Source organism: Vicia villosa, linkage group LG5 (genome assembly GCF_029867415.1).
Source record: "Vicia villosa cultivar HV-30 ecotype Madison, WI linkage group LG5, Vvil1.0, whole genome shotgun sequence".
Lineage (NCBI taxonomy): Eukaryota > Viridiplantae > Streptophyta > Magnoliopsida > Fabales > Fabaceae > Vicia > Vicia villosa.
This window is the reverse complement of record NC_081184.1, coordinates 125,651,259-125,723,347: the sequence shown is the minus strand read 5'-3', so window position 1 is coordinate 125,723,347 and position 72,089 is coordinate 125,651,259. Positions and strand designations below refer to the sequence as shown.

At 33.5% G+C, this 72,089-nt stretch overlaps 5 protein-coding genes across 6 annotated transcripts; 2 read left to right on the top strand and 3 right to left on the bottom strand.

Moving 5' to 3' along the window:
• The first annotated feature begins 17,434 nt into the window (after positions 1-17,434).
• On the top strand, positions 17,435-19,979 carry LOC131602369 (trihelix transcription factor ENAP2-like). Of its 2 annotated transcripts, none has more exons than XM_058874457.1 (2): positions 17,435-18,495; positions 19,661-19,979. In XM_058874457.1, exons 1-2 carry the CDS (start codon positions 17,601-17,603, stop codon positions 19,672-19,674), a joined length of 909 nt encoding a protein of 302 aa, XP_058730440.1. In that variant the 5' UTR covers positions 17,435-17,600; the 3' UTR covers positions 19,675-19,979. The 2 variants fall into 2 exon arrangements, with proteins under 2 accessions (XP_058730440.1, XP_058730439.1); XM_058874456.1 differs by having other exon boundaries at positions 19,658-19,979.
• Positions 19,980-40,625: 20,646 nt separating this feature from the next.
• Positions 40,626-42,969, bottom strand: LOC131607259 (protein LIGHT-DEPENDENT SHORT HYPOCOTYLS 10). The gene is made up of 2 exons (XM_058879276.1): positions 42,326-42,969; positions 40,626-40,963 (listed from the first exon to the last, which is right to left on the bottom strand). Exon 1 carries the CDS (start codon positions 42,857-42,859, stop codon positions 42,335-42,337), a length of 525 nt encoding a protein of 174 aa, XP_058735259.1. The 5' UTR covers positions 42,860-42,969; the 3' UTR covers positions 40,626-40,963; positions 42,326-42,334.
• A 13,956-nt stretch (positions 42,970-56,925) lies between these two features.
• Positions 56,926-63,375, top strand: LOC131602367 (phosphoenolpyruvate carboxylase 2-like). The gene is made up of 10 exons (XM_058874454.1): positions 56,926-57,285; positions 58,327-58,721; positions 58,921-59,005; positions 59,692-59,914; positions 60,180-60,283; positions 60,364-60,451; positions 60,685-60,839; positions 61,077-62,075; positions 62,392-62,778; positions 62,872-63,375. Exons 1-10 carry the CDS (start codon positions 57,118-57,120, stop codon positions 63,166-63,168), a joined length of 2,901 nt encoding a protein of 966 aa, XP_058730437.1. The 5' UTR covers positions 56,926-57,117; the 3' UTR covers positions 63,169-63,375.
• A 576-nt stretch (positions 63,376-63,951) lies between these two features.
• LOC131602368 (protein CONSERVED ONLY IN THE GREEN LINEAGE 160, chloroplastic) lies at positions 63,952-67,439 on the bottom strand. The gene is made up of 9 exons (XM_058874455.1): positions 67,035-67,439; positions 66,050-66,099; positions 65,861-65,939; positions 65,553-65,654; positions 65,290-65,370; positions 65,064-65,155; positions 64,615-64,710; positions 64,389-64,457; positions 63,952-64,284 (listed from the first exon to the last, which is right to left on the bottom strand). Exons 1-9 carry the CDS (start codon positions 67,335-67,337, stop codon positions 64,131-64,133), a joined length of 1,026 nt encoding a protein of 341 aa, XP_058730438.1. The 5' UTR covers positions 67,338-67,439; the 3' UTR covers positions 63,952-64,130.
• Positions 67,440-71,206: 3,767 nt separating this feature from the next.
• On the bottom strand, positions 71,207-71,647 carry LOC131607258 (protein AGENET DOMAIN (AGD)-CONTAINING P1-like). The gene has a single exon (XM_058879275.1). The coding sequence runs from the start codon at positions 71,645-71,647 to the stop codon at positions 71,207-71,209; it is 441 nt and encodes a 146-aa protein (XP_058735258.1).
• Positions 71,648-72,089: the final 442 nt, after the last annotated feature.

Sequence of the window (72,089 nt, the reverse complement as noted above, 5' to 3'; positions counted from 1 at the left end):
ACCGTTACCAATTTTAATCAATTGATTTGATTATTACTAATAACGAATTAGTATTTTTAATAATTTTAATAATTAATTTGCATCGTTACCCCTCGTAATCGATTGATTCGATTAAAAAGAATAATGAATTAAAGTTAGGAAAAGAAAAGGTTAATCATCACAACTAATAAAATAGTTGCAACCATTTAACCAAATATAATTTAATTGCATTTTAATTAAATAGCATTTTAATTAAAATTATTGTTGACCATAGCGATTAATCGATTTAATCGGCACGAACAACAAATTATCATTTTAATATTATTATCATGTACTAATTTATTTATAAAAATAATCATTAATACATAAATAAATATATTAAAAGAGATTAATTAAAACAAATAATTAATTAAAAATTATTTTAGTTTAATAGGATTAGGATTCAGTGTGGTTGCAATTGGGGTTTATAATATAGGCATCAGGTCCCAGGTGCGTTGGATCTATGTGGCTATTGGTTCTATGGCTCAGATTTGTAGGGCGCACGTTACACCACAGGGGAGCAAACACACGGGATCATATGAGAAAATCCAGAAAAATAAATAGGCGAAGGGGAGGCTCGAACCCATGACCTCCCCCTCACCAGCGTATCCACAACCACCACACCACGCATGTATATGCGTTAAACACATGCCTTAGGCAGATTATATTAAAGAACCAAAGACACGCATGGGCAAACGCGCGCCAATTTTTAAATGAGCCAGTGATGGGATGCCACCTCATCGTCTTCCCCGAGAAGACACCAAACCTGCAACCAGCTTTGCTACGGTTTAGCTACGATTTTTCCGTAGCGAACCAAAACACCAAAAATAGCGAATAGGACATGTGATCAAATAAATATTTCGCGACCTGCCAAACACACTCGTCTACCTCACACGAACCTAAACATGCCTTTGATTCATCCCAATTTAGCCTCTAACCAAAACCCCCAATTTAAAATTAAGAACCCTAATTCATCTATCAATGGTGATTTGCGCGTTAAACATACAAACCCTAAATAAATCAACCAAAAACGTTCAGGGCCTTATCATTGATCAAAATATGCAAACAATTGCTAACAAGAGTGCATGATTTATGCTAATCGACCATAGTTTCAAAGTCACTTACCTTGGCTAATTGGAGGAAGTTCTGGGGTTGTTGTGGTCGTGTGAAGATCCCAATCGATTCAGGCAACTCCAAGGAACACGTAGCAAAGCTTAGACCTCTTTGAAACTCCTCCAATCTTTGAAACCGAAATTCAATTTTCTTGGAGATTTTTGTGTTCTTGCAAGCTCTGCTCTCTCCTAATTTTCCAACCCCTATTCATGTGCACAACTTCAGATACTTATAGGCTTGTATTAGGTCAAGAATTTGAAGCCCAATGATCACTAAATCCAACTTTGCCATGTTTGAGAAAATTCACTTTATTCTTGATTCATAAGTTACCATATTTGGCAAATATTGTATCAATCTTCTCCATTTGATTTATGCACGAAAATTAGATATATTTTGCCATTAATGTTGTTTGGAATTGGCCAAAATATATTTTCTACCCAAAATATTTGATTTCCCATTTATTTAAACCATTAAAAATCAATCTTAAATGAAATAAAATTGTGTAAAATCAAATAAAATGAGATAATTCATGTCATATGTTTTGGATAACTTGTGGGCCAAATTTAAGTCATAAAAGTATGGGCCTATTTGCAAAAAATCCAATTTGAACCTTCTTGTTTCACATTTTGCCTTCAAAAATCACCCAACTTTGATCAATCATATCTCACTCAATTTTTAAGCTATGAGGGAGTTCTAGTACTTTTTGGAAACCTCAAGATATCCTCTACAAGCCACTTTGGAACATATTTTTTATTTGGAGCTTTTATCTTGATCATATCCTCTTTGCAAAAAAACTGCTTTTGAAGGATGCTTGAAAATGACCTGTAATATTTTGTACTATAACTCTCAAATGAAGCATTTCTAGCCCTGGCTTGTGAGAGACAAAGTTGTAGAGAATCCAATTTCCTTCAAAATAGGCTTTGAGTGGGGAATTTTTGATGTTCCATGTGAAAGTTATGCCCAGTCAAAGTTGGGTTGACCTTCTCCTAAAGAAACCCTAATTTGAACCTTTTTGTATTTGTTCATCTCTGAGTTTCTATTAATGGAATCATGATCAATCTTTGATCAAATGATGGTTATGCACCTCTATGCTTGATGTTTGGCCAATGATCATAGGTTTGAATCATGCTTTGATAGTAGTTGACCTTCAGGTTTGAATCAGTTGACTGTGGATCTTGGGATTGTTTGAGCAAGGCTTTGGAATTGAATCTTGAACTTTGAATTATTGTAAATGGAATATGGAAGACAAATTTTGGGGTATGACACTACTCTTATACTATTATTATTATTATTATTATCCTTCTTTTTTGCCGTACTTCCTTTGGCCATTAACCCTGTTTTGGCCAAACACTTTGTTGGCCACTTCCTCTTAATAAAATCTCTATTTTTGAATCCATAATTTCTTTAACACAAAACAAATTTTTTTGGCCAAAAGTCAAAAGTCAAATCAGAGTTATTCCTGTTTTCTTGGCCATAATTTAATATTTTAAACCCTAATTCTTTTTTATTATTTTGGGAAATTGTATAATTAATCAAAAGCTATGTAATACTTTAGTCTTTTACTTTTCTCGCAATTTTTTGCCAATACTTATAACTGATGATGGTTTGTAATAACTAGTATTATGTTTTTATTTAGCGTTAATAGTAGTTTACCCCCTGTAATATGGGCGTGTTTCAGTTTATTCCCACCGTTGTCAAAGGCATGTTTTAACAACAGTTTTTTTGAAAAAATCGTTGCCAAAAGGTAGAGAGAAGGGAAAAACAAAATTCGCTAACGTTACAGGGGGTGAATTACTATTAACCGTTTTATTTATTTTGACATAAACTTTTTTAATTAATTAATTAGACATAATTTTTTTATAATTTAATTAATTTGTAAATAACTTATAATTAGGTTAATTAGTCTTTTAACTAAAATAAAATTATTAAAAATCACAAAAAAAATTAGACATTAGGTTTTTTTTAATTAATTCAATTTAGACATAGTTTTAATTTAATTAGACCTTAGGATTAATATAATCAATTAGGATTAAGACTTAGTGTTTTTTTAACTAAATCCTTTTAATTATTTATAATCAATTTAATCAATATTAAAACTTTTTTTTCTGACTTTTATTTTCTTCTGATATCTAATTATTAGAACAATTGTATATGATTGTTCAATTTTTTTAATAGCGTAGATTTATTTTCCTCGCACTCTTTTTCTAAATATTGTAACTGCTCACAGGATGTAATAGCTTAGGACTTTATTTTCCGCATTTATTTCCTTCAAAGGTTTTTTTATTATGTACCTGTCCCAAAGCCATGTAATAGTTTAATTAGGGTTTATATTTCCGCATTTTACTTTTTGCACACCTTATAACTGTTATTTAATTATTAGATGTATGTTAATAGGATTGTATGACAAGATAATAGTTAGACATAGCTTACCAACTCAGGAGTAAATAATTGAAAACAACACACTCTTTTCACACACTCACCTTTAGGGTAACTCTCTCTTTGTTGCCTTTCGATTACATGGTCAAGTCCCTCGAGCGTAGGGGTACCTTTAGTAAAGGTTGCCTACGATTAATATCATCATAGTCCCTTCGAAATGAAGATCATAGTCCCTTGATAACCCTCCAATGTTGCCTACGATAAGATGATCTTGCCCCTCGATGAAACTACGATAAAATGATGATAGTCCCTTTGAATGGCTAAGGTATCCTTACATGTTGTCTTTTATGACCATCCGATGACCCTTCGATGTCCCTTCACATCCAATAGATAGGACTACCTACCCACTGATGGTATGGATAATACTCTTTCTCAAGAAAAAGGCATAGAATAGGAAAAACAATCCTTAATAGGTAGGTCATCCTGAATGCTCACTCATAATACTCTTTACACCTCACATTTCTCAAGACAACTTCAAAACAAATACTTTGTATACATCCGTACAAGGATCATTACAAAGTAAAATCTTTTTCAAGCATCTTTCTCAAAATATTTTCAAGATAAATACTTTGTATATATTTCGAACGGGGAATCATTACAAAGTTAATTCTTTTATAAAATATTTTCAAGCACACACACACACACACAAGTCAAACAAAAACAAAGTGAGTTAAGCAATTAAGAGCCCATACATAACCATGGATATAAAGGGTGTTAATACCTCCCCGTTGTACAACCTACCCCCCAAACTCAAAATCTTTAAAAAGGTCTTTCCTGGTCTTTTTACCTTTCCTAATTGGATAAAATAAAAGTCAGTGGCGACTCTTTCTAATCGCAACATGTTTTACGAAAAACAAAAAAGTCAGTTCTCCCACCGTATTACAATAGGAAATAACTACTCGTACCCATTTCAAAAATGGGATTGAGGCTCACCAAATACAACCTTCGCCAAACACAATGAATTCATGCAACATAATACATGCAACAACAATAATATGCACATTGACCTTCACCATATTCAGTGCACTTCACAACACTGGCCACCATGCAACAAACACATGATATAACAGTTAGGGATGGAAACGGATTGGTTCGGGTGCGAGTTTCACACTACCCAAACTCGCACTCGAAATCGGCACCCGAACCCAAACCCAAATGCTGTTCGGGTGGCAAAATAACACCCATGCCCACACCTGTTGGGTTCGAATTTTTTCACCCAAACCCGAACCCGTAACAAAATACACTTTTCTTACAACTTTCCATAATATATATATATATATATATATAAGCGGGTGTAATTTCGGGTTTCGGGTGCGGATTTCACACTACCCAAACCCGCACCCGAAATATCAGGTGGCACCCGAACCCAATCCCAACCAACTCGAGTTTTCACCCGTTGACTCGAGTTCGGATACGAGTGGGTCCCACGGGTTTGAGTCTACTTGCCATCCCTAATAACAGTAAGAAACAACAACATAAGGAAAGACATATCCAATCCTCCTCGCGGTTATGGCATTCGAACAAGGATACTTAGGGCAGATCCAAACGCCAAATATGTACTTAGGGGCGATGCTATCATTGCGACATTATCTACAAACGTCGATGTGTGACTTTGCAAACCTTGCATCATGACAGTCAACATGCTATATGAATAATCTCTAATAAATAGAGATAGTGTAAAACTTGGGACATATAGGGGTCTAAGGTCCCTTACAATGGTCTAAGTAGTCCTAGGGGTAGTTGGGACATTCATTACTTGGGGTAACTGTTGAAGCGGTAAAGAAGCAAGCAAAAATAAGTATTTTTGTTTTATCGTCACCACAATGATTAGTGCGAGCGAAAGAATGTCTTTCAAAAATCTCCATATTTCTGAGCTTGGTTTTGAATGGTTTAAAAGAGTAAAATTTGGAAAGTAAAATTATGAACAAGAAAATAAATATATTCCTTAAAGAATATAGAACTTATCAAACTTTGGATTTAATTTACTAGTCAAAAACTTAGATCTATCAATCAGTTGTAAGCAACCTACAATACTCATCATTATCACCACGTATCCCTCACATCAGTGCCCATGTCTGCAACACCTACGAGAATTCTACCATGTTTCTTAATCGACGATGTCTCAAACCATTAAACAACACATCATTAAGAATCGATACCCACTGTGAATATTAGATCTAAATCTATGTCTAGAGTTTAGAACCTAATAGATGTTCATCCTAGATCCAAATTTGAAGAGTATATAACAACTCAAATCTAACCTAAAGCAAGTAAACAATAACAACATCAATAAATATTTGTAAAATAGATGTTATACAACGCCATGATCAATACATATATATATATATATATATATATATATATATATATATATATATATATATATATATATATATATATATATATATATATAATCAGAGTAAACTTAAATACAAAGTCCAATAATGGAAAATACATAGAGAAGAAGGAAGAAGAATCAAACATTTCCCGTAGTTTCAATTGCGATTGAAGTAAAACCCCACTCCGAATCATTAAGATGCAATCTCCATTGTTGTTGTCAAAGCCTCTCTACCAAATAATGAAGTTAATGGAATTGGGAGATGAAAATCCCCAAAACCATACCTAATTTTTTTGAAGAAATGAATTTATACATAATTGAAATCGTAAACTACGCTTAGCCAGCTCAGAGCTCGCCAATCGCACTTCCGCTTGAAGCACCAAACTACCTTAAGTCGTGCTAAGCGCCAAAATAGGGCGCTAAGCGCACTAGCCTCTATCTAGAAAAGTCCAAGCGTGCTTAGCCTGACCTGCAGCTCCTTATTTCCTTCAAAAAATGCATCTTGAAGCTTTATATGCCTTTTGATGTTCCATGCTTCAATAATGCAAAGAACCTGACAAACAATTAAATAAAACAATCAATCGATACGATATTTACATGAATAATTATTAAGCTATTATTTACACTAAAGTCGGGGTTTTATCATAAAAACCAAAAGAATAAAGCGAATAAGTGCCACAAAATACTACTCAAAATAATGACATGTTGGCACTTATCAACTCTCCCCAACTTAAAATATTGTTTGTCCTCAAACAAATGTCTCTCCAACCTAAACAAACAAAAGCAACATTTAAGAAATCATGAATCAACAAGTTTTGAAAAACGAAGACAAATATATGGTTCAAAAGAAAAAGCACAAACAATGCAACGCTTACCATTATACTATAATGACAACATGAAAATGAAATAAATCTTAAATACAAAACATATATAAAAAATTCTAAGACAATACAAACTCAATCATGAATCACACCTATCACACATCTTCAAATGATGAAGAAAATAAGAAAGAATGATGGAAATAACTCACATCCAACAATTATGCAAACATCAAGATCAACTTAAGCATTCATCAAAGCAAACTTATATTGAAAGCATAAAAGACATGAATCACAAGGACTTTCAAGGATTGTAACGCAACTTGGGTAACAAGGAAGGGTCATATCTAAAGTCAATGAAACAAAATTTCCTAATCCTATGAGAGCAATCAATCCCCACACTTTTAAGCAATCAAAAACTAAACAACCATTTCTTATATTACACAAAATTAGAACCTTGATCTTATTCACCATCAATTTTTTTTCTTTTTCTTTTTTTCACTTTTTTTTTCTTTTTTAACCACTTTATTTTTTTCAACCTCTAACAACCAACTTATAGGTAACCAAACATAGCTCTCCCAACTTAAATACAACCACACATAGTGACAAAGAATGCTCCCAACTTTCTAAGGCAAGTAAAACAAAATCAAACCCTAATATATAGTTGAAGGGTCAAGTGTTTCAAGAAATAAATTCGGAATACATACAAAAATCAATGAAGAACTTGTTAGTTATATACAAGTTCTAAATTTCAACACTAATATGGATCTCGACACTAAGGCTCAAAGGGGTTAACAAATGCCCGCTCGCTCACAAGGTGAATTACTTTTGGTTAGGTGGTTATGCTCAAAATCAACCAAAATGCCTTGATCATTTCCATGCTTTCATATAAACAACATAAATGCAAGATTAAACACAAGTCAAACGAGTTAAAACAAAATTGTTGGTCTCCTGCCCATATAGTAAACAATGGAAAGCTTCCTCACAAAAAGGCTTGGATCTAAGATAATTCAATCATGAACAAGTAGTGCAAAATAATAATTGACATGCAATTTGTACAAATTAAGAATTTCATAATCATGCCCTGTTATAGAAAGCGATAAATGAATACCTTGCAAAGTACCAACTTCAAAACTATCATTACCACACAATTGCATGTTGAAACAATCAAACTTGAAAAATCAATCCATGCTTCTTCAAACCATTAGATCAATGTTTAAAGGCAAACAACAAACAAAAACTATTAGAAATTAAATATTACTATTTACTACTCTAAATAACCTAGATGAAAGTGGGAAAGAGGACCGAGTGAAAAGATTTTCCACTAGCTATCAGCAAGGCACATTTAGCAACAATAGAGCGTGCTTAGCAGGCATAGAGTTCTAGAGCGCGCTTAGCGCTATCAGTCTATGCTCAGCATGAGCAGGTCTATCGTGAAACTCCAAAATGCATCAAAATGGCATAATTTCATCCACCTTCGCCAATGTTACCTATTATATATACATATAAAGCTGTTAAAGTATGAAAAAGTTGGGTTGCCTCCCAACAAGCGCTTGTTTTACATTGTTAGCACGGTGCCTTTATGTATGCAAAAACACTCCTTCATGTTGCCTCTTTACTTGGCTAGTTGTTCACCAGCGGCTACTCCTAACCAATTACTTTAGCAAACACGAAGAGAACCAAAATATATACAATATACACAAGTATGGAAAACATGTACAAATATACAAGTATGGAGAACATATACAAGTAAATATACAAGTATGTACACAGCTCAAAAACATAGAAAGTATCGCAATGCAATTTAATATCTAAGCACCAACCTCCGACAACGGTGCCATTTTGTTGAAGCGGTAAAGGAGCAAGCAAAACTAAGTATATTTTTATCGTCTCCACAAGGATTAGTGCGAGGGAAAGAATGTTGTTCAACAAATTTTTGAGATTAATTTTGAATGGTTTAAATAGTAAAATGTAGATAGTAAAATTATGAACAAGAAAATAAATGTATTCCTTAGAGAATAAAGATCTTATCAAGCTTTGGATTTAATCTACCAGTTAAAAAAATTAAATCTATCGATCAATTGTAAGCAACCTAAAATACTCATCAATATAATCACACATCACTCACATCAATGTCCACGTCTACAACATCTACGAGAATTCTACCTTCTTGCTTAATCGATAATGTCTCAACCCATTAAACAACCCAAAACATTGAGAATCAATACCAATTGTGAATATTAGATCTAAATCTATGTCTAGAGTTTAGAACTTAATAAATGTTCATCCTAGATCCAATTTTAAAGAGTATATAGCAACTCAAATCCAAACATAAAGCAAGTCAACAAGAACAACATTGATAAATATTTGTAAAATAGATATTATACAACACCATGTTCATTACATATACATAAAATCAAAGTAAACTTAAATATAAACCCCAATAATGGAAAATTCATAGAGAAGAGGAAAAAGAATCAAACATCTCCCGCAGTGTCAATTATGATTAAAGCAAAACCCCATTCCAAACCATCAAGACGCAACCTCCATTGTTGTCGTCAAAGCCTCTCTACCAAATAATGAAGTTGATGGAGTTGGAATCTAAAAACCTCCCAAACCAAACCTAAAAAACTTGAAGAAATGAACTTATACAAAACTGAAATCGCAGACCGCGCTTATCCAACTCAGAGCTCGCTATGCGCACTTCCACTTGAAGCACCAAATGGCCTTAAAGCGCGCTAAGCGCCAAAATAGGTCGCTAAGTGTGTCATACCCCAATTTTTGACCTAAGATACCACCTCATATCATTTGCATATGCATCATTTGCATCTCTAACAAATTGCATAGCTTGTGTTTGCTACTTGTAACTCAGCAGGATTTAAACAAGAAATCACTCATCAGTACAAGTAACAATCAATTAGGGTTTTGTTCTCCCTTCATCTCAAATGAATCACCTTCATCAACAATCAAAATTTGGTCCTCAAAGGTTCATTTCAACAAACTCAAAGGCTTTGAATCAACCAGATTAGGGTTTTGACTGAAGATAGCATACTCCTGACTTTTGCTCAGGATTTGACCTAGTGACTTGAGACATGACCTCAAGACCCCAAGTACATCATTTTGACCTAATATATTGGCTCAAGACATCTCCTACACAAGGATTGATCAACAGTGAAATTTCAAATCATCAGATTAAGGTTTTGAACTATCAGGGACTAAAATTAGGGATCACATTTGGGAAACCCTAAAAAGCTCCAAGGAATCACTCAAATGTTTCAATCATCTTCAAATAATCCCTATGACAATATCCAATGGAAATTGTATCTCAATTCAAGATCCACAGTCGTCAATTTCATCAGGGCGACAATTAGGGTTTTTGACCTAATTCACCTGAACAACTGACTTTTTAATCAGAACATGGTGCCACAACTTAAACCATGGCTCAAGGTCCTCCAATAACTCAATGTGATCCATTCATACCATTCATTTGGTGAGGATAGCTTTGTTCATTTGAAATCTCCAGAAACACGATTCGTCTGAAAAAGTCAACTGTACAAGATCACCATTGACTTTTTGAAATTTTGGTCAACCATGACTTTTGAAGTTTTAAATCATCAATATATGATATATAAAGTCATTTGATCAAGGAAAATCAAGAAAATCAATCAAGAATCAAAAAGTCAAAAGTTTGACTTTCCATACTTAGAAAATTTTCCAAGTGTTTTTCAATGGTTTTTTCCAAACTTTGGAAGGGAATAACTCAAAATTTCACCTACAAACTGAAAAAAACTTCCAACATGAAAGTTGTAGATTTTGATCCAATGAACAACTTTGTCACATATATTTTTTTTTCCATAAGATCAACCATTTAAGAGATATGGAGCTTCAAAGTTGGTATCTTTTGGAAAATGCACTTAAAATCTCATTTTCTTCAAAGTTCATGGATCTTTTTCACCCATTTCCTTAAAGGTCTTGAAGAAACTTTCAACTAGGGTTTTGAAGTACATAACATGAGCTTTCCAAAATGTCCAAGAGCATGAAAAAATATGGAGCATAGCTATGGTTTTGAATTTTGCCATTAGTGATCATTTCACTTGAAATTTCAAGTCATTTTGCCAAAGTTTTGAACCATTCTACCAAATGATGCAAGTAATGATACACCAATGCAATAATTGAGAGATATTTTCTGATTTGAGATCAGATTGGAAAGAGATAAGAAGCTTGGAAGATTAACCATGGTTAAGTCATTTTAACCATTTGCATTTAATGTGAAAGATTCCATTTTATCTCCAAATGCCAAATCACCATTCTTTGATCAACTTGCAAGGCTTTGTATTCAGAAAACTTGGCCTATAAATAGAGGTCATTTCCACTCTCAAAATCACACCAAAACCTCATAATCATAGGTTTTCTCTCTTCTTTCTTAAGTTGCAAGTTTCATGAGTTTCAAAGAGGAAGAATTGCAATTTCCATCTCTTGCAATTTCAGAGCAAAGTGTTGCTTCTAACACTTCCTAAACATCATATGGAAGTTGTTTGATCCACTCACACACCCCAAAACACTTCAAATCTCAGAATCACTACCTCACCTCCATATGAACATAAAGTGAGCCTTAACATGCCAATTTTCATACCAAGCCATATCTGTCCAAACTAACCTTCTAAACATCATCCATATACTTCATATGAACTGTTCCAACCATCATTCATGATCTGAAACATCAAAATCATCAAGCTTGATCCTCACTTGAGCCATACTGCAGATCGGGTACCCTGGATTGATCAAGAGGTTTCCATTTCATTCCAAGCATTCAAACACCTTCCATAATCATCATTGAAGCTATCCAGATCATTACAAAGCATCTGTAACACCTCCAGCTCGAAATTCAACTCTCAGTTTGACCGTTTTTGAAGGTAAGTGCTATGAACTTCAAACTCTATCATACATGCATCATAAATGGAAAACTGATTTACCATCTTGTTTCTGCACATATGAGGATCATTAACCCTCAATCAATTGCATCATAACTTGCACATACATCATTTCACGATTAAATTCAGTTTTAGGGTTCTTCATGTTCATGCGAAAATTGATCACCTTAGAGCAAAAATAAATGAATTATGAGGGTACCATCATGATCCTTGTGAAAAACTGAGTGAGATAGACCCTTTACTTGATCCAAATAATCCAGTTCCAATGATTTTCAAAAATCAGCTAGGGTTGTGTTCTTGGCGCGTTTTTTTTGTTTGGAAAATTCAAATCCTTGTTTTAAAATATAACTAATTGAACGCGTGTGTATTACAAGCCACAAGCGTGGCTCAGTTGGCAAGTGTTTTGGTTAGTGAGAGTGAGGGCGTGGGTTCAAACCCTTGTGAAGACAAAACCATTTTTTTAAACACTAATTTTCTTCATTTTCTTTACAACTTCATCAATTATTTTAACCAATCAAAACTCATCATTTTTACTTCATTTTTTATACACTCTTTATTTAATATATATATTTTATGAATATAAAAAAAATCACAAAAATATATATATTTTGGTACATTTTTAATAGGTTTAAAATGACTTGTTTTAAGTGGTTTTAATACCTTAAATATTATTTTTCATTTGATTTTTCAAACTTAATCACTTGTAAATATTTTTTGTGAACAAATCCTAATCATTTAGGTCTTAGTTAAACATAAGATTTGTCTTTGTTTAAATTAAGTTGATTTCTTTCAAATTTCAAACCGTTTTAAAACAAACGATCACGGTTTCTCAAAACAAATAAACCATTTCTTTTTGGTTTTCTTTTCAAAAACTCTTGATTAAATCTTTTTGGATTGATCAATTGATTTTCAAAACAACTGGGCCTCTTGAATATTAGAGAGTATAAGTCCCATTCCTTTTTCTTTGTACAGTTTTTTCTTTAAACAGAAAACTTCTTTCAAAACTTTCAAACTGTTTTCAAAACGACGAAACCTCGCGTTTTTAACAAAACAATCAACCATGTTTTATAAAATAAAACATGGGCCTCCACATAGGTATAAGTCCCATTCCCTTACATGAAATTAGGTATTTCATTGTACATACACCTTTTTGTACATACCTCGATCAATTTGATTTTTAACCTCGGATAACAAATCAAAAATGAAGGTTTTCTTTAAATCTTCCCAAAAATACCATGGGCCTCCTTGTAGGTATTAGTCCCAACCTCCCTTGTAAATACTTGTTTACATAACTTCTGAATAAACTCAATGGGCCTCTCCCCGAGTATAAGTCCCGAGCCCCCGTGTACACAAATGGATCATCCTTACAGGTATATTTCCTTCATAAACTCCATTGTATACACACACCTTGTCATATATAACTGTTCATACTTGTTCATATTTGTTCATGTACTTGTTCATATTTGTTCGTACTTGTTCATATTTGTGATCGTGTTATATATACTTGTTCAACTTAGTACAACACTAGGTTCCCCATAGCCTCCTATTGGGCTTCGTGCAAAGAATCTCCCTAGTTTAGGTTAGGACATAGAGTATGGTTTCCCGGTGAAATCGCTCTAAGAGCTCAAACCAACTATACCATGTCTCCTCTTGGGCTTCGTACAAACGACTTGTCCCTCCCATAGCCTTCTCTTGGGCTTACAATGCAAGGACCCTCGATTGTCCCTCCCATAGCCTCCTCTTGGGCTTACAATGCAAGGACCCTCAGATAGCCTCCTCTTGGGCTTCGTACAAGGACCCACGGACTTCTTAAAAGCATCCCCAATATCCAAAACAAATACCCTAGGAGATTAGACATTTATCATCTCTATGATAGGAGTATCTCATCTATATCATCACAAATAATCAATCAATCAAATTTCTTTTTTGCCACAAGGTTGGCTAATCAATCAAACTTTTTGCCACCAGGCTGGCTGATTAATCAAAGTTTTTGCCACAAGGCTGGCTTCGTCGAAACTTTTGCCACAAGGCTGGCTGATTAATCAAAACTTTTTGTCACAAGGCTGACTTCATTGAAAGTTTTTGCCACAAGGCTAGCTAATCAAACTTGTTTTTGCCACAAGGCTGGCTAAACAAAAAAACATCTTTATCATTCTAAGCGCCATAAGTGGCACAGCCCAGGGCTTATAATGAAAAGATTTCAAACAAAACAAACAGATGTATGTGATGATATAGATTAGATACATCGAACATTGAGATGACATTTGTCTCTTATCCTTTGCTTCCACTAGCATAAGTGGGAACTACGATTTCTCTGACTTTCTCAACATCCCTTTGAGAATACGTAGGCACAAGGTCTTATTCCTTGGCGAGCAAGACTTCTCCCTCAAACCACTCAAACCTTAGCACCCGTAGACCCCGAGCTACAGATGCTCTGATTCCCTCTAAGGGATATGTATGCAGAGGATCGCGATGATCTTTGCGAGCATAATCAAACAAACACCTTAGTTTCCCACCTATTTCACAACAGAACCTCCACAATAGCATATAATGAAAAACATAACAAAGAAGCCTATAGAGTACTATAGATACGTTGGGTGCTAATACCTTCCCTTCATATAACCAACTCTCTTACCCAAGATCTCTCCCCCCACTTTTGCATTGCTTTTAATTTTGTATTATTTGCTTTGCATCTCTTTTAAGGTTATTGCAACTTTTTTCCTTTTCCTACTTTGGAAACAATAAAAAGTTTGGTCGTGACCAAAACAAAGAAAAATCTTTTTCTTGAGCACTCGAGCCCAAAGAAGGCATCTGGTGTCTCATCCCACATAACGATTTTTCCCCGCAACAAAGTGCACTAGCCTCTGTCTAGAAAAGTCCAAGTGTGCTAGGAGCACGCTTAGCCCAACATACAACTCCTTATTTCCTTCCAAAAATGCATCTTGAAGCTTTATTTTCCTTTTGATGTTCTGTGCTTCAATAATGCAAAGAATCATGCAAAAATGAGATAAAACATCAATCAATATAATATTTACACAAATAACTATTTAGCTATTATATACACTAAAGTTGGGGTTTTATCATAAGAACCAAAAGAGCAAAGTGAATAAGTGCTACAAAACTACTCAAAATAATGAATTTTTGGCACTTATTAGTAACGAAACTACCATCACTTGTAATGACGTCGACATCGTTACCGTGCTTGGGATTGGGCCAGTTACACCAATGGGATTTGATGTCCCTGTTGTACCAACCGTCGATGTGACTGATGGTTATGCGTCTGGAATATTATTTTGGGGGAAGGGCAATTTTCTTTAGAGGAGCCATTTCAACCAGAGTCCTACCACTTCTCAAATGCATAAAAATCCTTACATTAGAAGTGTTTTATGTAAAAACAATAATAACAGGAAAGATGTAATACTCTTTTGTAAAAAATTTAAAAATTTGGACAAAACGTTTCGCTGGGCGTGCCAATCTGTTCGCAGGTGTTTTAAGAGAACTTTCACGAGTTTAATGTGTTTGTGAGATTAAATAAAAAAATCTTGGGAATAATTTGTGCAAAACAGATTTACAAGACATGGTGTGTGTGAATTAAATATAATGGTTTGTATAAAAACAACGTCAACACAAACTTTAATAACGAAAAGGTTTTGATGAAAGTAACAAGAAAATAGTGCAATACATGACATTTAACAAAGTGTTTCAATTAAGGAAACATAAAGATAATAAAAAGAAAGGACACCGACTCATACATGTTTCTCAAAATTTGTTTCGCTCTTTGACTCGGGCAATCCATTTCTGTAGAAAAGTGTTTGAATTTTGCCACCTTGATTACAATGAATAAATATGTTATTTATACTAGTGTGGAGAGAAAGTTGTGAATATCAAGGAGAAAGGATTCCAACCTTCTATTAAGTTTCCATGCCTTTATCTAATAAGAAAAAAAATAAAAATATGGTTAGTTCAAAAAATTCATGGAGATGTTCAATTGCTTACAAGTTAACATCCATTTTTAAAAGCATTACAACATATCCCCATTTATGCAAAGTTTACGAAGGAGTTTCTAACAAAAAAAAAGGACTCTAAGCAATGAAATAAGTGCCTTATTTGAGGAGAATTGGATGGTGATTCAAAGGAAGATTCTATAGAAGTTAAAATATTCAGGTAGTTTTAATATTATGCATTATTGGAAAGCTCCAACTGAAGAAGCTCTTTGTAACTTTAGGCATTTTAGCAACTTTTAATTTTATTAATTTATGTTTATAACCTATTATCTCAGTTGAGCTGACAACTGAAGTATTGATCAATCTCCTTTTCGAATTCTAACAACTGTATTTTAGCACATTTTATTTTATTTTAAATTTTTATTTATGACTTATTACCTCGGTGGAGCTAGCAACTAAGGGGACACTATTTTGTCCAATTTGATGAAAAAAATTAAGTAACGAATCTTCGCGTCCATTTATAAAATAAAAAAGTGAAGACATTTCCACCTCATTAGTCCACATGAAACATCAGTGATTCACGTGAAACCCTCGTCAACCAATCAGAACTTGAATGCCACAATGATCCATCTTGGATGAAAAGTATTGAAATGCAAACTTAACATAATGAAAACAGTGATAATGAAAGCAATTGCCTGAATTACAACACCATTCTCTGGAATTTATTGCGATAGTAGTAGGTTCGGCTGCAAGACGTGGATCATGCACATATACTACAACATAAGGAGCATGAAAGGGAGCACCGGGTGCTTTAAGCCGAAGATACATTAGCACGGGGAAGACGATCCCTCAACAGCCAGAGATGATTCTCCAACAACTTGTAATGATTTGGCCATCTCCCTACGTATTTAAACATGTTGAGATAGCCGACCATGTATGTACCTTGGTGTTCGTCAACCATTTTTCTATAATCACACAAGATAAGACATATCACAGCAAACACAAACAGAATGACAAAAAGAATAACAAACATAAATATTTAGATTTTATTATACATATTAGGGTTCGAATTTCGCAAATGGGTGAAAACAGATTTTGAAATCAGAATTTTAAAATTTAGATTTTTCTCGTATATGTGAGAAACCCCGACAGGCACCCTACAATCCAAATGTAGAATGATTCAAAAGAAGGATGTAAGATAAAGTAGTTTAAGTATTTCTATTGGATGTAACCTAATAAAGTTTAACTATATTCATTTAAGGAATTGCATTACATGCATCAAAAGAAAAATAAAAGAAAGAATGAATGAGAAACTTACCAAATGTGAAATAGGAAGCTCATTTGAATGGATAGGAGTATATGTTGATGAAATTACCTTGATTGAATGTACAATAGTAGATGTTAAAGGAAATAGTTGAAAAGATGTTGGACTCTAGTGTTCTTGCGAGAGTTATTTTTTTATTTGAAATGTAAGGAATGGAGAGGGAAAGACTACCCACGCGACTTAAATGGTAACATCCGAATTTCAATATTTGTATATTGCATCTGAATTTTGTAATTCGAATATATTTTTTTACTTGCATAAGACGTGGTTCTGAGATTGAGTTTATAGTGTGATACTGCTTCCGATTTTCTAACTCCAAACAATGTAAAAGAGATATCGAATTTTCACTAGGATGATTGAGTAATGCGTGAGATGCAAATAAACAATTTTCTTAAAAATTTCCTTAAAAAGTGAATGCAAAACGCGTTCCGCGTTGGTTCTGTGTTGGGCTTTTTTTTAAAGCCCACTAAACTCAATATAAAAAAATTTGAATTGGATCCATGGGACTTGAAACCAAACAAACTCTAAAATAGTTTAAAAAAAAAAAACAGAACAAGAATTGAAAGAGTTTTCCCCGCACAGGCACAATACTCTCGCCGTGAATATTTGCTCAGCCTCCGTCGCAGTCTGCCGACCGTTCAGAACTCTCCACCGATTTTGCCAACTCCACCGCTCGTTATGGACTCCATCTCCGGAGTTCCGTCTCCCCTCAACACCGCCCCGCCGCGACCTCCGTCGTCATCGCCGTTTCCCGGCCGGGAAGACTGCTGGAGCGAAGACGCTACTTTCACTCTCATCGACGCATGGGGTGAGCGCTACCTAGACCTTAACCGCGGTAACCTTCGCCAGAAGCACTGGCAAGAGGTTGCCGACGCCGTCAACGACCTCCACGCCGCCGGTAACAACAACAAGAAAGCTCGTCGAACCGACGTTCAGTGCAAGAACCGAATCGACACGCTGAAAAAGAAGTATAAGATCGAGAAAGCTAGGGTTTCCGAATCCGACAGCGGTTACCAGAGTTCTTGGCCATTCTTCTCCAGCCTCGACGTCCTCATCGGAAACACTTTTCCGGTAAAGAAACACTCGCCGCCGGTAAGCGAACGAACCACCGTCGCCGTCGTCAAATCTCCACCGTCTCCTCCGGCATGGATAGTCTCTCATCCGGTTGGTCCCCGATCCGGGACACAAAAACGTCCGGCGCAGATGAACAGAGACGACACTTCTTTCCGACGGAATTTCTCAGCCTTTGCAACTGCCGCAGCGGCAGTGGCTAAGGCAGAAAGTGAGGAAACCGAGGAATGGAAGTCGAATAGTGGAAAGAAGAGTGGGAAGAGGGGAAGAGAGAGTGATATGAACATGGAGTGTGGGTACAAACATCTTGCTCAGGCGATAGAGAGGTTTGGTGAAGTATACGAAAGAGTTGAAGCTTCGAAACAGAGACAAATGGTGGAATTGGAAATGCAGAGGATGAAATTTGCAAAGGACTTAGAGTTCCAAAGGATGAAGTTAATCATGGAAACGCAGATTCAGATTCAGAAAATCAAGCGCAGCAAGCGTTGTTCTCCCGGTGTTGGTGAGCTTTTTTCTTTCAAATGTCTGCTGCTTGATCCTTTTCTGTTGACTTCATGATGATTATTTTATTTTGCTTGTTTGATTGCTTTTGCTGAATATTTATTGGCTGCCTGTGAATCTTAGTAATGCATAAATTTGGTTTTATATTGTTTCTTGCTGTTGAAGTTGGGAATTTACTGGGATTTATGTTACTTGTGATAATGGTAACTGATAGGTATAATAGGCACAGGGAGAAAATATTTCTGGATTGGTTATATGTTTATGCTACTAATAGAAGAAACTGTATGAAAACTCACAAGGTTATGTTTTGGTGTTTTGTATCATGAAATGAGTTATAAGTTTCATGAATTGATTTAGATTATATAATCCTTAATAATAGGACTATTTTGAAGTCTTTTCTGTCTATACTATCTTTGGGATTCTGATGGAAAGACTTTTTCTTCTCTTCTCTAATTCTCTCTTGAGAAACCTGCGTGTTTGTTCCCCACTGGCCACTATATGCTTTATTCTTAAGAAAAGTTGTTTACTGAGGTTCAAGTGGCTCCACTTATATGTGCTTTTTCCACTTGGATGTGACTAGTTCCAAGATTGACTTCTCCTAAATATGTCAGATAAGCCTAAATATGTCAAAATGTATAATATTCCCAGAGCAGACAAAAATACAAGACAGAACATATGGCATCTGGTTTAGAAAGAAGAGTTTGTTTGTATGTGAAATGGAATGCTGTGTAAGCTTAGTAGCATATGATCATAAATTTCTTCAATTCATTGAAAATTCGCCATAAGGTTTCTTCTATAGAACCAGAATTAACTGAGCACAACTTTAATGAGGCCATTTGTTGTTTGTTCCTTAAACAGCTCTTGCTTTTCCCTCCTTAAACACTTGCATGGTGTCTGTGCTCCAGTTTTTGAAATATACATATTGTTTTGTCATGTGTACTACGATTTATTTTGAGAGAATAGTTTCCTTAATGTTTGTGCCCATTCAATCTTTTTAGTAACTCTCTCAAGCCAGTGAAAAAAACAATTGAATATTCCAGTAGTTGATAAGTATTAAAGATGATGTGCCCTTTTTGCTTCTTGTTTTGTTTCTTGTTTTGTTTCTTGTTTTCTTTAGTTCTGTATTCTTACTCATGACTATTTATTTTTTTTCCCCTCTCCAGCAGACAGTTTCTCATAGCAACCGGTGAAGAAGAATTCTATTGAGAAGATTAGATAGATTTTACATTTTGGACATGGAAGCATATATAGCCCCCTTTTTACCTTATGAAAAAATAATTTAGGAAAAGGTATTTCACAGTGAGGTTCAGGTTTGGTTGTATTTATAATGTAATGCTTGCTTTTGTGTAGTAATTTTTCTTTCTTTTTTGATCACCTTTGAACCTTTGAGGAACACTAGAGAAGATCATAAATGAACAGTAGATTGTGGATGGCTTACTCAATGGAAACTTTCATTGATTAGATTTATAAAGATAGCTTACATTATTGAATTTATTTTTCTGCAAAACATCTGCCTTGTTCTTTCATTAAATCAAACGGAAGAATAATGATTATGAAGTTTGCCCAATATACCTCTTGTCCATCGTATTCCTCAGAGGAAGGGAGATGTCAATGGAGAATAATAATAGCGAGGGAATGAGTCCTGGGGGCGGACCGTTTCCTCACCTGGAGTGGTTCTAGCGTGCCATCTTTTTTCCTTCTGTTAAACTAAAATTATTCCTTAAAATTAAAATGTTTTAAGAGAAATTTAAGTTTTCCCATCAAATTTGAGTTGAGACTTAAATCTAACCTATCTTCATCTATTGTATCTCTGCACTTCGTTTCTTTCTTAAGCTATTCAAACATACAAACAACATGTAACATTTCCCTCCCTCTATTCAAGCATACAAACCACATGTAACATTTCCCTCCCGCTTCTCTCTTCTTCGGGTAGATTTTTTCTTTTTTGAACTGCTTCTTTCTTTGCATCCATCCATCGTTCCTCTGTTTTTTTCAACCTCTTTTTTTTTTTCCTTCCATTTCTAACTTTTTTTTTAGTATTTACACTGTTTCTCTTTTCCTTCTTTGTAGCCATGCGATTTGATTTGTAGTTTTTTTTATTATGAATTTTGAGTTATTTGTTTAATTTTACATTAAACAAAATATATTATAGATTTTTATCTAATTTTCCTAAAAAATATCAAAATAGTAATCACCTCACTATATACTATTTCACTTTTGTGGTCGGCTATTCCATGTTGCTATAAGGGTTTAACTACGTAAGAATGAATACGGTTCTGTTTGGTAAAACTAGCTGATAGCTGGTAGCTGGTAGCTGATAGTTGATAAGCTAATGTGAGTGTTTGGTAAATTAGCTGTTTCATTAGCTGATAGATACAAAATGACATTAATGACATTTTAATTAATGAGGGTAATAATATATTTTAGTTAAAACAATAAGGGTATTAATGGAAGAAAAACTCACAAGCTAAAAGCTATAAGCTCAAAAGCTACTTCAAATAGCTTTTGAAAAAAAAACTAAAAGCTAGTAAAAAAGCTACAAGCTAAAAGCTACTTCAAATAGCTTTTGAGAAAAAAAAACTAAAAGCTAGTAAAAAAGCTACAAACTAAAAGCTAAAATAGAGTTACCAAACAAAGTTTTTTTATTAATACGAGTTGAAAAGCTAAAAGCTCTTTTTTTTGTCTTACCAAACAGACTCTACATGTGAAATATCCATCGAAAATAGAGTACAATTATTTAATTCAAAAGTAAAGATTAATGTTTTTGTGGTAGGCTACTTCATGACGCTATAAAGGTTTAGTCAATTTCTTTTATAGTTTCCCAATTTTTCTTGGACACCTGCAATGAAATTTTTAAAATGCTTCTATATTTTGGAAATGCATCTTCGAAGTCACATTTTTATGAAAAAAAAGGTGGTTTCAGATATGCACTTCCGAAAACACTTTTTTTTTTTTTTTGAAAAAAATGTGATTTCGGAGATGTATTTCTGAAATATAGTTTTTTTTTTCAGAAAAAATGTGACTTCGGAGATGCACTTCCGAATTCACCCCTTTGGAATATTTCGGAAATGCACTTCCGAAATATTCAACCAAACTTCCATCACTTTCACTATAACTCTTCACAAGCCTGCAACCAAAATCTTCATCATACTTTTCATAACCTGCATAATTCAACCGACCCTACCATCGAAAACACCACTCAACTATATCACTCTCATGAAAACAAATTTGGAAACTTAAAAAAAAAAGAAAGAAATATTGAGAGATCTGCTGCTTCTAGAAATATTGTGAGGAAGGAACTATGTTGAAGTTTGCAGAGTTTGAAATATTGAAAGATGGTAGAAGCAAAGGTTGAGAAGGAGGTATTATTGTTTGGTTTATGGAAATCGAAAAAAGCAGAGTAGTAGATTGAGAGGAGAAGTTGAGGTTGGAGTTTAAAAGAACAGAGAGAGAGGTTGACGGAGTAAGTTTGGAGAGGGAGGCATATTGGTTTAAGTTTTAGGTTATTAGGAGAAGATGGAAATTGTAAATCATAGTGAGAGTGTGTTTGTGCGTGAGATTATTTCTGGAGTGCATTTCTGAAACACCAAAAAATGGGTTATTTCGGAGATGCATCTCCGAAAACACTACTAGGAGATGTATCTCCGAAGTCACATTTTTATGAAAAAAAGGTGGTTTCAGATATGCACTTCCGAAAACACTTTTTTTTAAAAAAAAAAAGGTGATTTCGGAGATGTATTTCTGAAATATAGTTTTTTTTTTCAGAAAAAATGTGACTTCGGAGATGCACTTCTGAATTCACCCCTTTGGAATATTTCGAAAATGAACTTCCGAAATATTCAACCAAACTTCCATCACTTTCACTATAACTCTTCACAAGCCTGCAACCAAAATCTTCATCATACTTTTCATAACCTGCATAATTCAACCGACCCTACCATCGGAAAACACCACTCAACTATATCACTCTCATGAAAACAAATTTGGAAACTTAAAAAAAAAGAAGAAATATTGAGAGATCTGCTGCTTCTAGAAATATTGTGAGGAAGGAACTATGTTGAAGTTTGTAGAGTTTGAAATATTGAAAGATGGTAGAAGCAAAGGTTGAGAAGGAGGTATTATTGTTTGGTTTATGGAAATTGAAAAAGCAGAGTAGTAGATTGAGAGGAGAAGTTGAGGTTGGAGTTTGAAAGAACAGAGAGAGAGAGAGAGAGAGAGAGAGAGAGAGAGAGAGAGAGAGAGAGAGAGAGAGAGAGAGAGAGAGAGAGAGAGAGAGAGAGAGAGAGAGAGGTTGACCGAGTAAGTTTGGAGAGGGAGGCAGATTGGTTTAAGCTTTAGGTTATTAGGAGAAGATGGAAATTGTAAATCATAGTGAGAGTGTGTTTGTGAGTGAGATTATTTCTGAAGTGCATTTCTGAAACACCAAAAAATGGGTTATTTCGGAGATGCATGTCTGAAAACACTACAAAATGGGTGTTTTAGGAGATGTATCTCCGAAGTCACATTTTTATGAAAAAAATGTGGTTTCAGATATGCACTTTCGAAAACACTTTTTTTTTTTGAAAAAAAGGTGATTTCGGAGATGTATTTCTGAAATATAGTTTTTTTTTTTCAGAAAAAATGTGACTTCGGAGATGCACTTCCGAATTCACCCCTTTGGAATATTTCGGAAATGCACTTCCAAAATATTCAACCAGACTTCGATCACTTTCACTATAACTCTTCACAAGCCTGCAACCAAAATCTTCATCATACTTTTCATAACCTGCATAATTCAACCGACCCTACCATCGAAAAACACCACTCAACTATATCACTCTCATGAAAACAAATTTGGAAACTTAAAAAAAAAAAGAAATATTGAGAGATCTGATGCTTCTAGAAATATTGTGAGGAAGGAACTATGTTAAAGTTTGCAGAGTTTGAAATATTGAAAGATGGTAGAAGCAAAGGTTGAGAAGGAGGTATTATTGTTTGGTTTATGGAAATCGAAAAATCAGAGTAGTAGATTGAGAGGAGAAGTTGAGGTTGGAGTTTGAAAGAACAGAGAGAGAGAGAGAGGTTGACGGAGTAAGTTTGGAGAGGGAGGCGGATTGGTTTAAGCTTTAGGTTATTAGGAGAAGATGGAAATTGTAAAGCATAGTGAGAGTGTGTTTGTGAGTGAGATTATTTCTGAAGTGCATTTCTGAAACACCAAAAAATGGGTTATTTCGGAGATGCATCTCCGAAAACACTACAAAATGGGTGTTTTAGGAGATGTATCTCCGAATTCTGGGAAAATCTGAAAAAAAATATATTTCGGAGATGCATCTCCGAAACAGGGGTATTTTGGGGTTTTCAGCAGGAGTTACCCCCACAGGAGGGTCTATAAAGAAATTGTCAAGGTTTAACTATTTAAGAATGAATACATGTAAAAGGTCCACTAGAGATAGAGTAAAATTACTTGATTCAAAAATAAATATTAGGGGAGAATTTAACCTACCACCCACTATGGACATGCAGTAAAAAAAATTTCAATATCCAATTTGAAATTTCAGGCATCCAAATTTGATTTTTCACCAGAAATAATATGCAAATTACGAAATTTATAGAGACGACTTACCGAAACTTTTGAAAATTTTGGTGCTCTTCTGAAAACCCAAAGAAACATACCAGAAATTTTCAAAATTTCCGATTAATAACAAAATCTTTCGAAAATTTTGAAATTTCTGGTATATCAAAAATTTTGTTTATACTGGAAATTTCAGGTAGTTCTGCAGAAAAATACTTTACTTGTGTGGGCTAAAACCGATAGCTTCTTCTACGGATTCATGTACAGATTTTACGGAGTTCGTCACCATTGTTACTGTATGTTTTCTATATAACAAATACAATTCTTAATGGTTTTTCTGTCTCTATGATTTTGATAGTTTACTCTTTATATGTTGTAATTGACAGATGTTTAAGTCCTCGTTTGAAGTTTTAGCAAGGACACAGACTACTAGTAAACGACATGTTATTATTGCTATCACTACGTTTTGATTATGCTAATGGAAGGCTATGGTGGAAAGATAAATTGATCATGTGTTGTGAGAGAGGAGGAAATTACAAAAGAAAGAATGCATCTAAAAACAATAATTCCTCAGAAGATATTTATAGTATGAAAGTTAAATGTCCTTTTAGGCTGAGATCTGTTTCAAGTGGTATCAGTTGGAAGGTGATTGTTAGGTGCGGGATGCACAATCATAAAATATTTAAGGATTTGGAAGGTCATGACATATTGGACCGTCTAAAAGATCATGAAAGAAAGTTTGTGAATGACATAACAAAGTACAATAAGGCTCCAAGGTACATAATTGCTGCTTTGAAAGAAAAATCCATAAATCCTCACGAGTATTACCTAGGTGTTTAAAGCTAGAGCTACATAAAAAACGAGTAAGAGAGGTTCATTGATAGAAATACATATGTTGTTGGGTCTTATTAATAGAGGGTGCGTTTGATTTGCTAAAAAATAAGGGACTGGACATGACAATTTTTCTTGTATCCTGTTTGATGCAGAAATTATTTAAAGGACTAGACAAAACATGTGTCAGGGGACTAGACAAAAACATAAATTTTTGTCCTTCAGCAAACTATGGGACAACTTTTTGTTCCAAACACAAATTATCAAAAACTATCAAAATATCATATTTTATATATCAATAATAAAAGTTATATAAAAAAATTATATTATTGTATTCAATATATAAATTTATCAAACAAAATAGATTAAAAAATTTGTCCAGTGCCTCAATTATCAAACACAGTATAGTACAAAAAATTATCTTGTACTGTTCTGTACTGTCATGTACAGTTCTATCTAGTACTTATCATTTTGCAAATCAAATGCACCCAGAGAGAAATACATGTGTTAGACTAGAAAGAGAGATGACTCAGATGTTGTAGCTGATATCTTTTGGCCACATCCTGATTTAATAAAGTTGTTGAATATGTTTTATCTGGTGTTGATTTATGATTGCACATACAAGACAAATAAGTAAGAATATTTGATTGCACATCCTGATATCTGTTGTAGATGTTGATTTATCAGTTTGATTATGAGCATCTTGATCGTACAGGTACACGATACCACTGCTTGAGATAGTTGGTGTTACGTCAACGAAGTTGACGTTTTCGGTTGGCTTTTCCTATTTGGAACATGAAAGGGAGGAAAATCTCAAATGGGCACTAGAGAAGCTCAAAGAGTTGTTCTCTTCCGAAAGATTATTATCGAAGGTTGTGGTAATGAATCGAGAACTTGCGTTGATGAATGCTATGGAATCTGTGTTCCCAAATGCAACTCATTTGTTGTGTTCGTTCCATATTTTAAAAAACATTAATATGAAATGTAAAGAGTATGTTAAATTAGAAAGACAAGAACATGTCATGGATCTATAGAACAACATCATATATTCAAATACAAAACTGAGTTTGTAGAACACTTCAAGCACTTTGAAACTGTCTATGCTGATATTCCTTTATTTGTTAAATATGTGAATGAAACATGATTGCCACCTTATAAAGAAAGGTTTGTTGCTACTTGAACTAACAGAGTCACTCATTTAGGGAACACAACAACAAACAGATACAGAACATGATAGTTTGGTGTTATTACGTAACTAATCATAATTTAAGACATATTTCTATTTATGGTTTTTAGGGTGGAGTCTGCTCATTGGAGACTAAAAAACACGTTGACTATAAGCTAGGGAGATTCATGATGAAGTTTGGATGCTGGGAACATCATGTTGAAGTTGCAGCTAAGTTCAATCAGAGAGCCGTTTCAAAAAAAGTATTGTCAACATTGAGCATTGGTATAACACTCAATTCTATGCCAACTTACACAATTTTGTCTAAAGACAATGTATACAACTCATTGGAAAGGAACTAAAAAGTGTAAACTTTGTTGGTTCAAGCCAAGAAAGATGTGGTTACTTCATTAGAACAAGATATGAGTTACCGTGTGCGTGTCAGTTTGTTGGTTTCTAAATAATAGGCAATCATGTTCCTTTAGACTCAATTCATGTATTTTGGACGAAATTGCACATTATAGAGCATGAGGTCAGTCATGATGAGAGTTTTAAACAGTGGGATTTAGAAGAAGAGTGTGAATAGTTGAAGACATATTTCAGTACTTTAGATGTTGTAGGCCAGAAGGTGTTGAAGAAAATGTTAAAGAATTAACACATTCATCCACAACTTCTATGTGTCAACCGCCATTGAAGTAGAAGCCAAAGAGGGGAGTTAAAAAGAGTTGAAAGAGTTAAGAGAGTGATGTGTGTAACACCCCATATTTTCTAAATTTAATTTAATTGGAAATTAAATTACTATTTGGAATTATTCGGTATTTTGGTGGAATTATTTGGAAAGAATTATGAGATGGGCTATTGGGCCAAGTGTGGTGTTAGTAAAGAGGGGGGTGCTATGTTGGTAAAGCCCTTTACTAATTAAAATGTTATTTTCATAAAACATTTTGGAATTTGGGAAAAGAAAGAACGTGAAAGAACAGAGGTTCTGGGGAACACGAAGAACCGAAGGAGAGCTGAAGATGGAGAGACCAAAGATTGAGCACTCTTGGCTAAGGTAAGGGGGGACTCTCCGGTTATCATCTATTATCGTGTTCTTAGATAATAATATTGATTAGGGATGTTGTTGAGTCAATTGGATCATATGTTAGGTTTAGGGAGGTTATGAATTGATGAAAATTGCATGAATTATTGATAGATTATGTGTTGTTTTGATGTGTGATGATGAATAGTGATGCAATTGATGATTAACTGCCTGCATATGATGTTTGGAGTCAGTTTTGGACTCAGATTGAGTCAGATCGCAGGATCTGACGCAGACCCGATAGTCTGCGAAATCGCCAGTTCGCGCCGCGTCCCCGTGTTGGCGCCGCGAAGGCGTTCTTGTTTTCTCGCATCGCGCCGCGTGCATAGGTTGGCGCCGCGAACGTGTTGGTATGCTTCAGGTCGCGCCGCGTAGTCTTGGTCGCGCCGCGTACTGTAGCGTTAGTTGTTTTCTTGGGAAAGTTAAATGATGTGTAACTTTCGAACCGTAGGTCCGTTTTTAGTGCCGTTTCGAGCACGATGAATCTTATGAGATAGCCTACGTGTTTAAATGATGAAATGAGGTGTGAATCCAATTATTTTTAAATATGATTTTATTTCTTAACGAATGATGTATTGTACATATATGTGATGAGATGTGTTAAATACATGCTATGTTGAAATATTAATCATGTGACGATTTGTTGATTGGATGATGTATTGTTGACATATATGATGAAATGTGACAATATGAGACGTTGTTTTGAAAGCATTATGATGTGATGATTTGTAGAGAATTGTATGATGTTGATTGATTTGTTTTGGAATGATGTGGGTACATGTGTGTTCTTCTTATTGATGATGATGATTGATGTGGACACATGTATGTTCTTTGATGATGATGATGATGATGTTAATGATGATTATGAGGATTGATTGTATTGAATGATGCTAATGTATATAAACATACTTTGATGATGATGATGATGTTAATGATGATGATGAAATGAGTATTTGATGATGTTACTCATTAGACTTGACGATGGTATAAGTATGTTGTATATGTTGCATTCATTCATGTGCATTGTTGATACTGTATCCATGAGGGATGTGTTGGATCAGTGAAGGGCATGATTCCCATTGTGTGGAATCTGTGCTGGCAGGGCCGTATCTGGATGATGTTGGATCGGTCATGGGTTATTCCCATTTGATGATGTTGGTACCACATGCATAGTGTCAGTTCATACATATGCATACTTTTATAACATGATTGGAAGTATTCCAGTGTTATAAATATTGATGATGTGTTGATTGTGTGTTTTGTTGGATTAATGTTGAGTATGATTGTCTGTGTGAAAGATGTGTTCTGTTGATGTTTGTGTAAATGACGGATGTTCCTGATAATCTGAATATGATGAAGTTGGGTGAATAATATGACTATGATGTGTTGTTATTTAAGATGCAATAACATTTGTTAACTGTGATGAGACTCACCCTTACTGTTGACATTTTCAGATTGAGGATAGCTGCTTTCGACTTGGTAAGGATTAGCTCATAAGTCGGTTTAGTTGTTGTGTCGGTGTCATGCTCTGATAGATGTAACACTGGGAACGCGATGTTTTGAGTTTCAATTATAACTCTATCGTTTGTTTTATTTGAAGTATGATACATTAACAATGTAATGTTAATTTGATGATTTGATTCCGCTGTGTAAACATGATTTTTATCTAATGAGTTATAATTCAGATGTTTCAGTGAATGCATGACATATGCCGAACGTATGTTTTCTTTTATATTTTGAATTGTGACACCCTTTGCATGTTTACTCTGATTTAATTTTGTTAATTATCGTGGGGTATTAGAGGGGTGTTACAATAGTGGTATCAGAGCAGGTCGGTCCGTCCGGCCAATTGTCGAGTCAGTTGAGTTGCACGACGGTTGAATATTGTCGGCGTTTTATCCCTTGGTACACGACACGTGAGTGAATCACTGTCGGTACTTGTTTGTTTTGTTGCAGGTGTTAGATTGAAACAAGTGGGGGAGAAGCTTTGCTTCTCAGTTATGTTTCAATTGTAAGATGATTGATTTAGTCGGCTGTTATTGGCAACAGTGCAAGCATTGTTGGAGTTGTTGTTTTCCGAATCGAAGGTGACTTGGAATTAAGACTTCACTGGGAATTGAGTTGGAACATCTTGAAGGAAGGTGATTAAAGGTAATTGACAGTTATTGTAAGAGAAGGAAATTGGAAAGTTGCGATGTGTCAGCTCTACTGGTGTACTGTGAAGATGTCAGTTGAGTAGCTTTACGTCTCGGAAGAGATTCAGCTGCAAGATTGCAAAGAGGATTGCTGTCGAAATGTTCCAGAAATCGCACTTCGGCGATGGGAGGTGTTGCTCAAGTTATAATGATGTTTGGAAGTAAAGAGATATGATAAGGGGCTGTTTGGAATGTGATAGAGTTGAAGAGAATGAGTTTTGGAGAGAGATTTTCGTAAGCAAAACGCAGGAAAATTGTTGAATAGCTGCGGAACTTCGAAAATTCATAGCTGGAGTTCTGGACATCCGAATGGAGTTCCGTTTGAAGCGTCGGAAAGCTAACGAGATGAACCTTGTTATAAAAATGGTTGCAGAAGCTGTAACATAATTAAGTGTGACAGGATGACGTTGGAAGGAGGCGAAGTTACGGTTACTCTTGTTCTTATGACTAGACTTGTTTATTGGTACTGCACGGGATGTCAGTGTCAGTGTTGAATGGATCGAAGGAATACTTAGAAGGTTTGTTGAGGAGTAATTTTAAGAATTGAATTTACCAATTGAGGAGTTTTGGATATATCGTATAGAGTGTCGCTGCATGATGTCAGTGTTGCATTTTTCGGGCAATGATTGGAAAATTCATATCTTGAGTTCCGAGTGTCGGATTAATGTGCCGTTTGAACCTACGAGGAGGAGGGATTCTGTTCTAATTTATGGAAGAGTTATAAATACGGTAGAGTGACCCTATGAGGAGAGGTTCTGAAGTCGGTTATAGAAGCGTGAAACTTGTTGAATAGGAATGCCTACTATCGTGATTGTTTGAAACAGAATTGAGTAGAACATGTTGTTGATGAATGGGTAGATGAGATGTTCGGTAATAAAGATGGTTTGAGTGCCGATGAATTTTAGTGAAGAGTGCATTAGTAGTAAAGATGGGATAAACTTTAGAACCCTTGGAATCGTATTTGTGATGGCAAAATAACGATAAGTATAAAAGAAGAATTGTAGGGAATTTCTAACATTTGTTGACGTGAGGAAGACTTTGTTGGGATTCCGAGTGGGATGATATTTGGACGTGAAGGATGTAATAGAATTTGGAGAAAAACCGCAGGTTATGAATATTGTGTTATTGTGTTGCGTAGGGAGTCCTTAAAAATGTCGGTGCTAATGATGAATGAGTTGGATTTAATTGGACAATTTAGAGACTTGAGCTGGTATGTGAAGACACTTCTAATAGTGTTAGATTGAGTATGCTAGAAGATGACTAGTGGTATTCTTAACGAGATTAGAGAAGGTCAGAAAGATGATGTTGAGTTGATCGATAGGTTGATTTTGAATTACCAAGGTAAAGGCGGTGAATTCGGAATCGACGAGAATAGTATAATGAGGTTGAGTGATTGGATTTGCGTAACTGATGTTGTGAGCTTCTGAAGGATATCCTAGAAGGACACCGTAGTGAATTATTGGGCTATGACGATGTTAATGAGTTTGGGTGCAAACTCGGAAAATGGACACTATTATGTAGTAACGACGGTTTATGCTTAAATATGATTTTCAACTAATATTGACAAATTTAGGACTTGATCACCCTAAATCTCTTGTTGGTAGTAGATGAAATCATATAGAAGAGATAAGCTTGTTTTGTTACCTTAATGGTTTAAGATGTGATGGATACTGAGCCGTGAGAATAATCACTCACTATGTTGTGTGAACTTATGAAGAAGTGAATATGAAAGAGTGCGACATGGTGGATGATGACTTAAGATGGGTAATCGGAGTCGCGCAACAAAATTGTGATGAGGAGTAGTGTTATGAGTACTACTCGCGGGAAGTAAGGAATTAATATGTCGGAAGCCTACATAGAGAATATGTATTGATCTATATGTTGGATTTAGAATTCAGTGGATGTAAGGATGTCGTGTCGAAGAATTATAACTCCTTTGAATAATTGCCGAGATGATGAATATGTTATTACGACTGTACGTAGTTGATGAGTACGTATTCGGCGGAATTAAAACGAAGAGTTGATGCTATGTGACGTTGTGATATTTTTGTGTTGTTGTCAAGGGGTTATTGTAGATTCCAGATATAATGAGGAATTATACTCTCTGAAGGGAGGAATTGATTTAATTCTTAGTAGAGAGCGTGACTCAGTCGAGCTATCTTGTAAGCGATGGTATATTGAGGCCGATGAGTGTGTACTTGTTCTGATGGTTAGGATGTTTAAATAGAGGAAGTAAATCAGGAATTGGTTTTCGTTGGATGCGAGTAAGCATTGCTAAATGGTAGATTAGTACTATGAATGATGAAGAATGATCCTTGGAACGAAGGAGTAAAGAGAGTCGGAATCAGGTAAAACTCAGAAATCTATTTGGTATAAGTGATTGTGATGAGTAGTCAGAGTAGTGCGGAAAAAGCGGAATGTAACGTGTTGGATAATTACTGGTGTGACTTAAGAGGAGTCAGATAATTGGAATTCAATGGTATAAGAATACGAGTATTGAGTTCTTGAAGGAAGTGGTTGATGAAAAATGTAAGTATTACATTATCACTTAGATGGAAAGGTGTGTCTAAGGTTGGTATGTTTGGTAGATGGAATGCATTACTGCAGTGTTGATCAGTGTGATCATACTATAAATTGTGTAATTGTATTACTCGTTTGTTGAGCGTATTGTATAGGTTGTACCTATGTTCTGTTGTGCTAATCTTTTGGAGATATAGCGGGTGGTATACTTTGGATAGTCAAAGGTGACATAAGAACTGGGATTTGAATGTGTGAAACATGCTTCCTGTTGGTTATGTCAGATGGATTTTGAGGATGGACTGATGGTACTGTTAATTGGGAGCTGGAGAGTCAGGTGAAGGACTCTTATACGAGCTGGTTACTTGAGGTATGTTTTCGAGGACGAAAACTCTTTTAGTGGGGGAGAGTTGTAACACCCCATATTTTCTAAATTTAATTTAATTGGAAATTAAATTACTATTTGGAATTATTCGGTATTTTGGTGGAATTATTTGGAAAGAATTATGAGATGGGCTATTGGGCCAAGTGTGGTGTTAGTAAAGAGGGGGGTGCTATGTTGGTAAAGCCCTTTACTAATTAAAATGTTATTTTCATAAAACATTTTGGAATTTGGGAAAAGAAAGAACGTGAAAGAACAGAGGTTCTGGGGAACACGAAGAACCGAAGGAGAGCTGAAGATGGAGAGACCAAAGATTGAGCACTCTTGGCTAAGGTAAGGGGGGACTCTCCGGTTATCATCTATTATCGTGTTCTTAGATAATAATATTGATTAGGGATGTTGTTGAGTCAATTGGATCATATGTTAGGTTTAGGGAGGTTATGAATTGATGAAAATTGCATGAATTATTGATAGATTATGTGTTGTTTTGATGTGTGATGATGAATAGTGATGCAATTGATGATTAACTGCCTGCATATGATGTTTGGAGTCAGTTTTGGACTCAGATTGAGTCAGATCGCAGGATCTGACGCAGACCCGATAGTCTGCGAAATCGCCAGTTCGCGCCGCGTCCCCGTGTTGGCGCCGCGAAGGCGTTCTTGTTTTCTCGCATCGCGCCGCGTGCATAGGTTGGCGCCGCGAACGTGTTGGTATGCTTCAGGTCGCGCCGCGTAGTCTTGGTCGCGCCGCGTACTGTAGCGTTAGTTGTTTTCTTGGGAAAGTTAAATGATGTGTAACTTTCGAACCGTAGGTCCGTTTTTAGTGCCGTTTCGAGCACGATGAATCTTATGAGATAGCCTACGTGTTTAAATGATGAAATGAGGTGTGAATCCAATTATTTTTAAATATGATTTTATTTCTTAACGAATGATGTATTGTACATATATGTGATGAGATGTGTTAAATACATGCTATGTTGAAATATTAATCATGTGACGATTTGTTGATTGGATGATGTATTGTTGACATATATGATGAAATGTGACAATATGAGACGTTGTTTTGAAAGCATTATGATGTGATGATTTGTAGAGAATTGTATGATGTTGATTGATTTGTTTTGGAATGATGTGGGTACATGTGTGTTCTTCTTATTGATGATGATGATTGATGTGGACACATGTATGTTCTTTGATGATGATGATGATGATGTTAATGATGATTATGAGGATTGATTGTATTGAATGATGCTAATGTATATAAACATACTTTGATGATGATGATGATGTTAATGATGATGATGAAATGAGTATTTGATGATGTTACTCATTAGACTTGACGATGGTATAAGTATGTTGTATATGTTGCATTCATTCATGTGCATTGTTGATACTGTATCCATGAGGGATGTGTTGGATCAGTGAAGGGCATGATTCCCATTGTGTGGAATCTGTGCTGGCAGGGCCGTATCTGGATGATGTTGGATCGGTCATGGGTTATTCCCATTTGATGATGTTGGTACCACATGCATAGTGTCAGTTCATACATATGCATACTTTTATAACATGATTGGAAGTATTCCAGTGTTATAAATATTGATGATGTGTTGATTGTGTGTTTTGTTGGATTAATGTTGAGTATGATTGTCTGTGTGAAAGATGTGTTCTGTTGATGTTTGTGTAAATGACGGATGTTCCTGATAATCTGAATATGATGAAGTTGGGTGAATAATATGACTATGATGTGTTGTTATTTAAGATGCAATAACATTTGTTAACTGTGATGAGACTCACCCTTACTGTTGACATTTTCAGATTGAGGATAGCTGCTTTCGACTTGGTAAGGATTAGCTCATAAGTCGGTTTAGTTGTTGTGTCGGTGTCATGCTCTGATAGATGTAACACTGGGAACGCGATGTTTTGAGTTTCAATTATAACTCTATCGTTTGTTTTATTTGAAGTATGATACATTAACAATGTAATGTTAATTTGATGATTTGATTCCGCTGTGTAAACATGATTTTTATCTAATGAGTTATAATTCAGATGTTTCAGTGAATGCATGACATATGCCGAACGTATGTTTTCTTTTATATTTTGAATTGTGACACCCTTTGCATGTTTACTCTGATTTAATTTTGTTAATTATCGTGGGGTATTAGAGGGGTGTTACAATGTGCATCATGATCCTAGCCAGTGGGAGTATGCCGATGGCTCACAAAGGAGTCATACAACGAAGAGATCATGCACAAAGCTAATTGGAAGTCAACCGTCAAGTATGCCGATTGGTAGCCAGTCGTCCACCGAATCTTCAAGACATGTTTACTTGTCACATTTTCCTGCTTTCTTACATCCATACATATATAGCATTATTGATGTTGGTGACAATGGAAACTGTGGTTTCCGTGCTATTGCAACTTTACTTGGATGAGGCGAAGATTTATGGCCTTTTATACAGACGCAATTAGATACTCAAGTTCATCAACACACTCAGTTATTTTCCAAGTTGTTATATGACACAGTTTCTACAGTTAGGAATGTTTTACGAGTAAACCACTTGGGTGTTCAGGGTATCGATAAATGGATGATAATTCCTGATATAGGTTACCCTATTACTTCTAGATACAATGTCGTATTTGTCTTCCTTTCTAAAAGACTTAACATCACATTTTCCCTCTTGCCTTAGCTCCACCTATGTATACGAGCAGACATAAAATCATTGATGTTGGTTTTGTCAACAAAAATCATTGGGTTTAGGTAAAGTTGAAATATGATTTCCCATTGCCTCCCTTCACCGAACGTTGGAGACAGAACTGAGCTGATGATGCAAAAGCATGAGAATCAGCATATGCGGGTCGCTTTAGTCACTAAGAAGACGAAGTTAGGAAGTCATCCTAGTTTGTTTTGTATTCTTATATGTATGAAATTTATTATATGTATATATTTAGTCGGGTAGCATTTTTATCGATTCGGTTATTCGAGAAAAAGTAATGGAAAAAAGTGGAAAGGGCTTACTGATGCTATACCGAAAATTTCATATTTATGGATTTTTTTTGGCAAATTCCAGAAATTTCAAAATTTCTGGTAATTTATATCTTTTGACTAGAAATTTCAAATTTGCGGTACCAAAAATTTGAAATTTCCGGTGAAATCCCACCTATTACGGAAAAAAATGTAAATTTTTGAAAATTTCCGATATTCTTTCAAAATTTCCAGTAACCATCTATACTTTTCAAATTCCAGATTTTTACATGAGGGTATTAACATAAAAGCACTAGAAAACACGGGGTTCCATGTACAACTTGGAGGGTGGCAAGTTAAAACCTCATACTAGTGGTGCACATGCAAGAACTAAATCACTATTGAACATTAGATGATCTTTTTTTTGTTTGTTTATGTTTATAACTATATATTTAAGAAAGATTAATCTCTTCCTATATTACTCTTTTGTTGTAAAAAATTTTACACTTACAAAAGTCTAAATAAGTAATTGATTAATTCTTGTTATGAAATTAATAAAAATCAATATAATAGAGTAGCAACGAATGACAGAAAGAGAAGAGAGAATATAGTATTGTAGTATTCTCATTACTAGTGAATCATTCAACTTCACTATTTATATGACATATGTAATAAATGGAAAATCGATATGAAACCTACTAATTGATGGACATTCATAATCATGCCATTTATAACACTCTCCCTTGGATGTCCATAAAGAATATGTCTCATTGAAACCTTACTAGAAAAAATCATGTGAGAAAAATCCTAGTGAAGAAAAAAAGAGTACAACATTCTTTGTTAGGGAATTTCCTCATTACTAATCAATATAAATTATTTCAATTAATGAAGTAACATATTTGGGAGACAATTATATTTAACACTCATTATTCATAACACTCCTTTTGAATGTTCGTTTAGGATATGCCTTGTCAAAACCTTAATAGAAAAAACCCAGTAGAAAAAAATCTAGTGAAGAGAGTACAATATCATTTTAAAATAAATTTATTTATCCCCCTTAGCTGGATGATCATTTCTTCGATGATTAAGACCAATCTTCTGTACTACTTGGTTAAGAGTTATATTTGGGAGTGACTTTAAGAAAAGGTTTAGAAGGTTATCAGATGAGCGAATTCGTTGGATGCTTATATTACCACTTTTCTTAAGATCATGAGTGAATTATCTTCTCCATGAGGATCTTTACCGTCTTACGAGATGATTATTTATTGGACCTTCACTGAAGGATCCTTGCCGCCCTATGAAGAAATTATCTGCTTGATCTTCAATGAAGGATCCTTTCCACCCAATGATGTGATTAAATATTTTGTACCTTCACTAAAGGATCCTTGTTGAAGCTGCATATCCCTAGGGGGTGATTGTTGTATATCCCAAACATATGTAAAAAGAGCACCCCAATATAGTTATTTTGTTGCTTGTCTTGTCACTTTTTATTATTATCATGGTTATTGAGTTTCCCTCATGATAGCACATCTTTGGAATCAAGGTTGAAATCAATTTGTTATTCGTTTTAGCATGCATAAATCAATGGTTATGTTTGAACTTGATCATGATGCTTTTAGTCATTTGCACGAGTCAGTGGAATAAAAACTATATGTGTTTTTGATTCAAGTTAGGTGCAAAGAAAAATCTCAAAGTACTTTTAAAACTATGAAAAATTGATATTTTTCGTGTTTGATTAAAATCAAACATATCAAACACACATTCTGTTTCAAATTAAATTGGACAAAGGCAATCCAGGAACTTTTTTACAATTTGATTTGAATCACAATTTACACTTGATTCGAATCAAGCACTTTCTAGTCATTTATGCTTGATTTGATTTGAATCAGACTTTACACTTGATTCAAATCATACCATTTTCAGCATTTCCCAATAGGATATATTGCAGTTGATTTGAATCAGAATTTGTATATTATTCGCATCACAGGGTCTTTGATTCAAACCAGACATTATTCTTGATTCAAATCAAGCGTGAAATAGGTCAAAAATCTTATTTTCTTTTATTTCATTCACTTGCTCATTTGACTCAAACCATATATTGTTCTTGATTCGAATCTAACCAAATTTTCCCACTACTTTTTGTGCTTAATCTCAAGCACATTTAAAAAAATTTGTTAACATTTTTCATGTAACGAATTTCATAATCATTTTGTGATTTTTTGAAATCAACACTCTCTCACTTTTGAGAAGTTCAAAAACCGTTGCATTTAAATTCTTTTATTCTTCAACATTTGTTTTGATTTCAGATCTTGATAATGAGAGATATGTGATTGATTGAAGGAGACGTTATCTAGAAACTAATCATTCTAGAAGATTGAATAAATATTTTTAGGTTTTTGCAAGATAATGGTGTTGGCATTGGTGCTTACTAAAGGTTGAGAAAAACATAAGAAATGAGGGATTTGAATTTGGTTTTCAATAATTTTTTCTTCCTTAAAGTAATTCTTATGTGGAAACTTAAGAAGCTTTTGTTTATTAGAAGCTTTCAAGCTTAACATTTCTCAGAAGCATTTCACCTTCTTAGAGCTTCTCCCTAAATGATGATCGAAATATAATAGACATAAGCAAAGAACACACGATATATCCTGGTTCACTTGAGAAATTCTCAAGCTAGTCCAGTCCACCCTACCAAGGTGATTTTGCCTTGAACTCGAGGTATTAATCCACTATAACCAAACTGATTACAATTACATGTCGCCTGAAGTTGGGCCTGAACGCTAGATCCGATTTCTTACAAAACATCGACTATGTGTCCAAGTAATATCAATCAAAAGAAGATTAAGTCTTCCACCACTCCCATTCCATGTTCCTAGTCATGGGGTAGTGAAAACTACCTCTTGGCTTTCTAACCTAAGTCCAAGAGGTCATCTATAAACACCCAAATTCATAATTGACAAGAGACATTTATTAATTCCACAAATCTCTTACAACCCTAAGAAAACAGGATCCCACCATTGTTGTACTTTTAATAAATACAATATGTATATTATATTTTTTTTTTGAGTAATAAGACTTTAATGTAGTTATCTATAAATTTAGAAAGAAGAATTTGAAAAAAAATAAAATTTTTAGTCATTTATAATTAATATTTTAAGGATGGTTAGCTTATAGATCTTAATAATTTATTTTGTTTATTTTTAATAATTTTGCTTTAAAAACATTTATGTTGCTTTAAAAAAAATACTTGTTTTAATAGTGTAAAAAAAATAATATCATTTTAAAAATGTTAATTTGTTTTTAATCTTTTACAAAATAAATATTTTAAATTTTAGAGTGGGTGAAGAGTACCTAAGTTAGCAAGTGTTAATTGAGTTAAATAAGTGAAAATTAATTATTTATAATTTAATATTTGAAAATATTTATTTAAATTTATGTATTAGTTTAAATAAATTGTTTATATTTATAAATAAATAATTCTTTAAAATATTTTAAATTTTAAAAATGTGAATACATTTGAATAAAAGCCAAACCAATAATTTTATTATCGATTTAATTTAACCTTTGTGAATAAAAATGACATAAATCAAACTAAACAAATTTTTTTTATTCATTTGAAAATTTCTTTTACCAAAATAAAAAACAATAAAGAAACTTACACCCATAGGTACTCCCTAATCGTCGTATCGCGATAAGAAAATCAGGTAAAGAAGAAACAGGTATGCTATTTTGACATCACTTTTTACATTTTAATTTGATATAATGTACTGTTCACCATATATATTTATATGATAAATAATATTTTTTTTCAAACTTTTTTAAAATAAAAAATATTATTTTTAAAAATTATATTATTTTTAAAATTTATTCTGTAACACAAATAGAAGATTGTGTCATTAATCAACTTCACCATTATATTAACATAAAAAGGTATGTTAATAACCACTTATTTTATTTATAATTTATTAACAACTTTCACTATTTCGTTTACCAATAAAATACATAATATTAATCATTTCAGACATTAAATTATGAAATATATTAACCAATCTTTCAACTCTATTAACCAACCTTATTTTACTATTTTAAACATTTTTATGTTTAAGGACTCATTAATCAAATTATGAACGAAAATAACTAATTTTATATAACATTAAACAAAATTGATTTATCATGTAAAACGTAATTTTTTATATCAAATCATTCACTAACTAAATTATAAACTGTAATAATCAATTCATAATAACACTTAATTAATCAACTTTATTTTTTCACTTCTTTGTAATATCAAGACATATATTAATCAAACTATAAATTTTACTAATCAAATCTTTACATATCATTAACTAAGACTTAGTTTTTTTTTTTTTTTGAAAAATTATGCGTACCAATTGTAATTTCTATGAGTTTAGCAATAATCCATTGTTTTACTTAAGCTAGATTTCCATAGGAGTGTAATTTTCTTTGATGGGGAGTCTTAGTCCTCTTTGTATTTTGTCCCATGAGTTAATATATTGGATTCTTGCTTTTAAAAAAAAAACTAAGACTTAGTTTTTTATGTCAATGCATCTATTAACGACATTATAACTACGTTAACTAACTTATAACATTTAATTAACTAATTTAATTTCTCACTTAAGACTATTTTTTAATGTCAAGATATATATATATAACAAACTTATATTATATTAATCAAATATTTACATATCAGTGACTAAAGCTGTTTTGAAAAGAGATGTAAAAAAATACAATAAAATTATAAATGTCACTATTTAATGTATTTATAAACATGTAGGTTTAGGAATTGATGTCTAAATAGCATTTTTCAAAGTAGGGATGGCAACGGGTGCCCGCGGGTGCGGGTTTTATACTACCCAAACCCATACCCGAAGTTACCACCCGAACCCGAACCCAAACCCAAAAGCTATTCGGGTGACAAAATAACACCCACGCCCACACCCGTTGGGTTCGGGTTTTTTCACCCAAACCCAAACCCGCAACAAAATACATAAAATATATTTTTCCTACAATTTTCTTACAAAATTCCATAAAATATATATATATATATATATATTTTATATATATATATATATATATTTTATATATATATTATATATTATATAATATATATTATATAATATATATTATATAATATATATATATATATATATATATATATATATATATATATATATATATATATATATATATATATATATATATATATATATATATATATATATATATATATATATATATATATATATATATATATATATATATATATATATATATATTCGGGTTTCGGGCGCGGGTTTCACACTACCCAAACCCGCACCCAAAATATCGGGTGGCACCCGAACCCGAACCCAAACCCAGTCAACTCGGATTTTCACCCGTTGACTCGGGTTCGAGTGCGGGTGGCCCCGCGGGTTTGGGTCGGTTTGCCATCCCTATTTCAAAGAAGAAATTCCGAAAAAAAATAAAAATAGGCAAAAACAATCGCTAACTATAATTGATAAAGTGTACATGTGAAACCAAACTTACATCTTTCATGTTTTTTAAATGAAACCAAGAACTATATATGTAAAATTTCAAATGATGTTTGAATATAAGACACACCGAGACATAACCAATGCTTATATAATTTTGATTCCAAAATTACTATAACTATAAGAGCTTACAAGTTCCCAAGTAATTAATTAACAAAATAAAAGCCTTTATAAGATGCCATATAGAAAACCAAACCTTTATAAGGAAGAACTCCTCCATTAATTTTAACCACATTTCCTGCAACAACATTATATAAGTGAATTATGTCATTTACTATGTTATGCAAAATCACTTATTTAATTAATTACCACTACATAAAAGCTGCCAAAGAATATTTCATTTCATACTTTAATCAAAACCCTAACTTTGTTCCAACCATCTACCACAGAGAAGAGGCCAAACATGCATGTTTTCTGTAACAATGTCATGTGAAATATGCAGTAAATTTTTGACAAGTTTGAGTATAATTATATCTTAATTAATTGAAACCAAGAACTTTGTACCTTCAACTAGTCCATTATTATTATTAATATCACTATACAAAATACTAAACGTGTCAATTTCATTTGAATTAAATTAATTTAACACCGACAAAACATGTGAGAAGCAGGAAACACAAAGCTCAAGTATTCGCCTAACCAAACAAAAATAATTGTTTCTTTCCAAAATACTTAGTACTAACATATAGTATATTTTCAAACATTCAAACAAAACATAGTACATATTTTTGATGAACTAGAGAAGACATGATATAATCAAGGTACATGCATGCATGGTGGTGAAACAAAACAAAAACAGGTATAGCTAGTGGAGAAAAGAAAAATAATTAGTACTACATCAAATCACCACTTGCAAGGATGTTGTTCACAAAAGATAGCTATAAGTAGGGTATACTAGAGAATATTTTATTACCATCAGGTTTCTCCAACATTTGTCTGAAAGATTCCATTCAATCATCAACAACACTAATCTTTTTACTCTTTCAAATTAATTGTTTTTAACTTATAGCTCAAATTGGCTGAGTCAGTCAATCCCTTAACAAATTATATAATTAATTTGATTAAGTGTTTGTTTGCAACAATAATCACATGTTTTCCAACATTAGATTCTTAGTAATTAGAGAATGTCTGACAAAATCTGCTTAGCTTATAGAAGGCCAAAAAAATTAGGAGAAATTAATAAACATAAAATAATAATAATTAAGTTATTCAATTATATGCCATGGAAATAATATTGTTGTGATATTAATTAGTTCTGTCGTTCTCCGGGGAGATTGATCGAATCTTTCCAATCTTAATCACTACAATCATCTCAAATTTGTTTGTTCAATAATAAATACAATAAGACTTATTGAGAGTCTGCTCACGAGATTGATAGCAAGAGACTCGATATGTTAGGGTTTTATGAAATTAGTGAATCTATCTCCGAATTCAGAAGTTGAAGTATTTATCGAACGTTTCTTGAGTCCAATAAAATTTTCCCAGAACAAATATATATTAATTTTGATGCTAATGTCCACAATGAGTTAAAGAAATTAAGCAAGCTAAATCCATATTCCATACTAATGATAAAGTTGATAATGTAAAAATGAATTATTACCAAGAATATTCAAGAAAAGTTCATAGTACTAGAACTTGATTCTTCACTTCCCTTGCTTTGATTTGATCCTTTCTTTTTCTTCTTGTAAGGTATACCTCTAGCCTTAGCTTGACACTCTCTGATCTCCCTAAGATAAACCCTTATAGAGCCACTAGCAAAAGGGTTAGTATCAGGAGACCCACCATTTTCTTCATAAGCAGCTCTAAGTCTTCCTATAAGAGCATCCAAGCTTCCCCAAGCTTGTCTAAGAGGACAAGTACAAGGTGCAGGTGGTTCCGGTTGTCCATAAAACATACAACCTAGTAAGTGAACCTTAGTTTTTCCAAACTGGTCCAAGTAACGAAGAAAATCCAACACATGGTTAGAGTTGCACTGTGCAAGTGGAACTGGTGGTCTCATGTTGTTCAAGTATTGACCAAAAGTGTTCCAGTCTCTTCTCTTTTGAGACTCGTAGCGGCTAAGTGTCACTGTTGGGATGCTTGGTGATTCTTGTTCCATATTCTTGCCATGAATGTTGCTACCACTTGAAGACATTTTTTGTGTTGATGAGTGTTGAATAATGAGGTTGTGAGGTTTGGTTTTTCTTCTTAAATAATTATAATAAGGATAATAAAGCCTAGAAAAAAGGGAAGTGATAGGTGAAAGGAATAGAAGGAGGAGAGATTGAAGGAAGGTTGATGGAGTGATGAATATATAGAGATCACCTCATTGGGCTCCTGACTAGACATTTTATGGGCCATATTATTTTTTTTCTTGTTCATATTTATATTTTTTGTTTATTTTTCTTTTTTCATTAATTTGTTTATTAAAATTCAATGTTTTAAAAAAGGTATGCGACCAAGAAAACGACCACGATAAAATAGTATCGAAATGTACCGATATCTATGATGTTATTTACCGATATCTATGATGTTATTTATCGTTTGTAAGTTAAAAAAGAAATTATAATTAATTTATACTGTGACCGACTGAAAGTATAAAAGACTAATTTTTTGTCGACTACAACAAAACTAAACTATATGAAAAATAATCTAATATTTCAATGCTATTCAAAATTTGAAGTTTTAGAACATTATTTATGTAACAAACATGTTTGTCACATAAATTATATATTTGAAAACTAATTAGTGATACAAATGGCAAAATATTAAAATTTCTCACCTAGTTCTAGTGGGTTAATACATAAAGAAAGGTATCATTCCATCTAGGGATGTCAACTTGCCTCCGTTAGCAGGGATCCCCATGGGGATTCCCCGTTTGGGGCCCCAAAGACGGGGAATTTTCCCCCCGCGGGGACGGGGATGGGGAACAAAGTCTCCCCGAAGGACTTCGGGGACGGGGTGGCGTAAATATCCCCCGCCCCGTGGAGTCCCCGCCGCGCATAAAATAGACAAATGTCCTTAATTTATTATATATATATATATATATATATAATTTTAAATTATTATGTAAGTCTATTAGTCATTTCATATAATTAATCTTATACACAAATTTAAAATATATATGCATTGTTAGTAAAAGAATGAGATCTAAATGATTATTTCAAGTTTATTTTAAGTTTGAAATTTTGGTGGTCATGACACTCAATATTATAGATTAAATATTGTTAAAACAATATATTTATCATAAAGGAATAATTTATAAATTTCTCGTGGTTACTTTTTAAAGCTTTTACTGTTAATTTGGTTAAAAAATAATAATAATCATGTCTATAGATCTCCGCATGGGGATCCGTGGGGACCCGCGGGGACGGGGATGGGGGACAAAATCCTCCCGTAACGGGGACCCGAAGCGGGGATGGAGAATAGATTCGATGGCGGGGATTATGATAGGAATGTCTCCCCCGGCCCCGCCCCGCCCCATTGACATCCCTAATTCCATCTATATATAGGCTTAGTTTTTGATTGTGGGGCGATGTGGAACCATCTTAGAGTTACCTTATTTGAATTTCCGAACAACAATAACAAAGCACATAGGGTAGTCATGCTAGCACTAACTAACCATATATTTTCCCTTTAAGGATAACATAATAATTGTTTGCCCTTATTTGTTAAGACATAAGCCTCATAGCCTTATTAATTAATTAATAAATTAATCCCATTGACATTATTGTCCTAAACCAGATAAATCCAACAGCCAATAGAACTAGCTTTACTTTTCGTTTTTGTTTAGTTTCTCTATAGCATTTATATGTTATTCATTCTTATGCAGTGGTGGTTGAGATACGATTCATTTAAATCAGTTGGTTTTTTTAGATCAAATAGTGTAATACTGTTATTGATTCTAATAATCGGGGAGAAGTTCTCTTTTGGTAGTAAAATGCAACTATGTTAGAATTCATTCTGGTTAGGTCTGAGTAAGAAATTTTCATTGATTTTCTAATGTAAACTACAATTGAACCGAACACATTCACTACTATAAATAATATATTTTACGATAAATCTTTCACCTCAGCTAACGAACAATTAAGGTGTAAATCAAAGGCGCATCACATTTTACTTTATTTTAAAAAAATACTACCTATTCTCTCAGTTGAATTGATAACCAAAAGAAAAAGTATTTAGGAGACATGTCTTCGAATCACAGCAACTGCATTTTAGCAACTTTTAATTTTTTTATATTTTTGCTTATGACTTATTATCTTTGTTGAGCTGACTACCGAGAGAAAAAATATCCAGGGGACGGTATCTGGCAACACATCACTGCTACCCAAGTCACGAAAATGTTATGTGATCTGAAAAACCTTTTCGTGATGATACTTGTGTGTACAATTATCCTTTTGCCCTTGTGTCAATATTGAACACAAGGCGTAGACTGTGTCACCCTTGTCCAATTCAATATTGGGCTCTTATACATTTATCTAGTAACGTGGGATGGGCAAATTCCTTCTAGGTCACTCATGTCCCTCAGCATACTTTGCTGAGTACCCATCAACTGTCTTTATGGTCATCTAGTTACGGACAACGTTAGATCCGCAATAAAGTACTCAACTCTACATCTAGGGTCCATAGTGGTTTCAGGTAGAATGGTGGTATACACCACAATCACCATGAGAATAACTTATGACACTTTGCATAATATTCTATGTAGTACTCTCATAACGGGTCAATCCAGTATAAATATTACTCCTAATATTCATACTTATGTCAAGACTCGATAAATCCTTATCCATGACCCACGAGATGTGATCATCAATCTATCTACATAATAGTCTCAATTCTTTAATGTTATTCCAATTCACAATAAAGCTCGACTACAGATACTTTAAGGATATTGTCCTAATGTTTACTGATTCTCATGATTAAGTCACACTTAACATTTCATTAAATAGACTAGCTATTCTAGGGACTTTATTATTTTGGAAAAACAAACATAATAAAAAAAATGTCTTTTAATTATTAATAAATAATTCGATACAAGTATCAAAACTATTGACCTCTAGAGTTTACACCAACAGTTAGTGGTTCTCTGTACTCCAAAATATTATTGCAGAAGTTGAAGGTTTGAGAACATTTCTTATCTAAGTACAACATGTTGTGAATGACTTTGATGTGATGGTTCGTCCTGACAAGGTTGTTGTGTAGGCCCGAAGAGCGGAAGAGCTTCGAAAGCTCCCTTGACCCACTCTTGAAGGAAGGAAATCTTGTTGCGCGGGAGCAGATAAAGATACCATCAAACTAGATCGTCTTCCACCCAAGAATGAGGAGGAAAAGGTGGAGTTTTGGAAACTTTAGTGATTGCACCTGAAGCTCGTTGTTGGATTGCAGATCGAGTGATTTTGGATGTCAGTGTGCTCAATGAATTTGATAATAAATCTGTTTGAGGAGGATATTGAAGCTCCAAGAAAAGAGATAGAAGATCTGAATATTTGATGGAGAAACTGTGGTTTTTCGTGGAAATTAATGGGAATAAAAAACCGTTCTCATAAACGGCACCACGATTCGGTTAGGAACTAGAAATGGAAGATGAGGTGGTGGAGTTCTGTCTCACTGCGATGGATCAATACTTTTGATGTGACGGAGCAGGATGGACCTGCAAGATTAGCACTATAACACCCAGGTCACTAAAAGAAGTCATAAGTAACGCGTGAGTAAGTATATATTTGAATACCTGAAATGACACGATTTCTTCTTATATATCAAGAGTTGTTGAAATCATTGGTGCATGATGCAACGTACGATGCAGATAGTCGTCTGATTGAATTGGATGGTGATTGTTGTGTTGAAAGACGAAATTGCCAGCTTCTAATTAGAGTAAAGGTCTATCTATTATGCGTGTCTTTCCACTTGGAATACCCTTTTTAAACTTGTTGTTATAGGACTCTTGGAGAGTCTTCTGATTGAATTGGAGGATGAAATTATCTGATTCTGATTAGAGTAAAGATTTATCTATTATGTGTGCCATTTCACTTAGAATACCCATCTTAAGCTTTTTGTCATGGTACTTGCGGACTGCATAGAACAATTACTATTAAGTAGTATAGTAAATTAATTTATTTTTATCATTACTTTTTTTATAAAATTCAAAATTAAAATAATACTCTCAAAATGAAATAAAGAGTACATTTGATTTGCTAAAAAAAATGAGGGATTGAATAGGATAATTTTTCTTCTACTTTGTTTGATGTAGAAATTAATTAGGGGACTGGACAAAACATGTGTCAGAGGATTGGACATAAACATGAATTTTTATCCTTCAGCAAATCATGAGACAACTTTTTATCCCAAACACAAATTATCAAAAACTATTAAAATATCACGTTTTATAGATCAAAAATAAATATTATATAAAAAATTATATTATTGTATTTAATATATAAATTTATCAGACAAAATAGATTAAAAAAATTGTCCAACATCTTAATTATTAAACATTTTATAATAATTTTTTTTATACTATTATGAACTATTATCATTTTACAAATTAAACACATCCAAGTAAATATTAATAAAGTTAATTTAATAAATAATAGTCATCATAAAAAAAATAGTGTGCTAGATTATAATATTTTTTGAAGAGTGAAGACTTATTTTGGTCTCTCTTCAAAATTATAAAACTCAAATTAATCCCTGACCAAAAAAACCGATTTAATCCCTTAAAAAATTTAACCAGGCCAAATTAGTCTTTTCGTACATATTTTTTTTTTTAATGAATTTTTTTCTACTTTTAAACCGTGACTGGACTGCCACGTTGGATTTTATTTTATTGTTCATTTTTTAAATATTAAATTGATTTTTAAATTCAATTTAATTTTAAACAACACATATTTAAAACATAAAAAAAAAAAGCCAAAATTTGTTCCTAAAAGAATCGAACCAAAAACCTTTAAGGCACATCATATGCTTTGACTATTAGGCTGATGTACATTTGTGATAAATTATTCTTAATATTAAACACTTTTTAATTTAAATTAAAAAATACAAAATTTATAAGATAAAATGATAATCATTTTAGAACTACATCAATTGTTCTTAATATTTTTAATAATGAATGTCTAACTTAATAATTCAGAATAAACATTTACTTATTTATTAATTTTAAATAACTCATAAATAAATATTTACTTATTTTAAATTTAAAAATAAAATTAAGAAAACATAAATTTTTAATATAATTAATCAAACAGAAATAAATTAAATAATATTTAATTGAAATTAAATAATGCACATTATTTACTTATTTTAAATTAAATTAATTAAAAGTAAATAATAATTAATTTTAATAATAATTCAATTAATTCTTAAAATATTTAATTAATTCAAATCAAATAATCATATAATTTTAAAAGTATTATTTAATTAAAATTAAATAATAATAAATTAATTTAATAGTAATTCATGTAAATATTAATTTTTTATTTTATTAATTATACTTATGATTTTTATTTTATTAATTTTATTTTTAAATTTGTGTATTATTTGAAATAAATAAAGTAAAATGTTTATTATGAATTATTAAGCTAAATATTTATCATTAGAAATATTAACAATAGAAAGTGATTGGTATAGTTGTAAAGTAACTACCATTTAGTCCGAAGGGATTTAGGTTCGTGTTTTTTATTTAAAGTTCATAAATGTTTAATATTACTACTAATCAAGGAAATAATTAGTACATTAGCTTAGTGGTTAAGATATAGGATGTGACTTAAAAGTCATTGGTTCAATTCTTTTAAGAATAAATTTTAGCTTTTTTTAATGTTTTTAAACATGAATTTTTTAAAAATAAAATTGAAAGTAAAAAATGAAAAATAAAAATAAAATCCAACATGGCAGTCCAATTATATTTTAAAAGCAAGAAAAAAATGAATTGAAAAAATATTAACAAATAGACTGATATGATTCGGTTAAATTGTGTAAGAAATTAAATCAAATCATTTTTTTTGTCAGAGATTAATATAGATTTTGTAATTTTTGTGATGGATCAAAATAGATGTTCACTTTTTGTTAGTGGGTAAATTTAAAAGACTCCTATCATGAGGCAAATAAAATATGTTAGAATGGTTGGAAGTTGGACAAACACATCTTATGGAAAATATTTATTTGGCACAAAATCATAAATCAAAATCATACAAACGATTTCCTAAGTTTATATTTTATTTTCCCCCCTCTCTCTGGATGTGATGTTTACAATCATTTAATTTAGATAGAGTATTTGTTTTCTTCGCATGTTTAATATCATTGTTTATTTTAAAAAAACACTTCTTCTAAAACAAAATATAATTATTAAAAAAAATTAAATTATACATATTTAAAAAAAATAATTGATTATATTTAGTATGTTTAATTTTAACAACAACAAAAATTAGTCAATGGTCAAAGTTACCCTGAAAAAACTAATAAATCTGGATAAGAAAAATGTTATAATACTATTAAATAAAAGATAAAAACAATTTGTGTGGATATATATTTGTATTTTTTTATAAAAATATTAGGTTATGTATGTTTATTTATTAATCAGCGTACCTTATTGCATATGCATTCTCCAGATTTCCCAAATCAAATAGAGATTAGGTAAGACATGTGATGCAATTTTGTCCTATATAATTAATCATTAATCAACCTACTATATATTTTGCTGCTCGATTTTGTAAAGAAGAATACTGTGGTAGACGTGAAATCTGATGAGGAAAAACAGACTAATCTCAAAATATGATGGTCCCATGAAGATTCTAAGTCAAAAGACCAATAAACAAAGTAAGATTATATCCATTCAATTATGATCAAACAGTCTAAATCATGGTTATGCTTGGTGATTGACTACAAGAAGTGTAATAAGATGTGCCCATTCTATGAATGGTGCTCTTTCCCTCTTGAATATCTCAAATAGGAATTGTTTTGTAAGTGGGATGAGTATCCTTTGTATTCAAAGATAAATATACATTGTTTACCACAAAACAAAATTCAAATTATGATAATAATTAACATCAATAAATTAAATGTGGAAAACCACCTATTCCGCTTTTTCGATAGCGAAGGGCCTTCTAATTAGGATTGGAGTGAACAAAACCCCAAATCTACCCCAAACATTTATGCAGAAAATATCAGAGTATAAAAATTCTCAACAGAATCAGGATATCACACATTCAACATAAACATAGACCTGTCATGCTTTTTAAACTAATACATAACACTATCAGGATTGGAGTGAACAAAACTCATAACATATATCTCTACTTTTGAATAACATAGTATTCATAGCATAACCCAAACTTAGGTTCAACATGCAACAGATTCACAATGATTCAACAATTAAGACATAACATCTTTTGAATCATAAAAAGAAACAATACAAACAAATCCTCAAATACATCATAAGGTTCAATAAGCAAATGACAACATCAAGCAAGTGTTCATTTCCCCCCAAGTGCTACGTATCAGAGCAATGACACCCAAAACTCGACTATAAGCGGAAACAACTACTCATCTGGATTACCTGCACGTTACCCACGTGGAGGCAACATTCAAACAAAAAGGGTGAGATATCAAACTATATAAATAGGATTATGATAAATCATATATTAGGTAAGGAATATAAATGAATCACCGTTTCACACAACATCAACATAAACAACACAAAGAACATCATCAAAGAATAGTCTTGATATCAACACATCGGCATCTTCAACAAATCAACACATAAGCATCACAATGCATAGACAACAACTTCAACCAACAACAACTCGAATGCGACTCAACTATGCATATGCATGTGGTACCATTGGAGTAAAACTCCCAACTTAGAACATTGCCAGTAATTCCGAGGCATAAGGCAAAGCCTTCAACACGGTCACATATCAACATCACACCGTTCAACTTTATGTTATGCTATGCTATGCTTTGCGGAAACATACAACGACCACAATTCGACAACGAAACAACGACATAACAACAACACAACCACGGTCACCTATCAACATCACACCGTTCCATTTTAGCCAAAGGCTCACAACACAACTTATCAATTCATAGCGTTATATACAGAATATCAAAATTTGCTATAATTCACACTATGAGACTACTCAGATTACAATGCACAAAATAATCATATTGGCAATCATAACATTAATCGCAACAAAAGCATCCAAAATGAAATCACGATTTTCGGTTAATTCGCAATATATCAATAAACCAAGTAAGCCAAAAACAACTTCCAATTAACATTTAACTAAATTAGATATTATGTTAATTATCAAAACAACATCGTTGACATAGCAATATATTATTCTCAATTTAATATTCAACCAAAACACATTTACGGTCAAATTCTCAAGATATCGCAATTTACCGATAAACCGAATGATTTATCCAAGTCTAAGTATTTTTTTAATTAAATAGACTTATTGAAATTAATCCTATTATTGACTAAATCAACCAATTAATAATCATATTTTATTAATTCCAATTCCATTTTATTCTATTCCTAAAATGTGTGTCAATTTCTATTACAAAACCAACATTTATTTATAAAGAATATTTAAATCAAACACAATTGTTGTCGATTCGTAAAATATCACAATTTCAACAAAATAACACCACGACGTTAATCTACTAAATAAGCTTAGCTACCACGTAAATTGTCATCAAATTCCGGACAACTAATTATACCGTTTAATACATATATTTTGGTCAAACGGAACTGTTTTGAATTACACTTTGTTAAGCTTCTATTGTTTTCAATTATTTTTCATGTCATGATCATGTTTTCATTTCCCCTTTATTATACTTTTATACTTGTTTCTTAAGTATCAACATGAAATACATGGAAACAGAACACAGACAAAATAATGGAATAGTAAACCAAATGAACTACACACAATGAAAAGTTAGAAACGAAAAGCATAATGGTTTAAGTGAGTGTTTCATCAATATATCACACCATTATATATATATATATATATATATATATATATATATATATATATATATATATATATATATATATATATATATATATATATATCCTTAATTCATGTTTCATTTCTATCATGTGATGTCATTATATAATATCTTAAATAACCATATGCAACCATGAACAAAAGTAATGCACATGTTGGGAACTACAGCAAAAACAAATAAATAGAAAAGAAACAAATAAGCACTCCCAGGAAATAGTATTAAAAACGCAAATGTGGAGGCTTAATGGGGTTTCCGGTCGGTCATTTGCTTGCATTTTTTATTCATTTTCATTACACACAGAATCAATAGTACATGAATAGATACATGTATTTATGAAACTAAATTGAATTTTCAACAGTCACAGAAAAACAAAATTAACACAACTCAAATGACAATCTATACCCTAAACCCACATAAAATTCATCATATTCCCATTTAGGTAGTAAGAACCCCCCTTACTTTGGATTGAGTGCAGCTCTAAGAAGATTCAGTGGAAAATTGGAGAAGAATTGCACTTTAGAGCAACACTTTGGGTCTCCTCTTCAAACCCTAACCCCTCTTTTCTTTCTCTCCCTCGGTTTCCTCTTCTTTTCTCTTACAGACCACACTAACTCTCTTCTACTTCTATTTTTAAAATAATAGACTATGTTAATTATTTAATACACAAATGGGCCTAACAAAATATACTCCTAAATACTTAGAGATGTCATTAATTAAGCCAAATATTATTTCTACACTTAATATAAAAATAATACTTCCACTAAAACTCCATTAAAGTAAAATCCGATTATTTTAATATACCGACTTATTACTCAGTGTCTCATATTTCCGGTCTAAACTTAATTACTCAGAAAATTCCCAAAACGCTAAATATTAACTCATTAATATTTCTAATACTAAAAATATTAAAATTATCGATTAAATGTCGATCCGCTATCCCGAACTAATACCGACTAAATCGCCCACAAAACGCAAAAATTTCAGAAAACATCACAAATGTCCAAATTAAGCAAATAATTATTTTTCTGGGCGTTACAACAACCCCCTCCCGATCGCAGTTGCGGGGGATCGAACTGTGGTTCTCCCTACCAAGTCCAGCGCCAATTACATGATACTAGTTTTAATCAAAAAGTGGATTTTGTTATACAAATTTATGGTAAAAAATTATCAAAAATATCATAATATTAAATTTTACATATTAGCGTCATTTGATCCTTATCATATTTTAGCTAGGGTGACAAACGGGCATGCCCGCCCTGTTTTTGCCTGGCCCCAAAAACCCGAGAAAAAACGAGGCGGAACGGAGCGAACATGTTTGAGAGTGCGGGTCTAAAACCTTGTTCCGCCCCGTAAAAAAATGAGGGCAGAGAAAGTCCGCAAGCATTAAACTTTTTAGGCTTAAAAATAATAAAATTGTATAAAAAAGCTCAACCCGCAAAAACCCATAAAAAAACGGGACAAAACGAACTTTTTCCGCGGTTCAGATCTATTTTGCTACCTTTAATTTTAGCTATATTTTAGCTTATAACGATAGAAATAGAATCAGTGTTTTAAAAATCGGACCGGACATCAAATCGGTGAGAGTACTGGGTCACTGGTTTATTGGTCGAACCACTGGGTCACTGGTCGAACCGCATGACTAAACCGGATTAAACCGGATAACTCGGTTGAATAGACCGGTCGTTATAACAAAATTATATAGGTATAAAACATGTCGAACATGATGATTCAGTCTCCATAATATATAACTGGCAGTTAAATTTTTAAAAAATATCATATCCTAAATAAATTCACAAGTTCATAATTTAAATTTAAATTTTAAACACAAGTATCACACATAATAAAATAGTACAAAATTACAAAGTATATATTTGCAAACAAATTTTAATTGAATAAATTATAATAAATTAATTTTATTGTCTATTAAATTTAATTTTAAAGAAAAAATTATTTCAATGTTGGTATCTCCTTGTTCAATATCAAAATCATCTGCAACAAAATTAACCGCACCGGAAACATCTTTATTTTTATTTTTATTTTATTTTTTATTAATTTTTATTATTTTCTTTTATTTTTTATTTTAATTTTTCATTTAAATAAATAATTAAAATGATGTTGTTTTAAGTTTTTAAAATAAAAATAAAAATAAAAATGCATTTAAACCACCGGTTCTGGAAAACCGCCGGTTTTTCCGGTTTTACCGGTTCACACCGGTTCAATGACATATACGATCTAGCAATCGAACCAAACCGATTACCTGGCCGGTTCCCGGTTCAACCGGTCCGACCGGTCGGTCCAGTCCGGTTTTTAAAACACTGAATAGAATCATTATTTTCCCAAAGTCTCGTCATAATCGGTTAATAAAAGACATGACCTGAAAGCAAATTTGATTCGTAGTACTATAACTCGTTGATAGGCTATTTTAATTCATGCATCTCTTTAATTTGGACCGTAATTAAAGCTCACCTATCTTGAGGACAATCCACGTTACTACAAGGCTAATAATTTCTAATCCGTTCTTTTTTCAAATCATCATTAGGTCCACAAAGCTCCCTTTATTCCTTTCCACATTTTCTCTCTTGAATTTTGGAGGTTAACAAAAGGAATAAACATGGGTATTAATTTGTTAGCACTCAAAAATCAATTGTCTAGTCTAATTGAAAGTAGCTAAAGACTCAGATTATATTGACATGCATGGATCTAAGTTCTAATTATGGTAATGATGTGAGAAACTCTATAGTAAATAATGTGTCATGTGAGCATAACGGTATGTGATTTAGAACTTTTCTTATTAGGAAGAGTATAAATTTTTAGATTTAACTTTATCTAAACTTTCAATTTCATAAAATAAAATAAAAACTTTTGATATCCACCTAATATTTATTTTAAGAAATTTCTTATCTCATAAAAAAAATCCTATGAAAATTTAAAAATATCCATTAATTTTTAGAGGAGCTCTTCCACCTCAGAATCTTTCTAAGTGGCATTAATTTTACTGATTGTTAATTGTGTATTATTTTTTCTTTATTTAAATAAACATGTCAATATTTTTTGAAAAGATAGTAAAATAATCTCAAAAAATGAATTCACATGGGCTTCAAACTCAGGAGCATTGGCATCTATGACAAGCATCCAACCGCTGGCTGCTTTTGTTTGTTAATACTTGCATGTTGTTTTATAAGTTGATCATTCTAAGTTTTACTATATGGAGTAGTTGAACAGATGATTAAGCTGTAGGCTTTTTAACAAAAGGGACACGAGTTCAACCCCTATCAAAACAAAAGGTGCTCTTAAGATGGTCAAACCTACACCTAGTGACACTTCAACAATGTGGTCTCCTTCATATTTTGAACATGTTAACAAATTTTTTCCATATTCACCAACTCCGAAATTTCAAAAGAGTGTTTTCAAAGGAGCTCGCATTAGCAAACCACCTCATTCACCGCCTCCACCAAAAATCTCATTCATTAACGAGATGTCCATTTTTATGACCAAATACATTGAATGAATTGTCAATGTTAAGGGTAATGCTAATTGCGAACTTCAAGCAATTTTTGCTTTTCTCGGTAAAGGAGAAAATGATCACACACTTGTCTGCCACCAACTTATCCAAGAGTTAAGGGGCCATAAAGAATCATACACACGGCTATACAGGAAAAAAGAAAATTTTGAAGTAATTTATCACTCTCTTGTTACTTGCATCAGTGGACCTGCACCAGACGATAAATGGACGTATTTCCCTAAAATGGTCCATCTCATAGCAAGTGAGTATGATAGAATGTGTATTGATCTTACAAGATATGGTCTTTCGGAAATATTTTTTCCACTGCGTACTACCCCACCTCAAAATCAAATTGATAGTATTATGTGTGTTGGGTGGATTTCAAATCCGCGACTTTTTGTTCAAGTTTATTTGAAATCGAGATGCCCTATATCACTTAAATCACCAGAGTGGACGACTCATTCAACAACCAGAGCCGAGACTTGGCCGGACCATTTTGTTGAAAGGATGCAAAATTTCACCAAATTGAAAGAGAATCAAATAAACAAAAATCAAAAGGGATACCATTAATAGTTATAGATTTTGCCGACAACAAGTCTTTCAGTTCATTTTAGTTTTTCTTTATCAAGTTTATTATATATAATCTTATATTAATGATAAAGATGTCTAATATATACATTTTGAAATTTTTCAAAAAATTATACATTTATTACATGTTTTGTTTTTGTTTAGAACAAAATTTAATTTTGTTCAGCGAGGTTTTGGAAATACATCTCCTGATTAAGATAACAGGGTGGTAGCGGATATGCATTTCTTGAACATCCCCTAGTACGAGATAGAATCTATGAGGTCCATAATTATCTACAACTACTAAAAATATGGGGCATTTGTTTCATTATTTCATACTAAAACACATTACATCAGATTGAACATCATTTGACATGTCGCAAATGTCTACTTTAATAGTGTGAAACTCTCAATTGAATTTAAGATCAATGAGTACGCTCCTCTTGAAGATCTGAAATACATACTGCAAAATCTCCTATCATACGACGACAATAAAAAAATTGTGAAGATTGAGTACCGTTCGCCGCCCATTAACAACGAATGAAAGATTGAGTTCAGCAACTTTGAGCTGAAGATGGGTGCTGATTTAAGGACTATGTGGAATACATTTTCCGTTTAGAAACAAAAGTTTCGATCGAGATGGATGCGAAGATTTCGAGATCATCCAAAGATATTATGAAGATGTTGCAACTCCACCTCGATATTGAAATATAATGTTTGATATATGCTAACATCACCTATGTAATGCTTTTTTTATGTTATCAATGGAATTTTTATTTTGTCAACCTACACCTTTCTGGTTTTTCTTCTTTTTTGCCTCTACTTCATATGATACCGAAATGCAACTTTGTATTGTTTACATAGATGCATTTCTCGATACAATATATCTAAATAATGCGAGACTTATAAAATGTTCATCCTTTACTTTTTTTTTTTTAATTAATGTGAAACTTCTTCCTCACATTTAATTCTCAATCATATAAATATCAACTGAGCTGATTTAAAGAAAAATATATTTGAATATCTAAACAAAATTATTGGCATTTTTTACCAAAGAAAAATAATAAAATGAAGGAATTCGAAACTTCGTGTCCCTCTCTTTCTATGTGTGGAGCTACTTAAGCTTCTTTTCATTTCATTTCTTTTCAATTTCTATTCTTTCTTTCTAGTCCTAGATACTCTTTCCTTTCAAACAATTCATCTTCTATATAAAGGTGTGATGCTATTTACCTACAAACCTACGAATTAGTCTTCACGGGAATTCTTTCTTTCTCTCTCTTGTTAGTGAGAGAAACAAAGGCATTGTCACTGAGTGAGTGAGTGAGAAGATGACAGGTAGGAAAATTGAGAAAATGGCTTCCATTGATGCTCAGTTGAGGTTGCTAGCTCCCGGTAAGGTGTCTGATGATGATAAGCTTGTTGAGTATGATGCTTTGTTGCTTGATCGTTTCCTTGACATTCTTCAGGATTTGCATGGGAGTGATATCAGAGAAACGGTATTTTCATTTTCGATTTCATCACCCCCTTTTTTGTTTTTTAATTTGTGATGGAAAGATTGTTGTTTTACTTCTGCATTGATGAATTTTAGATGCCTAACTTTGATTTTATGTAACGGTGTGCTTATTTTGGCTCATAGTTGAGATTTTTCTGAAAGCCTTTTTTTTTTATAAAGTTGTGATCTTTTTGGTCTTGGAACATTGTAATTGATGAAAAAAATTGTTTGAGGTGTGTATTTGACTGCATGGCTGTTGGTATGAAAGGGCATTTAGAGTTGTGTTTGGTTTGTTTAAGGGCCTTGAATTTTGTGTTCCATGCATGGTTTTGAATTGTCATTGTCTTGTGGGTTAATAGTTGTTTACCCGCCTGTAATATGAGCGTGTTTCGGTTTACCCCCTACCGTTGCCAAAGGCAGGTTTTGGCAACGTTTTTTTTTTGAAAAAACCGTTGCCAAAAGGTAGGGAGGGGGAAAAGCAAAATTCGCTAACATTACAGGGGGTTGAACTACTATTAATCCTTGTCTTGTAGTCCCTTGACTCTGTAGCACTGATTCCTCTAAAAAATGTGTTTCGGTTTCTGTTTCGGTACGACACTGACACTTGTGATTACCTTTAATTTATTCATTTTTTAAAAGTATTACCGGTGTCGTGTCAGTGGCCGTGTCATGTTTCTAGTGTCAGTGCTTCATAGGTCCTTGATATTGCAAAGAACTACAATCAAATGCGTCTGATCCAGCCCTCAGTTGCAGCTGGGTTGTGTTGTGGCTACATAGACTTTTTTTATGTTATGATCCAAATTATAGTCACTTTTGTGTGTGTGTGTGTGCATAAAGCATCGCAGTTCTATGTCTCTTCTCATTTTGATCTGTGTTTTGAGCTAAAATTTTAAGCTTTTTGTGAACTAAATTCATACTTGAGTATACCAAATCAAAATTTACCTAGATATTAGCTTGTTTGTACCTAGTCTGCTTATTTATTTTTCGTTCACTGAATACATGGACTTTCATGGCTTATTAGTTTCAATAATTTGATGTTAATTAGGTTCAAGACTGTTATGAGCTGTCTGCTGAGTATGAAGGGAACAATAACCCTCAAAAATTGGAGGAACTTGGGGAAATGCTGACCGGTCTTGATGCCGGGGATTCGATTGTCATTGCCAAGTCATTTTCTCACATGCTTAACTTGGCAAACCTGGCAGAAGAAGTTCAAGTTGCCTACCGAAGAAGGATTAAGTTATTGAAGAAGGGCGATTTTGCTGACGAGAACTCTGCCATCACTGAGTCAGACATTGAAGAGACCTTCAAGAGGCTTGTGAATCAGCTGAAGAAGACCCCTCTTGAAGTCTTTGATGCTTTGAAGAGCCAAACTGTTGATTTGGTCCTAACTGCTCATCCTACTCAGGCTGTTCGTAGATCTTTATTGCAAAAGCACGGCAGGTTTGTCTCTTACTACCTTGATTGTGATCGTTGAAGAGGAGTTATGAAGGTCAATTTGTTGAACATCTATCAGTGAGTTGAAAATTAGAGACCTCTAAAAACATGACACTAAAATCCTATGTTTCTGACATTTTGACGATATCTGTACCAAGGCTTAATCTCTCTGTTGATGATAGTTGCCTTCTTATGTTGTTTTCAGGGTAAGGGATTGTTTGACACAGTTGTATGCAAAAGACATTACACCAGATGATAAGCAGGAACTTGATGAGGCTTTGCAAAGAGAGGTGCCTATCTGCTGATTTTTCTTGATTCTATATGCATATATGATGCCATCATTAGCAGCCCCCTGATTGTATGTATGCTACTTTATATATACAGTCATACTTAAAATCATGTATATTAACCTTATAATTGATTAAGTGATAAACTGTTTTCCTTGGTTGGGCTAGAATAATCGGAGTTATCCGGGTTTATACCTATTAACATGTATAGCATTGAATAAATGCCGCGATGCTGCACTGACTGCATGAAGGTATACAGTAGGTGGAGTTTATGTGTTTAATATCCAAAATTAAAATCTTATGACTTTTCCCTGAACCTGATCATTTGGCATATCATATCTGGGTTCAGAATCGGCATAAATCATAAATGTACCAATCAACGTGTTATGTTTGATGCAATCTACCTTCAAGCGGTGCAGTATCTTAATAACCTTATAATGCTTGATCAAAATTACTTATTTTAATTCTATTTGTTATATTTATGGCTTTTGATTATGCTCTTGTTGGTGCTAGACTATCAAGCTCTATTTTTATGAATTTGACTTGTCCAATTGAATCTACTTTAAGAAATAAATTGGTTTCATTAGTTTATGGTCATGAATTGCTTGTTAGATCTGAATTTGATATTTATATGGGAAACTTTGTGTAGTGAATAGTGATAAGAACCTACTGATGTTTCTCTTATGCAGATTCAAGCTGCGTTTCGTACTGATGAAATTCGAAGAACTCCTCCTACACCACAAGACGAGATGAGGGCAGGAATGAGCTACTTTCATGAGACAATCTGGAAAGGTGTACCAAAATTTTTGCGCCGCATTGACACTGCTCTGAAGAACATTGGCATCAATGAACGCATCCCATATAATGCCCCTGTTATTCAATTCTCTTCATGGATGGGAGGAGATCGTGACGGTATCTTTCTTTTCTCCTAAGCATTTACTGAATGGATATGTTTCTCATAAATCCGTTCTATCTTTTGTTAAGCTTCCTGACTTTAATGATCAAAGTATATATGTAGATTCGGAATTCAATCTCTAGATCTATGATGCCTCATATTTTCTTAATTCAGTTCATCTCGTCATGAATTCTACCATCTTCAGTTTTGGATACTGCGTTATAGACGGAGCTTATAATGTACTATAACCTGTCATTAGTTTTTTTCTAATGTGTATTGCAGGCAACCCCAGAGTAACTCCTGAAGTTACAAGGGATGTGTGTTTGCTGGCTAGAATGATGGTTGCTAACTTATACTTCTCTCAAATTGAGGATCTGATGTTTGAGGTATAAAATGTGCTAGTCATTATTAATCCTATTTAATTTTAGCATTGTTTACCATCTTGGTTATTTTCTGTTTCTGGCAGTTGTCTATGTGGCGTTGCAATGATGAGATACATACTCGTGCAGAGGAACTCTACAGCTCAGCAAAAAGAGATGCAAAACATTATATTGGTATGTACTATGTAATAGTCATAATATTTTGTTCTGAATGATGCTCATAACATTTAAATTCTGTATTGAATCTAAAATGTTGAACACATAATTTCATTTTTAATGCTGACCACAATAATGCTGAGATATTGTCTTGTCTCCAACTTGTCGATTAATTTAGAGCTGCACTTTTTGAAGTTTTGATAAGTAAATATGTATTGAGTTTTACAAAAATAAATTCTTCATTGCTGCAGAGTTTTGGAAACAGGTTCCTCCAACTGAGCCATATCGTGTTATTCTTGGTGATGTGAGGGACAAACTATATAATACACGTGAACGTGCTCGGCAGTTATTAGCCAATGGAAGCTCTGAAATACCTCAAGAGACTACCTTCACAAATGTTGAACAGGTATTATCCTCGAAAATTCCAGATAAGCTGTCGCAGGGTACTGATAACTGAACCTTTTCACCTTAAAGGAAACTTCCTCAAAGTGACTTGAAAACTCTAATAAATTAGACAGCATTGAACTCATAATTCAGGAAAGACCATACCAAATGCATGGCATGATATTATAATTGTTCAAAGTAATTTTGATATAGTGATTTATATATTATACTAAACTCTAACCGCCAATTTTTCATGTAGTTCCTGGAGCCTCTTGAACTATGTTATAGGTCACTGTGTGCGTGTGGTGATCAGCCGATAGCTGATGGAAGCCTTCTTGATTTCTTGCGGCAAGTTTCCACATTTGGCCTTTCACTTGTGAGACTTGACATCCGTCAAGAGTCAGATAGGCACACTGATGTAATGGATGCTATAACAAACCACTTAGAGATTGGATCTTATCGAGAATGGTCTGAGAAACGCAGGCAGGAATGGCTTTTGTCTGAGCTCAGTGGAAAGCGTCCTCTCTTTGGCGCTGATCTTCCTAAAACTGAAGAAATTTCTGATGTTCTGGATACCTTCCATGTCATTGCTGAACTTCCTTCAGACAGCTTTGGTGCTTATATCATTTCAATGGCAACAGCCCCATCTGATGTGCTCGCTGTAGAACTTTTGCAACGTGAATGTGGGGTTAAGCAGCCCTTAAGGGTCGTTCCATTGTTTGAAAAGCTCGCTGATCTTGAGACTGCTCCTGCTGCACTAGCTCGCCTATTCTCAATAGAATGGTACAGAAACCGTATCAATGGGAAGCAAGAAGTTATGATTGGATACTCAGACTCGGGAAAAGATGCTGGCCGTTTCTCTGCAGCTTGGGCGCTGTACAAGGCTCAAGAAGAACTTATAAAGGTTGCCAAGGAGTTTGGCGTTAAACTTACAATGTTCCATGGAAGAGGTGGGACTGTAGGGAGAGGAGGAGGTCCCACTCATCTTGCTATATTATCTCAGCCACCAGATACTATTCATGGTTCACTTCGGGTTACAATTCAAGGTGAAGTAATTGAACAGTCATTTGGAGAGGAGAAATTATGCTTCAGAACACTTCAGCGTTTCACTGCCGCTACACTTGAGCATGGAATGCATCCTCCTGTGTCACCGAAACCAGAATGGCGTGCCCTCATGGATGAGATGGCTGTCATTGCAACAAAGGAGTACCGCTCCATTGTTTTTCAGGAGCCTCGTTTTGTTGAATACTTCCGTTGTGTAAGTATTATTTTCAATCATTCTTATTATTAATTAACATCAGCATATAAAGATGCCATTGAATTTGTAGCCGTTTAACTAATTTTTTACAAAACAACAATAGCACAGGCATTGTTCAAGCTGGTTGTTATCATGATAACAGTTATGACTATTTATTGTTATGTTTCATTCTTCACAAGTCCTGTGAAAATTATTATTGCTTAGGTTTTATTGCTGTAACAAAACTAATGACCTTGCAAATTCTTCTTATTTTTCCTTTTGTTTTGTGTGCATAATTTTCTCTCCTTACTTTATTTATGAATCTTACAAACTGCAGGCAACTCCTGAGATGGAGTATGGAAGAATGAACATTGGCAGTCGTCCGTCAAAACGAAAGCCAAGTGGAGGAATTGAATCACTCCGTGCTATCCCTTGGATCTTTGCCTGGACTCAGACAAGGTTTCACTTACCGGTATGGCTTGGCTTTGGGGCTGCATTCAAACATGTAATTGAGAAAGATCCAAAGAATCTCCAAATGCTTCAAGATATGTATAACCAATGGCCATTCTTCAGGGTCACCCTTGACTTGGTTGAGATGGTGTTTGCCAAGGGAGACCCAGGGATTGCAACTCTTTATGACAAACTCCTAGTGTCAGATGAACTGTGGTCATTCGGAGAGCGATTAAGGTCTTCATATGAAGAAACCAAGAGATTTCTCCTCAAGGTAAACTATAGTTTTATTGCTTCTATTTTGCTCAGAGATTTGTAGTCGCCTTTTCTTATTGACCTACTGTATTTCTGTAAATCCTGTTTGTAGGTTGCTAGACACAGAGACATCCTTGAAGGAAATCCTTACTTAAGGCAAAGACTCCGTCTTCGTGAGTCTTACATCACAACTCTCAATGTGTTGCAAGCCTACACATTAAAGCGAATCCGCGATCCTGATTACCATGTGAAGTTGAGGCCACATTTGTCCAAGGACTACATTGAATCAAGCAACCCAGCAGCAGAGCTTGTGAAGCTCAACACTACGAGCGACTATGCTCCTGGTTTGGAGGATACCCTTATTTTGACAATGAAGGGTATTGCTGCTGGCATGCAGAACACTGGTTAAGCTGTTATGCTGTGATTTTCCTATATACAATGTTAGTAAACTTTGTGGGCATGGGATACATACATTTGGTACCTATGTTTTCTTTTGCAGATGTGGATCCACATCAAATAAAAATTACTCTATCTAGTACCGTATAATAACCCCGGATTTTGGCTTGTGCCAGCAAGGATTTTTTTTATCTATATCACCTTGTGTCATTTGATGTTTTACCCTTCTCACATGATCCTCATAGTCATAATATATAATATATAGCCTGAATATGTGCTTATAAATGTGAGTGATCTTCCTCATAGTCATAATATATAATATATAGCCTGAATATGTGCTTATAAATGTGAGTGATCTTTATTCTACAATATATAATATATAGCTTGTGCTTATAAATGTGAGTGATCTTTATTCTACAAGTTAGTTTTGTAGGGATGAATAGACATGACAATAATACCTCTACCTGCAGGTACAAGTTTGTTTTGAGTTTGATAGAAAAAATCTACTTTGATAATTTGCGATTTTAAAATATGGGTATGAGACAGGTAATTGAGGACACTAGCAAATCCACTCCGAACCTGCCCCGTTGATAATTTGGAGCGAATTTTAGATTGAAATATTTATCTCCGTTTGAGTTTGGGGCGGGGAATAAGTATTTAACTGGGATTCAGGTTTAGGCCAAACTCGAATGTTAACATGATATCAAATTCTGATTTAAAATCAAGTGGGTTACTTGCTTATTATTTTGATTATAACTATAGATCTAAAAGAATCTAATTGAAATTAAACCAAGAATTTAAAAAAAGATTTTAGACTTGTGTTGTTGCTTCAAAGAGGGAAAATACACTAGATATATTTATTAGACATTATTACAAAAGGAACACATGAATGTAATTGTATGTCCCTTGATATAATTAAGATCCTTAATATGAAAAAAATGATATTAACACATGGTTACGACAAATGACCCAAATCTAGTCCTTAGACGATATATTTAGGTCCTTCTTTGAAGCAACAGTAATCACCTCCTCTATAGCTTGGGCAAAAGTTGCTATTTTGTATGTGAAAAAACCAACTAGCATTGGTATCAATTCTAAGTGCATAATACCATATTCTGGAACAAGAATCCTGCATTGAAACAACCAAGATTAAAATGGATTATCAGTCTTAATTCTCAGAGTAGCAGCTCATATACACTAACTGTTCCGATTGCAAATCCAAAGAGAACTTACGCATTCCATCGATTATAAATCATGACCAATATAACAGGAACCAGCAATCTTGGTTGCCCAACTGCTCCTCTGAAAGTGAAATTTGTTTATAAATATAGTTAGTTAATAAATTCTTTGGGAAACTTCATATTACCGAGAAAAGCTAGATAGTTCAAACTAGACTAGGAAATAGTTGTCTACTGGAGATATTAAATTCCACATAGTGTATCTATCAACTATAGATTACTTGATAAGGGCCCTTGAACCATTTGAACTAAGTGAATCCACGCTACTTCCCAGCATGCGGATATACGCCAAAGAACCAAGAAAGCCAGCACCAAAGCTGAATACATGAAAGAAATGTATCTATTAATCAAACATGAATAATTCTTGAAAAATTCTTTTGAAGGATTCTAGATATTCTGAAATCTTAGCAAACAACTCAAACTTCATCTTAAATCAGTAACTTTGTTTTTTTATTAATAGTTAATAATAGTTGGTAACTAGGATAACAGTGAATTTATCCAATATATCTCTCAATGGAAACATGACATTAATTATTGTCTAGTTGTTGTTATTTTAATCGTCTCAGTTTAACCATATTTGATAGCATAGGCAGAAGATGGGAATGATTTAGCAGTATCTCCAACTCAAAATAACCAAGTTAGGGAGTGCTAGAAGAACCAAGGTACCTACCTAGCTGCGATCTCAGGAGAATAAGAAACATAAGTTGAAACCAGCCCAATGCAGCCTATACCCAACGTAAGCACTTGCAACCTCTTCTTTAACTGAAAACCCAAATCAAGTATATGAACAGAATTAACAATGTTTGATACTTGATCAACATTACAATGAATGAAAAAGTGTAAGATTTACATAACTTCCAGTGAACTAAAAACAACCAGAAAATGGTGTTGAGTACCTTATAATACTGCTCCCTGTATTGAGCAGCCAATACTTCAGGATTTTCACGAGACTTCCTTAATTCCCGAAACATCACATCCTATAGGTTAACATTAACTATGGTCAAGTTACTTTTGGATTCAAAAGTAAACTATGGATTGAGCTCTATGTCCTACACAGTCCTAGTTTATACACTTATACAAGCTGGAAAATATATCCAGTAAGTAAAAAATCAGATACAAATGAAACAAATTTATAGTGTGATATATAAAAATTATTTACGCTTCCGTCAGTTGCAGCTTTGGCAGCTCTATTCCATTTGTCTAGCTCGCGGCGTGTTGGCGCCAATCTCCATTTTGCCCTCTTGCTTAGACTTTCAGTCGCCTGGTTGACATTAAATTTGTTAGAAGATAATTGAGCCTGGTGGAAAACAACATAACATGCCATGTGCTTTTTTTGTTTCTCAAATAGAATTAGGTAATAAAAAGACGAAGAGGATTAAATACTGAAGATCATAGTATCACTCATAAATCCAAAATATATATTAATCAGGGAATTAGGAAAATCAAAAGAAGATACACATCTCTTACAATAGTTGGCGTCTCTAGTTGCTGCTGAACAATTTGATTTACAGGAGCTGAGAGTTCTTTGCTCAAATCAACTTCCATACTACAGTTCATAATTGAAACAACTTAATAGATAAAGAGAGAACAACAGAAAGAAAAAAGAACAGTGAAAGCACAATTGAAAGCTTTGATTTGAATATTGTGGAGCAAGACCTGTTGAGGCTCATGACTCTGTTTAAGCTAAGAAACCCAGAAGGTACTTCCTGTTCACAACAAAATAATCTATATCAGAACCAACTCACCAAATTAAACACATAATCTGTATACTCTTTTACCATACCGATAAATGTGTGTAATATAAATTATGATGCAATCGATCTCATTACAGTTGTGAGTAAATCTACGCATTCAACAATAATATGAAGTACCACACATTGATGATTATAAGAATTAAATCTGACTTCGTTAATTTCATTTCCTTTATTGTATACAATTCCCTTTCCTCGTAGAGTCTCCACAAAACTGATATACAATTCCCTTTCCTCATAGAGTCTCAACAAAACTGATATACAATTCCCTTTCCTAATCATGGGAAGAGAAAGCAAATCTAATCATTTTATACAGAAAATAAACTGAGGCAACATTGTTATTGCCATTGATTACATACATATAGGAACAAAACATGGAGAACCAACAGAGAAAAACATAACTAACTTCCCTAGAAAACTTAAGGCCTGTGAGTGTTGCCAAGTAACTGAATCTCTAACAGTTTTGAAAGGGCTTGGGAAGTTAGGATTAATTGCATATACATGAATATCTTTGCTTCAACTCAAAATTCAATAAAGGGAAATGGGAAAGGCATAGTCATTTTCCCTTGTTCATTAATTCAAACACAATAATCAAGTAAAAATCCTCTTAAGCATGACATTTCTGAAGAAAGTCATGCCCGGTGTCCGGTGTCCGATACCAACACAACACTACAAGTGATTACATTCATTTCTCAAATTATTCCTGGTGTCAGAAGTGTCACTGTCTTTATCGGTTCTTCACAGGACAAACCACAAACACAAAGCAATCAATATCATAACTAGCCAATATACAGTTTGTCACAACCACAAACAATTCACCAATCAATCCACAACAACTCCAACCAAACAAACACAATTCAAAGAGACCCAGATAGGGAATAACAAACTACCTTTGGAGGTTGAATGGGAGTTTTCGGTTGCTGAATCATCCTCTTGAAACGCGGGACGAAATCCTTGTTCCACATATAGTCATCAGAAGCCATAGGGTCAGGATCCTCACCACCCCAATACTTGCGAAGCTTGGTGGTTAGGGGAGGACCACCGTAATCACCAGGAGCCATACCAGAGGACCATTTCATGGGTTTCTTATTGGGAAGAATAACCTTGGTTTTTCTTGGGTCTGGTAATGGTGAATCTTGTGATATTGGTGTTGCTGCACATGTTACACAATTGTAGTGGTTCATAACTACCATTTTTCTTCACAATTTTTCACTTTCTTCTTCTCTGTTCTGAGAACAGCGATGAACTGAAAGCACACAACCAGTGATCGATGGATATGATTCATATGAATGGTGTTGTGTGTTTATTATTTATTTAGTTTTTGAAAATGTTTTTATTAATTATTAAGTGGATAAAAGGTGTTTGCAAAATATCTCCTAACTACTATTTCTCACAATTCTCATAAAAAGACAATTAATGTGAAAGATTTTTTTATTTTATAAATTCATTCAAAATTTTGTGAAGTTCATTGACTAAAGTACATCACTCAAAAAATGAAATTGTAGTGAGATGATAAAATATACAATTTCCGATTTCAAATTAAATGATTTTTTTTATAAATTTATATTATAAATGAAAAAAAAAAAATTTTTTTTGCAAAAGGTGGTCAATTTCCACCACAAAATAGATTAAAAAGAAAAGATAAAATTGAGGGGACCAAATCAAAATCCCTAAATGCAAAACTCTATAAGAGAGAAGTTCAATGGAATTTCGAAGAAATTGTATTAAGATATTCCTATAAATTACGCCTCACTATATAAATCCTTCTACAAGTTAATCGATGTTGATTAATCTTTCTGCACAATGATTTTCCTCCTTAAATCTAAATATGTCATTGAGTATAAAAGATATTGATCTAGTGTAATGTAAGACATCAATGGATGGTTTTAAAAAAGCCGAGACCACCAATTTTGAGTTCGATTCCAGCTTTTGCAATTTCTATTGCCAAAATAGCTTCTGCCAGCTATGCATACAGAGCATTACCTGGCCAATAAGAATTCATTTTTCATAAAGAAGAGACTTATCGATCAGTTATACTCAACCTACAATACTCATCAATATCATCAAGCATCGCTCACACCCTAAGTCATTTATAACCCAAAGTAGAGAGAACTACTATATCATCTCGGCGACGATCTCTCAGTCAACCTCAACAACACAGTAGACAACCGTATTGCTCGCGTCGATGATCTCTCAACTAACACAAACAACACAGATGCATTAAGCTTCAATACCCATGGCGAATATTAGCTTCAAAAACTATCTCTAGAGTCTAGAACTAATAGATATCCATCCCTAATCAAGATTTGTGAGGTATATGTCTATAACAACCCAAATCCAAACATAAAGCAAAAAGATTAAGGAAGACATCAATAGTGATTTGTAAAGCAAACTTTATACAACACCATGATCAATAAATATACATGAGTTCAAAATAAAATCATATACAAAAACCAACCAAAGAGAAATACACAAAGAAGAAGAGAAATGAACCGAAAATCTCCCGGTTTGTCAGCTCCGATTGATGATCAATTCACCTCCGATCATCCAAATGCAAGCTCCATAGTTGTTTTCTAAGTTAATCTACCTAAAAAATGTTTGGTGATGGAGTGGGAGCAAAAAATACCCAAACCATGACCTAAAAAATGTGTTTTTGCCCCTTTTAATGCACTTCTGTCCTGCCAGATTCGCCGGGCGAGCCTGTCATTCGCCGGGCGAATGACACCAGTAGCAACATCATTGTTTTGGCCATAAGTTGAGAACCGTAACTCCGATTGGTGCCCGGTTCGAAGCGTTGGAAAGCTTATTCAATTTCCTTTCTAACAATGAAAAAATATCAACCAAATTGATGATTTTTTATTCTTTGATTGTGAGTCTTATTTGTTGATGAATTGGTTCCATTGCTCAAAATCGCGCGTTTGAAGTCGTGTCTTCGACACTTTATTGCTCATGCTCCAAATACGCATAAATACCTACAAAATGAATAGAAAACTATCAAAAGGTACACAAATGAATCAAAACACGAGTATAAACAAACTAAACGTATTTACACACTAAACGGAGGATTATTCAACGGAATTGACACAAAAACACGATAAGTGCCACAAAACTATAAATAAAAAAGCACTACAAATTGGCACTTATCATGTGACTCGAATCCGAGGAATATGTAGCTTTACATTGAAGCTTTGTATAATCTGAAACTCTGCCACCAAGTTTGAGCAAATTTTAGGAGTTGAGTTCCCTGTGAAAGAGACTTCTGAGATAACATTGTTGATCGCTGATTGCCAATATATTTTTGCAACTTTGAATTTGACCTTATTTCTGACCTGTCATATAACATTGGTCGTGTTGATAACAACAACTAAAACAACAACCCTGCATTGGGCAAACCAAGATTTATTCATGGCAATCCAAATGTCTTCCAAAGAAGAGATGTGAAGCCAGATTCCTATAAAGTTTGTCTGCAAAAGAACACGTGAAAAAGAGATGCTCTGCAGTTTCAGAGTGCTGCAAACGCTTACTGCATATGGAGGGTAAGACCCCCCTTGTAGCAAGACAATTAGCGGGTAGTTTATTTTGGATGAGCCTCTAAAATAGTTAAAGATGAGAGGGAAGAGACTCAACAAAATTTAAAACAAAAAATAATCTATTTTGAACTAAGTATGATCTGGAGACAATAGAGAGTGAGTTTCACTAAATAAAATCATATAAAACTAAAGACAATTCTATAAAAGTAATTTTATCAGCATAATGATTTTCTTCTCTTAAAATGGTTTCTTTCTCTGAATATATGTAACTTAATCGAATGTGTAGAATATGTGGAGGTGATGACACAAAACGTCAAATCCTGAAAGAACACTCTTTCGTCTAAGGATGTCCAACCGCCACACCGAAAATTTGGGGCACTGCAAGATGAGTAGTCTATATGGGACGAATGCCTCCTTAAGACTAACGGAGGTGTGCGAAGGTAGGCTCAACCTGAGATTCTGTTTGTGAGTGCAATGGTATAAGCCTGTCGGACTGTGGGACTGATTGGTCAAATAGAGACTAAAATCGGCCATAGTGATCCGGGAGTCCCGTGTGGAAGGGCTATCGCTCAAGGAATCAAAGATAAGCCGAAGATAACAGGCTGATGACTTTTAAGAGCTCTTATTAATGGAGTCATCTGGCACCTTGATGTCGACTTATCACATCCTGCTGAAGAAGATCCCAAGGGTTTGGTTGATTTCCGATTCAAGTAGTAAGTGAGTTAAGTTTAGAACGTTGTGAGCCAATTTGGTTCCTATATATAGTTGATGTTAAAGGGAGAACTGCGAGGAACCATCCCTAGTAGTAGGCCAACCTATGGTGTACCAGTTGTTATGCCAATAGTAGCACCAGGTTGCTAAGTTGGTATGGAAGAACTGTTGCTAATATATGTGATATAATGACTTGCTTAGATAGACACAATTAAACCAATTATTTTTCAATTGCCAAAGGACTATATAAGGAGTGTTGTTGGCTAAAATTGCTAGCTTCAAATCACTTTCAATCCAAAGGTGATGTCAGTTTCAGCTGAAGGCACGTTTAATTGCCAATATGATTCTCATTAGTTCTGCAAAAAGGGTATTGCAAATGCTAAGGTTAAGGGAAAATCAGCCACAGCTGTCTCCATGAGAGTTCCTAAAAATACACGCACAAGCAGAGATCCTATGATTTCCAAATGCAGATCCATTGTATTACGTTACGTTTAATCCAATTTCCAATAAGAAGATCCATTGTATTAAAGTGACTAATAAAAGACAAAGAGGTAATCAATTGCAAAATTACATACACAGCCAGCATCATGTATTGAACAATTGACATTAGAAGTATATATAAATTATAATCCATCCACAGTAAAAGGAATTAAGTAAACGAGAAAGACGCACACATAAACAAATTGAAAAATTACAATATTATAAATTTGTAGTAAATTATCACATTGAAATAAATAAAACATAATCAATTCTAAAAAGTTGAAATTATAATCTAATCCATCTAATGTCATGATAAACAATCAATCATAACATCTTATGAATTATGCTTCCAATATCCACTCTCCATAACGCCACTCATGATGAACCCTAATTCGATCAAGAGAATAATAAATTGTCTCAAAGGTAGTATTGAAATACACCTTATAGTAATAACAATTATCTGAGCAGATTTTTTCACTAGCAATTTCTCCTAACCACCAACCATCGTTATCAAAAACATCCACTTTTTGGTTGAGATGAAATTCATGTGGATTACGAACGCGTGGTGGTAATGGACGAAGCTCCCTTGAATAAATCGTTTCCGTGAGAGGTCCGGACCCATCGTCTAACAACAAATTCTTGTAACGGACGACATATTTTTGTTTCTCAAGACACGAAACAATTGTAGCGTTGTAGTACGAACCCACAAACCCTTCTTCTCTACTGCATACTTCCACTTTGTCTCTAACATTGTAATTGATTTTTTTCATTGGTGGACGCATGATTGGAAAAATAAAAATCTAAGAGAGATGATGTAAGTAGTTTGTGTGTATGAAGGCAACACACAAATATGTTCTTATATAAGAGAGGAATCTAGGGTTTGTATTTAGATTTAGATTTAGTTTGAGATTGTGATTTGTATAATAGATTTATACGATTTGTTATCTTTTGATTAAGATTTTTATTGTTGGATTTTGTAGATTTTATGACAAATATGGAGACAGTTTTGTTTTCAGAGTCAACTATATTAAATAATTTGATTTTATTCGTTTAAAATTGACAATTTAATTTTTGACTATCAGCTGTTTTCATTATATAAAAAAGTAAGAATTTAATGGAAATGCACTGACAGTGTAAAACAGTTTTACACTGTATATGAAATCCAAACGTTAAATTTTATAAAAATTTGACTTTTTCTTTAAATTAAATATAAAGTATTTAATT

Excerpts from the sequence above, each read along its gene's own strand:
- LOC131602369 (XM_058874456.1), top strand. The coding sequence starts at position 17,601 with ATGGACTCCATCTCCGGAGTTCCGTCTCCCCTCAACACCGCCCCGCCG.
- LOC131607259 (XM_058879276.1), bottom strand. The coding sequence starts at position 42,859 with ATGTCTTCAAGTGGTAGCAACATTCATGGCAAGAATATGGAACAAGAA.
- LOC131602367 (XM_058874454.1), top strand. The coding sequence starts at position 57,118 with ATGACAGGTAGGAAAATTGAGAAAATGGCTTCCATTGATGCTCAGTTG. Across the intron at positions 59,006-59,691 it reads ATGAGGCTTTGCAAAGAGAG|ATTCAAGCTGCGTTTCGTAC; the intron begins GTGCCTATCTGC and ends TCTCTTATGCAG. Across the intron at positions 60,284-60,363 it reads TTGAGGATCTGATGTTTGAG|TTGTCTATGTGGCGTTGCAA; the intron begins GTATAAAATGTG and ends TGTTTCTGGCAG.
- LOC131602368 (XM_058874455.1), bottom strand. The coding sequence starts at position 67,337 with ATGGTAGTTATGAACCACTACAATTGTGTAACATGTGCAGCAACACCA. Across the intron at positions 65,655-65,860 it reads AACTAGAGACGCCAACTATT|GCGACTGAAAGTCTAAGCAA; the intron begins GTAAGAGATGTG and ends AATGTCAACCAG. Across the intron at positions 64,711-65,063 it reads TCTCCTGAGATCGCAGCTAG|CTTTGGTGCTGGCTTTCTTG; the intron begins GTAGGTACCTTG and ends TCATGTATTCAG.
- LOC131607258 (XM_058879275.1), bottom strand. The coding sequence starts at position 71,647 with ATGCGTCCACCAATGAAAAAAATCAATTACAATGTTAGAGACAAAGTG.